The 72,089-nt window shown below is 39.7% G+C and overlaps 9 non-coding genes across 9 annotated transcripts; all 9 read right to left on the reverse strand.

Moving 5' to 3' along the window:
* Positions 1–25,164: 25,164 nt before the first annotated feature.
* Trnat-agu (transfer RNA threonine (anticodon AGU)) lies at positions 25,165–25,235 on the reverse strand. Its single transcript has one exon. It is a non-coding gene; the product is annotated as a tRNA-Thr (tRNA).
* Positions 25,236–25,665: 430 nt separating this feature from the next.
* Positions 25,666–25,736, reverse strand: Trnat-agu (transfer RNA threonine (anticodon AGU)). The gene has a single exon. It is a non-coding gene; the product is annotated as a tRNA-Thr (tRNA).
* A 430-nt stretch (positions 25,737–26,166) lies between these two features.
* Trnat-agu (transfer RNA threonine (anticodon AGU)) lies at positions 26,167–26,237 on the reverse strand. The gene has a single exon. It is a non-coding gene; the product is annotated as a tRNA-Thr (tRNA).
* Positions 26,238–26,667: 430 nt separating this feature from the next.
* Trnat-agu (transfer RNA threonine (anticodon AGU)) lies at positions 26,668–26,738 on the reverse strand. The gene has a single exon. It is a non-coding gene; the product is annotated as a tRNA-Thr (tRNA).
* A 430-nt stretch (positions 26,739–27,168) lies between these two features.
* Trnat-agu (transfer RNA threonine (anticodon AGU)) lies at positions 27,169–27,239 on the reverse strand. The gene has a single exon. It is a non-coding gene; the product is annotated as a tRNA-Thr (tRNA).
* A 430-nt stretch (positions 27,240–27,669) lies between these two features.
* On the reverse strand, positions 27,670–27,740 carry Trnat-agu (transfer RNA threonine (anticodon AGU)). The gene has a single exon. It is a non-coding gene; the product is annotated as a tRNA-Thr (tRNA).
* Positions 27,741–28,170: 430 nt separating this feature from the next.
* On the reverse strand, positions 28,171–28,241 carry Trnat-agu (transfer RNA threonine (anticodon AGU)). Its single transcript has one exon. It is a non-coding gene; the product is annotated as a tRNA-Thr (tRNA).
* A 430-nt stretch (positions 28,242–28,671) lies between these two features.
* Trnat-agu (transfer RNA threonine (anticodon AGU)) lies at positions 28,672–28,742 on the reverse strand. Its single transcript has one exon. It is a non-coding gene; the product is annotated as a tRNA-Thr (tRNA).
* A 430-nt stretch (positions 28,743–29,172) lies between these two features.
* Positions 29,173–29,243, reverse strand: Trnat-agu (transfer RNA threonine (anticodon AGU)). The gene has a single exon. It is a non-coding gene; the product is annotated as a tRNA-Thr (tRNA).
* Positions 29,244–72,089: the final 42,846 nt, after the last annotated feature.

Below are 72,089 nucleotides of genomic sequence, written 5' to 3' on the forward strand. Positions count from 1 at the left end.
AAATTAACGCTTTTGAGCTTCTTAGAGATAAATTGTTGTCAGCTCCAGTTTTGGCGATTTATGATCCGAAAGCTGAAACTCAATTACATTGCGATGCGAGTTCTTACGGATTTGGAGCAATTTTGCTACAAAAACAAAAAAATGGACATTATCATCCAGTTAGTTTCTTTAGCAAGAAAACAGATGAGTATGAAAACAAATTACATAGCTTTGAGCTAGAAACTTTGGCTGTAGTTCATTCTATAAAGCGATTCCATGTCTATCTGTCAGGTATAAAATTCAAAATTTTTACAGATTGTAATGCTTTGGCACAAACGTTAGCTAAAAAAGAAATAAACCCCAAAATAAGTCGATGGGCAATGTTCTTAGAAAATTACAATTATAGTTTAGAGTACAGAGATGGAGTTAAAATGCAACATGTAGATGCTTTGAGCAGATTAACAATGGGTGAGGCTGAAAGGCATACAGCAACACAAAAGCCAACTCAAACGAAACAACGTGAAATATGTTTGCTAGATACAGAGGACATTGAAAGGAATGTAATTTTAGCACAAGAACAAGACGAGAAGATAAGAAATATCAAAATTCATTTAGAGTCTAATACATTTCCAAATTTTGAATTGAAGAATGGAATACTGTTTAGAAAAGATAATAGAAAGCTTTTACCCAGCTAACACAAAGTCTTATATGATGTTGAATAGGATGCTAAAGTGGAGGCCATATGCGTACATGTTTCCATTTAACCGCGTGTAAAGTGTACGTATATCGCCTCCACTTTTGCATCCTATACAACATCATATGCGATCGTGTGTTGACTGGGTATTGGTTGTACCTAAAACAATGTATGACAATATTATACGAATTTGTCATGATAAATTAGGTCATATAGGAATTGAAAAAACAATGATAGAAATAAAGAAATTCTACTGGTTCTCGGGTATGAGAAAAATTGTAAAGAAATATATAAACAACTGCTTGAGTTGCATATTTTATAGTCCGTCAGATTCAAAGAAGGAAGGGTATCTAAAAAATATTGACAAAGGTCAAAATCCATTTCACACAATCCATATAGACCATTATGGCCCAATTCAGCTACAATCATCGAAAAATTTTAAATTTATTCTAGTAATTGTTGATGGATTTACCAAATATGTTAAACTATATCCTACTAAAACAACGAACACTAAAGAAGTTATTGATAATTTGTTTTTATATATGAATCACTACAGTAAACCATTGAGAATTATAACTGATAGAGGTAGTTGCTTCACGTCTACAATTTTCAAAAAGTTTTGTGCGGACAGACATATTGAGCATATTAGAACAGCTTCATATACTCCTGAAGCTAATGGCCAAGCTGAAAGAATGAATAGAACACTTACTCCGATGCTAGCTCAGTTAATTGATGATACAAAACTCAAATGGGATAATTTGCTTCCAAACTTAGAATATGTTTATAACAATACGTATAATAGAGCAATCAAAAATTTTCCAAGTATATTGCTTTTTGGTACACATCAGAACAATATTAATAATGAAAGCAATAACTTAGAAGTGTTTGTGAAAAATAATCAGCTTCCTTCAGAAAATTTAGATCTATCAGAAATAAGAGCACAAGCAAAAGACAATATTTTAAAACTACAGTCTTATAATAAGGAAATGGTGGACAGAAAACGAAAAGCAGTTTCAGATTATAAAGAAGGCGACTTTATCGTTATAAAATGCAATGTAGATAATAAATTGTCTAAGAAGTTTAAAGGTCCTTATGTTATAAAGAAAATTTTGCCAAATGATCGATACCTTGTTATTGACATTGACGGGTTTCAAGTTTCAAATCTTCCATTCAGCTCCGTTTGTTCACCGAATAATATGAGAAAATGGCTCACAGATACCAGATTACTCTCTAATTATAGCGTCGATGAGGACATCGACGAGTCAGGATGACCGAATGTAGTATGAAGAAGTGTACAATGTTGAGTACCTACATTAATTATTAAGCTACTCCCAATCTTAAGTAGGCCATGACTTAGGAAGGACTTTGACAGTTGACTTAAGCCGTTCATTCCCTAATAAACGATCAAAGAGATAACACGTATTTTACTAAAATAGGACAGGATCCATGGTGCTAACATTTAGAGGTCATCAAATAATTAACCAGAGCTGTGGCAACCGTGACATAAGGATTGCTGAAGCAGAGTAACCCAACTAACAATTGCAAGTCACAAACAAGCAAGCTTACTGAATAGTTGCTTTATGATGGTAATGATAGCTTAACTAAAATTATGCTCTACACATTACTGTTTAATTGATTTTTCAATTGAGAAAGTAGTCAAAGTTCGACTTTCCTCATCGATATCAACAATGATAAATTAAAACACTTGTCAAAAGTTTATCAAGAAATTTATTCGACAAGCATTAATTCCCTAACAAAATAGTTTAACAAAACATTTGTCTGCATCTTCTTAAGCTGATGTATCTATAAGTATATGCTCCTGAACAATATGCTTTTCACTTGTCAAATAAACGTCTTCAGCCCGTCATAGTTTGACTCGGAACTTTGTTCGGATTATGGGATAAATCATGGCTAAAACTGTTTAGACAACCAATTTATTAAAGAACCAATATTTTAAACGAATCACACAAAATAAAACAGAATAGAATTATGTAGTTGAACATTGAGGGCCAAGAGACGTAATCAACGTAAAAGTGAGACATTATCGCGCTCAGTACGGGCGTATCTACAATGATCGATTTCTCTTCATCGATTTTCTCTTCGGCTAGTAACTTGGCTTGCAAATCATTTTTGGTTGTTTTTATTGTTTTAGGTGCTAGTCCTAGTCGTCATTCACCGAAATACACCGAGAGATCATCCGAATATTGGTCGTATTTTCCGGAATAATCCGAAGAGAAAATCGACGAAGAGAAATCGATCATTGTAGATACGCCTGTATGATACTAAACGCGGGCGTCCATAAATGACGTAGCTTTTTTTAAGCGATTTTTAATACCCCCCTCCCCCCTCGTAGCATTTCGTCACAAATTCAGATACCCCCCTCTATAAATGACGTAGCTTGTTAAACACCCCCCCCCCCTCAACAAAATTTTCATGTAAAAAAAACTCGAACATAGCTCTGATTTCAATTTTAACCTGTATGTTAATAGAATATTATGTCAATAGCAAGAAAACATTGCCGACTGCCAGGTTCCGATCGCCGACATCAAGACCATAGGTGCAACCAGTGGAGATTATTATCACCAAATTAATCACTCAATAAACCATCCATCGTTCTGCTTGATACCGAAGAACAGTAAATTGATGCTCCCAATACCATACATAGCCTAGAAGCTCTTCCGAAGATATTAGTTTGCTCACTAATAAATCTCTTAGGAATATCAAATTGGTTTCATTTGTATAAAATTCACCACGACATTCGAAGGACCCTGCAGGAATTTCTTCTAAAATTCTTACAGCATAGCAGTTCATTTTGGAATTCCTCAAGAAGTTTCTTTTGGGATTCACATTTTTGAGAATGTCTCCCTTTTTAGTTCCTCCAGCACTTCCTTCTGGAATTTCTCCATGAATTTTCTTTGAGATTCCGTTAGAGAATTCCTCATAATTGTATTCCTTCAGGGGTTCCTTCAAAGATTCCTCCAATAATTCATTCCGGAGTTCCTTCTTAGATTCTTCCCAAAGCTCCTTCTGAGATTTATCCAGGAGTTTTTTTTAGGTTTTTCTAAAAGTTTATCCAAGGTTTTCTTCTCCTCTCTTCCACCAGCAGTTTCTTTGGACATCTCTACAGGGATTTTAACCGGATTTTTTTTAGATTCCATCAAAACTTCTTTCTGTGTTTCCTAAAGAAGTTCCTTTCGGGATTCCTACGGGAGTTCATTCTTGGTTGCCTTCAGGAATTCACTCAGTTATTCATTCCAAGATCTCGGCATGTAACCCCTCCGGCATTCTTTCAAAACCCTCCTAGGAGTTGCTTCTGGGTTTCCTCCAGGTGTTCTTTTTTGGATTCCTTCAGGAATTCCTTCCTGGATTCTTCTGGGATTCCTCGAGGACTTCATTCTAGGATTTATCCAAGTTTTTTTTTCCCGGCACTTCTCCAGTAACTTTTTTCCTTCATCCCTTCATTCATTCCATCTAGGATTCCTCCAGGATTTCTTAGAATTCTGCGAGGAATCCCTTTACGGATTCCTCCCATAGTTGCTTCTGGAATTCCTAAAGGATTTTCTTTCTTAGATTTCACCAGGAGTTGTATCCAGACAACCTTCCGTGATTCCCCAAAAGTTATTTTCGGGATTCCTTCAGGAATTACAGGATTCTTTCAGTTATTTCTTCCGTGCTTTCTTCAGAAATTAAACCAGGAGTTCCTTCTGACAATCTACAAATATCTCCTTCTGAGATTCTTCCCGAAGTTTATTCAAGATTTGCTCCAGGTACTCCTCAGGGAATTTCTTTTGAAATTTCTCTATTTCCTTTCAAGATTGTTTGAGGAGCTCCTTCTGAAATTTTTCTGGAAGTTCCTTCAGGGATTCTTTCTGAGATTCCTCCAGATCCTTTTGAAACGTTTTTAAAAGTTTTTTTTCTGGGATTCCCAGTAGGAATCCTTGTGGAAATGTTATCCTTCTCCTGTTGGGAAAACCTATGAAGAACACGATGAGAAATTCCTTCTAAATAGAGGAGCTCCTTAAGAAATTGTTGGATGAATTCTTCGTGGAAGTCCTGCAGAAACTATATAAGGAACTCCTGGAATAATGCCGTAAAACTTAGAAAAAAAAAAATCCTTTGCAACTGAGCAGCGTGCAGTGCCATATAGCAAGCACCAAACTATTGGTCTTGAGAAGTATTTGAGCGAAATTGATTTTTGTTTGCAAACAAAATACATTATTCTTTACGCAGGATTTGAAAACCACTTCCTCAGATACAATTGTTGCGTCCGATAGCTGCATGTCTTATGAAATGGAGCCAATCTTTGTTATTTACATTAATGTGTATAGAAAAAATGCAATATTTTTATTTTTGATTTACTGGATAATGATACATAATGCAAGTAAAAATATTATTGATTATGAAATATTTTTTTCAATAGATCAAGTAGAATGCTACGTAGAATATCATATACCCCTACTCCCCTTTCGTCACACTTCGTCACAAAATCACAAACACCCCCCTCCCCCCAAAAAGCTACGTCATTTATGGACGACCCCTTATTAGTCTGTAACATTGTATTATATTTTTTTATCTTCCGTAGCAGTTCGATTGTACGAGACGCTTGGATCGATGCATATGACATTTCAGTGCTGTCATGCTTACTGAATATTGTTCCCACAGTCACATAGATAACCAAACAGCATTCAGAAATCGACGCATTTCAAGTATCCCTAAACATAATTATGCACTATTTATTGAACATAATATCCAGATTCCATGACAAAAGCATAAATAAAAAATTGCTTAACGGATCTTCGACTGCGCGTGAGTAGATAACCTGAACAGATGCTGTGAATGCACCATGTCCAAGACCATATCGTACCACATAGTGTCATATATTTTTAAAGATCGATATTTAATATTAAATATAAAATATACTCATATCGCAATTAGTACGTCTGGAAACAATATCTTCAATAAGGATTAACACTTTTTGGCCGCATTCGATACAAATTTGCTCACCGTGTGATAAAAATACTGACAGCGAAATCAGAATGGAAAACACGTGTTTTGGGCTGAACAGCTGTTGACGTTGACGTTGAGGCGATTGTGATTCTGCTGACGGTTTGGCCGGTGCTACGCCATGCGGATAGCTTCCGCGTGTGAAAGAGTGCTTGTTCTGTGAGAATTTCAATAGAAGATTTATTGATTCCGAAAAAAATTAACATTTCCAAATGAATCGTGCAATAACGGGGGTTTCAAAGATTGTGTGTATTTGAATGCCGCTGCTAAAGTAGTTCGGGTTCGGAAACGATGCTGAAATTCGTTTCGAGAGTGTAGGAATGTGCCGTCTTTTTCGCGTTTTCACGTAGAACGGTCAATGGCGCTACGGCTTCCAGTAGTTTTTCATAGTAAAGTCGCTATGACTGCAGTTTTGTTCCGTGTTTTTTTTTTACGCAAGGGCTATTAAACTACCGCCATGCCATCAGTGATTCGCGAGGGTTTAGAGAATCATCCCGTGTGGCTCAACATTCATAATTTCGTGGGAGCTAAAGTGACGTGTGTTCAAATGATGACTGACTGCAAGCGCAACGGTGGCGAGACGAAGAGGAAGCCTGAATGCACAACGAAGACGTTCCCATGGTGATGGCAGCGCTACCTTGGATTGGATGGATACCGGTGAGAATGTTCTGATTACTTTTACTACAACAAAATAAACTAGATACGTGCCAGTTTCAAAGATTTTCTTTGAATCAGGAAGTGTGTTTGCATTATCATTATCCAAATGATAACGGTAATGTACACATGCGGGGCTTATTGTTAGTGAAAGTGACTTCTGAATGGACGTGTCTCTCCAGCCATTCTGAAATGGGTCTCTGAATCTGCAATAGAGCTATCACCTTCTAACTCCCGGACTAAAGCTTTTTGCAATAGCATCAAAATTCTATTGCAGAAAACTTTCTTCCATAATACCACTGCCGGACAGTGGGGGTTAGTTGGATCACACACACACACACACACACACACACACACACACACACACACACACACACACACACACACACACACACACACGCACACACGCACACACACACACACACACACACACACACACACACACACACACACACACACACACACACACACACACACACACACACACACACACACACACACACACACACACACACACACACACACACACACACACACACACAACAGCTGTTGACGTTGAGGCGTTGCTCAGTTGATTACCACGTGCTGTGCTAATTCACCACTGCTGAACACAAGTTCAGGAGTGATCATTATTGAGTCATGGGAAGATTATGTTCGAGGGACCGGGGCAGGGAAACCAAGCCCCAGGAGGCCATGTAACCCCATGCAAAGTGGAGGCCAAACGGATCGAGGAAAAGAGAACCCTTGGATTACGGTTGGGAAAAAGAGAGGCGTTGAGAGACGTGAAAACAAGCCTGCCAGCGCGAACGGAGCAACGCACTGGTCTTTCTTCGCTGAGGGTTATGCGAGGCGAAAATCGCGTCTCCAGTGTACAAACTTGGAAGTTGGTGATGCAGAGTAACTTGAGGAAGCGACACTAGACACGGACACGTTCAATGCTTCCAGTGAGCTATTCGCTCTTTGAAGGAAGCACGACACTAGGCAACGGACTAGCATGCAACGCCTAGTGGCACAGCCGAATTTTTTTCTTGACAGCTCGGCGGGAATCGAACCCACGCTTCTCAGCACGATGCGACTAAATTCTTGGTGACAGTAGCCGCACGGCCATGAAGCCACACAAAGTAAAAAAAAACTAGAAGCGTGCATTCGTAGCGGAATTCACGCGGTAAGGTAGAAGAGTGACAGAAGTAGCAGGAAGTGATCATGAGTTCGACGATAGCGGGGATAGCAGCAGGGACCGAACATTCTCGACCGAGCTTTGCAAGGCATTTCCCGCATAAACGATAACCATAAAACGTGCTTAACCACCCATTCTGGATACAATTCGAACAGTATGCGGTATTGTTGAACCGTCTACATTACGGTCCGTATATATGGTGTTGGTTTATTAGGGTTCTTTATAAGATTTAGCGAGGGTACGATAGGAGGTTAGGGTGGGGCTAATTTTAAAAAATGTCTCCGGGATGTGATTTCCCATGTGGAAAGTGATCCACTAGTCGAAATAAGTGAGCTGTACAAAAATGAGCGATTTCGGTTGACATTTAGGGGTGGCGCAAAGGGTTAAAGTAAAATTTTTACTAAAACAAATCTCCAAAAAAAAATTCAAAATTAATTTTCAAACATAACATTTCCAGACTAAATAGGTGATTTTAGAACCCAATTGGGCCAAATTTGTGCTCAAAATTGTGATATCTCCAATGGTTTCCAAGAAATTTGAAAAAAATGTCATATTTTGGTATCTAACCCAATAAATAATTTTGAAATTTTTTTGGAGGTTTGTTCTAGTAAAAATTTTACTTAAACCCTTTGCGCCACCCCTAAATGTCAACCGAAATCGCTCATTTTTGTACAGCTCACTTATTTCGACTAGTGGATTACTTTCCACATGGGAAATCATATCCCAGAGATATTTTTTAAAAATAGCTCCACCCTAATAGGAGGTATACGTGATTGAACATCAGAAATCATAAGGCAGTCAGGCATCACTAGGGATATCACTTAGGACAGAAGATCGAAGAATATAAGGTCGAAGGACAAAAGATCGAGTGGACAAAAGGTCGAAGGGACAAAAGGTTGAATGAACAAAAGGTCGAAGGACGAAAAATTTACTAGAGCAAATTGCAAGCTGGTGGGTCTCGCTTATAATAAAAACTTTTGCCGAGGTGATTGCTTAGACTCAGCAGAAAAAAAAAACTAATTGTGCAGTTTAGCCTAGTGGTCAAGTTTATGGATCGCCAATCCAAAGACGGTGGATTCTATTCCTGTTCCTATCGGGAAAATAAACACGAAATAAACTAAGTTGAAGAGAGGCAGGCCAAGTTCCAGTAAAGACGTAGACTCGTACAGAAGAAGAAAAAATAAAAGATTGAAAAGAATAGAAATGAACGATTAGTATAGGATAAAAAAATTGAAGTGAAGATGAGATAAAAAATAGACAAATGAAATAAAAAATAGAAAAGCTATAACAGAGAAAAAATGCAAATAATTCATATCATGATTACCCCCGCACCCGCGATAAGTCTGTTATGCTATGTGTGTAGTTTGAAACTGTTTATAGTCGTGTTATATCCGTTTTTATGCATATGAAGTTGCATCTCCGTGTTCAGTTAGTGAAGCAGTTTCTGTTGATATATTGGGTCAATCCAAGAGTGTAAAAAAATAGTGGATTTTACCGATAAACTTTTTCGACAATAGAGCTAGTACAATAATAATAGACTGTGCATAGTGTATTCTTTGCCTTCCCCGCTATAGGGCAAGTACACACCGATTATGACATCGGTGCTGTGTGACGTGTGTGTGCAGAGCATTGTCGCAGATGGCGATCGAGTTTACTGCTTCGGTGGATGTAAGAAAATCTTGCATATACGCTGCTCAGAATTGACAAAAGCTGGAGCAAATGCTCTTCGGGATAACGTAGGTCTGAAATACATGTGCTTCGACTGTAGGAAGACACAAATATGCCTCAACAAACTGCAGGAAGCCTGTTCCGAGATGACAGAAAAACTCAATTCGCTTAGCACTCAATTCACCGATCTTGCATCGAACGTTGAAAGGAGCATCACAACTCAGCTCAAGGCACATGAGAACTCAATCTCTGCGCGCCTCGACTCTATCTCCAACCAACTACAAAATATCAATTCTGCTACGAACCCAGTCACCGCCGCCTACAGTACCACTGGTGTGGTTGAATCATATGCTGATGTGTGCCGCAATGATAATATCAATCAACGCAAAACGTCGTCGTCGGAGAAGTCTTCTAGCCAAGCGGCTGCTCAGCCTACTGATAGAGTATTGCGTTCTGGCAGACGCAGGTTAGCAGTGCCAAGCCCGAGTATAAATGCCACTCTTGACCCGTCTCAGAGTACCCCGACTAGCAGTATAAGCCAACCTAAATCGCCGACGATAAAAACGAAGCGCATAGAGAGAATCCAAAAAACTGTTTTGTTACGACCGAAGAGCAATCAACAAAACGCTACTACCAAAGCTGACTTGTGTGATAAGCTGGATCCTACTGCCTATGCTGTTAAGGAAGTACGTTTTCGAGATTCTGGAGAAGTGATAATCCAATGTGAGTCCAAAGAGCATGCATCGCAACTAGTTTCTGCAGTAAATGATGCGCTTTCGGAAAAATACACTGTCGAAGTTATGAAACCACTGCACCCTAGAGTGAAACTGGTAGGGCTAACTGATCATATGGACGGGAATGACCTCATTCGGAAACTGAAAGCACAGAACAATCTGCCCCAAACTTTTGTGGCCCGGTGCATACGCATGACTGAAATACAGAAACAAAACATCAGTCGGTTCAATGCTGTACTTGAGTTAGATGCTTCTTCTTACGAAGCCATCATGAAGCTGCAGCGTGTCTACATTGGTTGGGAACGTTACCGAGTGGTTGAAGACTTAAACGTTAAACGTTGTTACAAATGCTCTGAATATGGTCATCTGGCTTCTGCGTGTAGTAAGCCTGTCTGCTGTCCCAGATGCATAAATTAAAAGTGCATAAAAAAACATGCATAAAAAGAGGTTTTAGTGTACCAATATTGCAGACAATCGCTCCTGCCGACTCTCCACCGGCCCCTGACCGTCCGTCGTTATTGGCAAGCCAGCTATCGTCAACTGAGAAACTCGCCGTTCACTACCATGACCAGTCTTCGGTGGATTATCCTGTTCTCTCGGGTAAATATAAGACTGGTATATGTCCTGCCGAAGCAGGGAAGACTACTACACTGTGTCAAAGAGGTATACCAATATTGCAGACAATCGCTCCTGCCGACTCTCCACCGGCCCCTGACCGTCCGTTATTGGCAAGCCAGCTATCGTCAACTGAGAAACTCGCCGTTCACTACCATGACCAGTCTTCGGTGGATTATCCTGTTCTCTCAGGTAAATATAAGACTGGTATATGTCCTGCCGAAGCAGGGAAGACTGCTACACTGTCTCAAATCGAAACACCAATCTTGCAGACAATCACTCCTACTGGTCCTCGACTGTCTGCTGACTTACCGTCGTTTTTGGCAAGTCAGTCGAAGCTGGCTGAGCGGCACACCGATCGTGTAGCTGCGGAGCACCCTGTACTCTCTGATTCATCGAACTCCGAACCTTCTACTGTTCAACATGGGAACGAAGTCGCTACCTGCCATCAACGAAAAACGCTGAGCAGTGGAGATGCTCATTGCAATCTCAATATTTTCTACCAAAACGTGAGAGGACTACGCACGAAAGTGGATGAATTCTTCCTCGCTGCATCTGATTCGGATTACGATGTAATCGTGATCACCGAAAGCTGGCTCAACGAGCAGTTTACTTCGTTGCTGTTGTTCGGAGATAAGTATACCGTATATAGAAAGGACCGCACAGTGGGATCATTCTGAAAAAAGACGATCAAAACCTCTAAGAGCCGTTAGATGACATTTTAGCGTATATGTGTCTTTGGAAGATCTGTTCAGAAATATCGTCTCTATTTTAACGCATATTCACTGTATGGTAAAACTGTAGGGTGAACCCGAGCAAAAAAATATTTTTTCAACATAATTTTTTAGAGGGTAGATGTCTTTAGCAAAGTTGTAGAACAAGTAATTTCAAGTATCTTTGCTGAAGACACTATATAGTTTGGACTTCATTTTTTGGGAGAAAATATCAAAGTTTAAAAAACAACCTCAAAATCAGTTTTTTGAACTTTTCCATGATTAAATCGTAAAATTTCAACGTGATATGTTCTACAAGTTTGTAGATACTACTGGAATACACTATCTTGCCGAAGACACCAACTCTGTAAAATTGAAAATTGCTCCAGTAAACCAATTTTTTTGAAATTTTTTCACTATTTTCACTATTGAATATTTTTTGAATAGGCACTTTTTGGCAGCCGTGCTATCAAAATTTCAATGCTTTATCATGTCCAGAATAGACCAAAAGTGATTTAACAATCGGGTCTGATAAGGCACTTTGATTTCTGATGCTATTTTAATAGTCATTTTTCAAAGAAAATATTCACAAATTTCATACAAATCAATTAATACAAACTGAAAACTAACGAAAACTTTTCGACATTAATATTTGTTAATCCAAATAGTATTCTTGTTGAAATAGTCTACATTTCTAACACTGTGGTTGACTTTACATTGAATATACGACAAAAAATATCGCTTTTTAAATTTTTAGATGAGTTTTTAACACCAATTGAAAACTGTGTTTTTTATCTAATTTTTTATTGTAATTCCCAGTGCATTTGTTTATGTTAAGGTGAATATATGACGAAGCCACACCTCGAATTTCCAAGAGCACAAATCTGAAGAACCGAATATCGAATTGAGCTGAAAAGTTGATCGATTGGTTACCCGCTGGTGGTGACCAATCGATCAACTTTTCAGCGCAAACCGACATTCGGTTCTTCAGATTTGTGCTCTTGAAAATTCGAGGTGTGGCTTCGTCATATCTTCACCTTAAAATAAATACATTAATCAATCAACTAAAACAATGAAAACATTTTTTTTTTTCATTTGCTATGTTAACATTATAACTTTGGTTAAAAAACTAAAAAGGCGAAAATATAATGAATGCCTCTACAAGTTTTGTGTTAATAAAAAATAAATAAAACGAGTGAAACATTGTTACATCACATTGAAATAGCCAGTATCTGTTAGAGATATTCTTGGTTGTAAATCTTACGTCATGATGAAAATTCTTCACAGATATTTTATTGAAACTGGTTATGCTGTTTGATACTCTTTAAATTTTTTTTTCCAGTTTTCAAGAACTTGGTCCGTTAGGTCGATTCCTGTTCATGATTTTCAAAATTCCTTCGTCGTAGACATATTATTTTGGTTCATCCCTTGGCATCAAGATCACGGCTTGATTATGGATACTTTTCCGGAGGAGCCTTTAGTTTTGAGAAAGATTTCGTAGATGAGAAAATCACTCAACGAGGCTTTTCCCTCTTTAAGTTTAAAATAAATGACGCTAACAGTTGAAATAGTCTATATTTATTTAACTCATTTTTTTATTCAGAATTACTGCTTAGATGAGCTAAAAATAATATCGAAAGGTTGTATGAGATTTGTGAATATTTTCTTTGAAAATTACTATTAAAATAGCTTCAGATATCAAACTGCCTTATCAGACCCGATAGTTAAGTCAATTTTGGTCTATTTTGGATATAATGAACCATAGAAATTTTGACAGCACGGCTGCCAAAAAGTGCCTACTCAAAAAATATTCAATAGTGAGTTTTTAACTCATCTAAAAATTTAAGAAGCGATATTTTTTGTCGGATGTTCATTGTAAAGTCAACCACAGTGTTAGAAATGTAGACTATTTCAACAAGAGTACTATTTTGATTAACAAATATTAGGAGCTGTCCATAAACCACGTGGTCATGAGGGGGGGGGGGGGGGTTCGCCCAATGACCATTTTGTATGGACGAAAAAAAATTTTTGTATGGACTAATGACCACGCGGGGGGGGGGGGGGGGATGAGAAGTCCAAAAAAAATGACCACGTGGTTTATGGACAGCCCCTTAATGTCGAAAAGTTTTCGCGAGTTTTCAGTTTGTATTAAATGATTTGTATGAAATTTGTGAATATTTTCTTTGAAAAATGATTATTAAAATAGCATCAGAAATCAAAGTGCCTTATCAGACCCGATTGTCAAGTCACTTTTGGTCTATTCTGGACATGATAAAGCATTGAAATTTTGATAGCACGGCTGCCAAAAAGTGCCTATTCAAAAAATATTCAATAGTGAAAATAGTGAAAAAATTTCAAAAAAATTGGTTTACTGGAGCAATTTTCAATTTTACAGAGTTGGTATCTTCGGAAAGATAGTGTATTCCAGTAGTACCTACAAACTTGTAGAACATATCACGTTGAAATTTTACGATTTAATCATGGAAAAGTTCAAAAAACTGATTTTGAGGTTGTTTTTTAAACTTTCATATTTTCTCCCTTAAAAATGAAGGTTAAGCTATATGGTGTCTTCAGCAAAGTTGCTTGAAATTACTTGTTCTACAACTTTGCTAAAGACATCTACCCTCTAAAAAATTATTTTGAAAAAATATTTTTTTGCTCGGGTTCACCCTACAGTTTTACCATACAGTGATTATGCATAAAAATAGAGAAGATTTTTCTGAACATATCTCCCAAAGATACCTATATGCTAAAATGTCATCTAACGGCTCTTAGAGGTTTTGATCGTCTTTTTTCAGAATGATCCCACTGTGGACCGCGATGCCGACCTCACAGGCAAAAAACGCGGCGGTGGGGTACTCATTGCTGTCTCGAATCACTTAAGAATCACTTAAGAAGTGCTGTTGAGGTTTCCATGCATATTGGACTGGAGCAACTGTGGGTACGCATTTCTTCTGGGGTTAGCCACATTTTCATTGGCGTAGTGTATCTTCCACCTGAACACGCTACTGATCCTAACTATATCGAACGACACGTTGAGTGCATAAACCATGTTTGTGACTCCGTTGGCTTGTCTGACATGCATTTGTTATTTGGCGATTTCAATCAGTCTGGCCTCGTATGGAAGACGTCTTGCAGCGGTCATTTATATCCTGATCCTTGTGAATCAAACTTCAATGGTGCCAGCTCTGCACTCATTGATGGTGTGTCGCTATTAAATATGAGACAACTCAATCCTATTGTCAACAACTATGGTCGGAAGCTAGACCTTGTTTTCGGAAACGAACAAGCCTCTTGTCAGTGTATTGTCACAGAAGCTGTTGAGCCGCTCGTTATGATAGATGAACATCATCCTGCTCTGTCTGCTTCCCTGAAATGCCCAAGAGCAATGTATTTCATTAGATCTGAAGTAGTTCCACATTTCGATTTTCGAAAAGCTGATTTCGCTGCGTTAAACCATGCTATCTCAGCAGTTGACTGGACACCGCTGCACACTGCTGATAATGTCAACAATGCTGTGGAAATCTTAACCCACACACTTACCGAGTTGTTCCGCGTACATATCCCCACTCAACGAACTATTCAAAACCCGCCGTGGTTGAATAATCGACTGAGAACCCTGAAAACTGAGCGAGCTAGAGCTCTGCGACATTACTCTAGAAACAAAAACCCTAGTACCAAGCGAGAATTTCAGATTTGTAGTAATGTATACAAAAACTACAATCGTCTGCTTTATTCACAGTATGTGCAGAGAAGGCAAAAAGAGCTGAAGCGCAACCCCAAGCGTTTCTGGTCGTTTGTTAACGAAAAGCGTAAGCAGAATGGATTGCCGTCGATTATGTCATATGGTACCGACTCGGCTGCGTCTCCAGCGGATATATGCAGATTGTTTGCATGTCATTTCTCGAGCGTATTCAAACAGGACACTGCCTCTTCGCAGGAATGTTCCACAGGATGTGCTGGGAATGCAAAACATCGTCTTCTCAGAAGCGGACATCAGCGATGCCATCAATAAACTAAAGTCTTCGTGTCAGCCAGGGCCTGATGGCATTCCACCGATCGTACTCAAAAGATGTGCTGTAGCACTTTGCGCTCCTCTGACTTCGATTTGCAATCAATCAATTGCCCAATCAACTTTCCCGGATGAATGGAAAGAGTCAGTATTGTTTCCTGTTCATAAAAAGGGTGACCGCGGAAATGTATCCAACTATGGGGCTGTCCATAAACCACGTGGTCATTTTTTTGGGACTTTGTAACCCCCCCCCCCCCCCGGCGTGGTCATTGGTCCATACAAATTTTTTTATTTGTCCATACAAAATGGTCATTGGCCGAACCCCCCCTCCCCCCACCCCATGACCACGTGGTTTATGGACAGCCCCAATCGTGGTATCACATCGCTATGTGCCGGTTCCAAACTGTTAGAAATTCTTGTCAGCAAAATTTTGTTCCACGAAGTTAAAAATCACATCTCATGCGAACAACATGGTTTTTATGCTGGTAGGTCAACGGTAACCAACCTCACTGAATTCACATCGTTTTGCTTACGAAACATTGAAGACGGGGTTCAAGTAGACACCATATATACAGACTTGAAAGCTGCGTTTGACCGCGTTGACCATGCGTTGCTTCTTGCGAAGGCGGAAAGGATGGGTGCTGCATCGAGTTTTGTTCAGTGGCTTAAATCGTATTTGGTAGATCGTCGTCTGTGTGTCAAAATTGGAACAGCTCAGTCCAGATACTTCTCAAACCCCTCTGGTGTTCCCCAAGGCAGCAACCTTGGCCCACTTCTTTTTTCTTTGTTTTTCAACGATGTGTGTGCTGTACTGCCTCGAGGATGTCGGCTATTATATGCGGATGATCTGAAAATTTACCTGATCGTGAACTCGGCTCAGGATTGTCGGGAGCTTCAAAGACTCGTCAACGTGTTCGCTGAATGGTGTGGGATCAATGAATTGACGATCAGTACGAGTAAATGCTCGGTAATCTCCTTCACGCACAGAAAAAATACAATCAATTGGAGTTACAACATTGGTGGTGAACAGCTGGAAAGAGTTTCGGTGGTAAAGGATCTTGGAGTTCACTTGGACTCCAAACTCTCCTTCAGAGAGCACTACTCCGTGATTATTGCAAAGGCGAATCGGAATCTTGGATTTATCTTCAGGATCTCCAAGGAATTCAGAGATCCATACTGTCTACGTGCGTTGTACTACTCGCTGGTGCGATCCGTTCTTGAGTATGCTGCTGTGGTATGGAGTCCGTATACTGGCACCTGCACTCTTAGAAAAAATCATGTAAATTTAAGTTCACTTGGATGCACATAAAAGGAGCGGCCCGTTTGACACAAATTTACATCTTCTATCACAAATAAAGCCGAGCTAGCAATCGCTAGAGCCGAAGCGAGAGATACAACATATGTAAGTAAAATAATGAGCTGAATTTGAACTCTGGTCCGCTGATTGAGAGGCACATACTATACCCCTCGGCTGTATCACCGAGTTGTGAGACAAACGTTAAATGTAAAACTGTTTCTACCTATCTGGAGATGGGTTTGTTGACATCTTGTGCAATCAACTTGAACTTACATGATGGATGTAAAATTGAGTCAAATTTGCCATTCAGTCATGAAATGTTTACGTACGTTTTTTTTTTGTTTTTTTTTTTTTTTTTTTTTTTTTGTCGTTGTCTCGTACAAATAAATTCGGACGATGGTGATGGAAAAAAGTTTGTGGCACTACGCCACGAAAAGTTATTAGTATAGTGATTTCAACGAAGCTGTTCTTAGTTTTTGGTGAAGATTTTCGTATGATAATTTGTGTACGAGTGAGAATTTGTAATTCGGTGTCGAAGGGTGAATTGGTGAAGCGAAAATACGTGTTTGCAGAACATTCGGACTTTGTCTCTTCGAATCAGAAAAAAATCGCAATTCGGCGATCGGGAGGATATACATTACGGAACGGATGGACAGCCGAGTCGGCTCGTTCCGACCTTGGTTTATGTGGACGTCGGACGATTCATTTGGGTGAAAACATCCGCGATACCAACATCCCTGCGGGAAAGTTTTGTTGTGCGTCGGCGGAGAGGGTATTGCCCTTCGTGAACAGAGGAAAATACGTTTCAGAAGTATTTGGTGTGGCTTCGGAAGCTGAATATTATTCGTTTCACGTCGAAAGGCAAAATGTGACTCCGTAGATGCGTGCTTCGTGTGGGGATTTCAAAGGAAGATGCAGTTATCCCGTTGCATTGCGCTACTTCAATTGTGAATTCCGCTGGCATGTTGGTGATAAGTGGCTGACGCAGAATTACAACTCATTAACCTACTAATATTCGATATGGCGAAAAAGAATCAGCTCCGCTGACATATTTGTATCGAGTTTCAGTTATTAGATGTGAAGATACGGCTGTCAGTAGTAGAAGCAATGTGAATTTCGGTGTTTATTTCTGTACGTTGAGAGTTCCTGTGCAAAGTACATAGTAGCACTCAGATGACGATGCAGCGTTAGCAGCTTGTGGTGAGATTAACCCGATTTATCTTTTTTGGACGATTTTTTGCAATGACATTTTTCTGTATTATTATGCCTTGGCATATCCAATAACGCAGGTAAATCGTTTCACAATAATTCGTTACTACGTAAGATCTACGATCAATCTTTTTTATGCATTCTTGTGTAAAACAATAACCGTTGATGCCTGTCCAAAATCTGCATTTATTTTTTCTCCAATGAACGCAAATTTATTTCAAGAGTACTCAAGTTTATTTAAAAATATATTCATCAATAAATAACCTCTACATTCGTTACTAATATTTACTCTTTCAGCGGTAATAAGGTAAATGATATTACATAAATGAATATTTATAATAACTCATCATACGCTTTTTCGCCAAGGAAAGCATCCCATTAAATCCCACCCAACTTCCAACTCCAGATATCTATGAAGTGGCCCAAGTTCTTGGACATGTTCTGAGTAGATATCTAATCAACATTTCCTCCCCATCCCCGCTGATCGTAAGGACCTGGCCAGGTGTCGAGAGTTCGTTAAATGAAAGATTTGTCAAATCCCAGGCAACTTTTCTGGCGCATTAAACGTCTCTATCGACAGCCACCCCAGGATGTGTACGGTCGGCTATGCTATGCTATGCTATGCTATGCTAAAGTGCTTGTCGGTAGTATAGATGCACCTAACATTCTTTGCAAGATCAATATCAATGTAGCATCTCGTAGCTTAAGACGCTCTAATTTTATTAGATTACAGTTAGGACGCACCAATTATGGTCAGAATGAACCAATTCGTGTAATGTGTTGTTTGTTCAATCGTGTGTATGATTTGTTTGATTTTTCTGTTAGTTTAAATTGTTTCAAGCAACGTTTGTTAATTTCAAATGCGTTAATGTAATTTTAATTTAAGTTTTATTCATGTAAACACTGTTGTCAGATGAATGATGGGGAATAAAATAAATACATAAAAAATAAATAACCCTTTTTGTATGAATTTCGGTTCATTCGTAATTTCTATACATTTAAAACAACATATAATCAATCTGAATTTTTAGAATGCTTATAAAGCAGCGTTATCATCTACTTTTAATTGTTTATTTTATTTGTTGTCATGAATCAATCGTATAACATTGTACGCACAACGTGACAAGCACTTTTGAAAATTATCCAACCTTCCACAATGCGGTTTTAAAAATATGTGTATGCTACTCCAAAAAAAAATGTCACCTGCGGAATGTGCCCTTTCAATCCGAACCACTTTCGGCGACTTGGGTTGACCATGACCGTGAGAATGAGCGCTAAGGCACAAGTCAAAGAATTAATCACATTCCCCGCCGACGCGACTGGGCGCGGTGGCTAAAAAAATTGACTGGAAGCAACGCCCAGCAATGATTTCCTGACATGTTAATCATCCGCTTCCAACCAACACGCAGCGTGAACATTGGGCGCCGCCTGCAATGACTGTCCGGCTGCCGCCGGCAGCGGAATTATTTTGTAGCCAATAAATTATCTTAATTAGCGGACACCCGAGCATAGTTGAAGCTTCGGTTACCGTTAGATCACTTAGGGAAAAACAACATGCTTAAGAAAATAATAATGCAACAGATCTCCAAAAAACATAAAAAAATCGTCGGTGGCATCTGATAGCCCAGATCGACAAAAACCCACGGAACGGGGTGAGAGAAAAACGACATTAACGACAGATATATTTTTTCCAGTCATTACACCACCGTTGATCCCAGGCCCTGCAGATGGTCGCATTGAATAAAGCAACTCAGGTGCCGTTGCATTGACGTCAGCAATGGGCAAACCTAGTGGAAAATTCAGATTAAAAACCGTTTTTCATTAAAACATTGGTTTTGAATCAATTTATTTTTCAAGTAAACCAACCTCCACTGGGTATCTGAAACATTACATGTTTTCTTCGACTGTACCATATGGGTCATTCCATATGAAGTGACCGAGAAAATGTGAAAACTTGCAACCGACCATCACGGATTTGAACCAAATTTGGTTGAAACATTGGTTTAGATGGAAAAAGAAAAAAATCCAAATTTTGGTGCCGATCGGATCACCCCTCGGTCCGTGGCAGCACCCCTCGTTTTGGCCGATATGAAAATTATCCTCTCTTTCTTTTATTTTTATCATTGAAACGATTGCACCTACACATTTTTGACCTTCGGCTTTTTTAAAGGAAATCGTTCAGGGAATCCAGAAAAAATATTATTTTTTTGATACAGTGTTGCCAAATATCATATTTTTCGATTATAAAACTAAAAATCGATTTTTCTCAAAATACGTATATTTTGATTTTAAAAATTTTGATTCCATCGTGTTTATCAGACGTTTTTCGATCGAAAAAGCTTAACTCCCTAAAGTAATTTGCGTCGTTCCTGAGATATAGCGTTTTTAAGAAAAAATATTCATTTTTTTCATATAAAGTATCATATAAAATCAGGTGCACTTTATAAATTTCGCAAAAAAAATGTTCGATGCCATATAAAGACGTTTTGTGTTGATTTGAACAACATCAAGTATGAAAAGGATTGAAAAAATGTTACAGTGTTGCCAGTTCATCAATTACACAGCGCAACATTTTTTTGACTCAAGAGCAAACTTATGTGTCTTCGAAGGATTTTGGGCCGCTGAATCCGAATCCGGGCTCAGATTTGCTCCAACACGTCACAATTTTGAGCTATACCTCAATTTCTAGGGCAAAATATGCGATTTTGGGCTTTTTTGACTGCAAGCCATTAAGCAAAGAAATAATTTTTTTAAGCAATCAAAAGGTTAATTCGTCAATTAACATCTAAATTAACGGCTTATGCAAAATATTTAGTTTTACCTAAAACCTAATCAAATTTGATAGATTTAAGCATTTTATATTCGCATGAAAACTTGCATGCAACTTTTGGAGGGTGACGTTTCACCTAGTGTGAACTAGGCGATGGATTTTCGCGAAAACATTTCTAGGTGTTACGTCTGTTTGTCTGTGAAGAAAAGGTCAACAACAGGGTCGTTAGAGATGATGTGTATTGTTTTTATCTTGCTCAAACATCTTGCAACACACATGGTGCGATTTTTCAGAATAACCTGTACATTGTCAAACACTTGAAGGTTAGGTTTCATAGTATAATAAAAAAGGTAAACCGGTAACACTGTCACATTTTTTTTAATCCTTTTTATACTCGATATTGTTCAAATCATCACAAAACGTGATTATATGGCATCGAACAATGTTTTTTTACGAAATTTATAAACTGCAACTGATATTATATGATACTTTATATGAAAAAAATGTATATTTTTTCTTAAAAACGCTATATCTCAGGAACGACGCAAATTACTTTAGGGAGTTAAGCTTTTTCGATCGAAAAACATCTGATAAACACGATGGAATCAAAATTTTTAAAATCAAAACATACGTATTTTGAGAAAAATCGATTTTTAGATTTAAAATTGAAAAATATGATATTTGGCAACACTGTATCAAAAAAATAATATTTTTTCTGGATTCCCTGAACGATTTCCTTTAAAAAAGCCGAAGGTCGAAAATGTGTATGGGCAATCGTTTCAATGATAAAAATAAAAGAAAGAGAGGATAATTTTCATATCGGCCAAAACGAGGGGTGCTGCCACGGGCCGAGGGGTGATCCGATCGGCACCAAAATTTGGATTTTTTCTTTTTCCATCTAAACAAATGTTTCAGCCAAATTTGGTTCAAATCCGTGATGGTCGGTTGCAGGCGGTCGGTCACTTGGCGTGGAATGACCCATATATGTTTTGACGGTAACGACTTATCGACACAGTTATATGCAAAAAAGAATAATGTTATTCAACCTGATTACCTTTTGGGTAATTCAGTAAAAATCTGTTGAAAGCGTGGAAAACAAACTTGAGACAGGAACTCATGAAATTCATATATGGAAACATTACCACGGTTCCTGAGGGTGGCCACGAGGTATGGCCTGAAAAATGTTGCACACCGTGAACACTAACCTCAACATCTCATCGTACATGTCATTCCATAACACCGAACCCAAGATGGAACCTTGTAGGACTCCTGAGGCTATGTGAAAGAATTTCCGACCCACCTCCATGTCATAAACTAGTACTCGATTCTGGCCGTAACATCCGAGAATCTTGTACAGGTATCCGGGTATCCCCAGATGCAGAAGCGCATCAGCAATAGCCGCCAAACTGACACTATTGAACGCGTTCCTTACATCCAGAGTGCTATCTCGGTGGTTTTTGTAACCGAAAGGCTAGCTTCTTCGGTCGACCTCCCCTTACGGAAGCTGAACTGGCTAATCGAGAGACCATTTATACCCCCGGTGTGCCTCAATATTCTATTGAGGTGGATTTTTTCGAGCACCTTCCCCGCCGTGTCGAACAAGCATATTGGTATATATGCCGACGCGTCTCCAGGTGGTTTCCCCGCCTCTGGCAATAAAATCAGGTTCTGTTGCTTCCAAAGCTCTAGGAAAACTCCCTCGCGCAGGCATTTCTGCATAGCAGACCTGAACATCTCGGAGCCTCTGCAATAGCTACTTTTAAGGCCAGGTTCGGAACTCCGTCCGGACTTGGGGTCTTACCTACACTACACCTACACTAAGGGATTTTGCTATCCCCGCAAGTTCCACATCATCGGTAACCCTCTACTTATCGCCAGCCCCAGTCCTTGGCTGTCCTACGAAAGGAGGCCAAGGACTAGCGTCATGGCGCGGAAAATGCCCCTTGATGATCCCCTCCAACATCTCTGGAGATTGCTCTGTAGGAGCCATTGCACCACTCGTCTTGGACATCACGATCCTGTAGTCATCACCCCACGGATTTGCATTAGCACTCTGACAGAGACCCTCGAAGCAGGCCTTTTTGCTTGCCCTTATCTCGGTCTTCAGCGCGGCTTTTGCAACGGCGAACACTACCCGCCGTTCGTTTCACTCTTCCTCAGATCGTGCTCACTGCATCCGCCGCCTAGCCTGCAGGCAGGCGCGGTGCTGGTCCACAGTCGCCTGAGTCCACCAGTAAGCCGGTGGTCTACCATTTCTAGGGTGCACTCGCCTAGGCATGATCGTATCGCACGCCCGCGAGAGCACCGCTACCAGCTCTTTGCCGTCTAAACCAGGTAGGTTTCGCTCACGGCGGAGCGCTTCCCTAAATACCCCTTCATCGAGGTATGATGCCTTCCACCTGCGAGGGCTTGGCCTTGCTTCCAAAAAGTTCAGCTTATTGGACACAGTGGCTTAATTTCCCCAACAGGGGAGGAACAAAAAAATAATCGACTCCGCACCATTCTTACTAAAGGTACTCCTTCTTGGTACCGACATCAGTCAGGTCGACAACCAGTATGGCCAGTGTCTCTAGCAGGACCTGACCCCGCTGGTTCGTGAAACGGCTTCCCCATTCCACTGCCCAGGTATTAATTGTTATGTGTCCGACAAACTTTTTGCTTTTTTCTACACCGTGCTTTTAAAATGGGCGCTGGTTACCCGGATACCTTGTTGGCCACATAAGGGTTAAAGTCACCCGCTGTTACCACCGACCTTCGAACTGCTGATCAACCACCGTGGAGGTGCAGAACAGCTATAGAAGCCCTCATAGGTAGTAGACACCAACTCCTGGGATTGGATCGGATCGGGACACCGTTATGCAGTACTCTGCATGAAAATGCCTCGTCATGTACTCATCTTGGCTGATATGCCATCGATCCTCGGAGCTCAGTTCGATTTCATGCAACGGTTGGCTGTTTCTATCTCCTGCAATGATGGAACTCAATGTTGACACGGGTAATGCATCAAAGTTTGGTTGAATCATGCTGAGATGTTGGTGGCGTAGCTTACACTTGGAAATTATTTCCAAATTACTCGAACAAGCGTTTATTCAAACAGATCAGCCGTGCGGTCAATAGCTGTCCAGACGTGTCTTTCACGGGAATCGTAGCATTCATCTTAGTCCCACTTAGGCAACGTGACAGGAGGAGACCAATGTCGTCGGTATTGATGGCTTTCTCGCCTTCATCGGCTTGGTAATTCGCGCACGCTATTTTGTTCCGTCTACAGGAGCGTTTCACTTCCTTCTCAAGAGCCGTGTTTTCGCTCTGTCGTGGCTTTGCCGTTGCTTCACTGCTCTTTCTTCCTTCAGGTACCACATGTAATCCATTTCTTTCTCTGAGTACATAGCTTTCCCAAATTATGCTTACCAGTGGCGATGAAAGCATTCTAGATGGCACTCCATTGAACTTCTACGCTTCAACCTTCCGGAGCATGGTCCTCCAGCTCCTCGACGAAGGACCTTGTCACCACAGCGTCTTCTAGTCGGCGATCGAATTTTCCCTCTTGTCGATGGCAGCTGGTCCTCGCCGATTCATAGATGGTGGTCGGATCAATGGTCGGATGCAATGTCAGCGCTACGTTTGTTCCGCACGTTGAAAAGTCTCCGTCTCCAATTTCGGCTTATTCAGATGAAATCAAATTGATTTTACGTGACGCCATTATGAGAAACTCGAGTGTCACTTTATGCATTGATCGATGATGAAGGAGCAATCCCCCAATCACTATGTCATTGTAGCCACAAAACTCTGAGAACAGACCTCCGCTCTTCCTCATTTCTCCGAGATCATGGCATCCCACGACGTGCTCATAGTCCGAGTTGTCGGAATCAACCTTCTCGTTGAAGTCGCCCATGAGGATTTTGTTATGAAATGCTCGAATCTTATCTAGGTCCGATACCTAGTATTTGGTTGACCTTAAAAGTTCTCTTTGTCCTGCATTTCAGCACCATCGGTTGACGCGTAACATTGGATCATGGTAAGGTTTCGAACCCGTGTTCTGAATCTGACCACAATTATCCTCTCATTAATAGGTTCCCACTTCATGAGCGCAGCATGGGCGTGAGCGTTGAGCAGGAAACCAACTCCACGGAGACGAGGAGCGTGTTCACCTCGTAGGCCAGAGTATTGCAGAATTTTACCCAATGCCAATCTGTTTTCTCCAAAGTTTTTGCTTCGGGACCGTCCATATACCACGTGGACAGAAAATTCATGGTTTTTGACCCCCTCCCCCCTCCCCGTGGACAAGCGTGGACATTTCATAGACCCCTACCCCCCTCCCCCAATGTCCACGTGGACATCCGAAATTTTTTTTTTTCATATTTCCAAAATAAATGGGAAAAGTGATTTTGAAATGATTTTTTTAATATTGTTTTCTTTTTCTACGTAAGCAATGTCCTTGGGGGTTTTCGGCCTTGGAGTCTCCGGTGCAGTAAAAACGAAACATATTTTCGATGACATAATTAAATTAATTAATTATCGATTTTTGCGGCTTAACCAGCCGAATGGAAGTTTTACTTTATTCCAAAAGCTAGACTTTACATATACTGGCGTGAGTGAGAAATGGACAAATTGAGGTGAAATTTGCGAAAAAGTTACTCGTCCTCTCGGTGAGACTCGAACTCACGACTCCTACTCACTAGACAGGCGCGTTGCCGCTACGCCACGAGAAGACTCGAAGACGTAGCTGCTAACCTGAATTCAAGTTCAACACAAAATTCCGAGGTTATCTTTTCCACAGATTGCACCCCTTTCGGATGGAATGAGATGTACATCCACACTACGCATATATTGTATATGTAAAGCCTAGGCGAGAGCGCATTGTTTTTGTGTGTTGGAAGTCCACACACCTCTCATCGACGACTGTGTCGAAGAGATCGCGCGGTGAGCGGAAAGCTTCCAATGGGTCGCGACGTTCTCAAACGACCGGTTACGGAACATGAGTCCGTTGCTCGATGACATAATTAAATTAATTAATTATCGATTTTTGCGGCTTAACCAGCCGAATGGAAGTTTTACTTTATTCCAAAAGCTAGACTTTACATATACTGGCGTGAGTGAGAAATGGACAAATTGAGGTGAAATTTGCGAAAAAGTTACTCGTCCTCTCGGTGAGACTCGAACTCACGACTCCTACTCACTAGACAGGCGCGTTGCCGCTACGCCACGAGAAGACTCGAAGACGTAGCTGCTAACCTGAATTCAAGTTCAACACAAAATTCCGAGGTTATCTTTTCCACAGATTGCACCCCTTTCGGATGGAATGAGATGTACATCCACACTACGCATATATTGTATATGTAAAGCCTAGGCGAGAGCGCATTGTTTTTGTGTGTTGGAAGTCCACACACCTCTCATCGACGACTGTGTCGAAGAGATCGCGCGGTGAGCGGAAAGCTTCCAATGGGTCGCGACGTTCTCAAACGACCGGTTACGGAACATGAGTCCGTTGCTCGATGACATAATTAAATTAATTAATTATCGATTTTTGCGGCTTAACCAGCCGAATGGAAGTTTTACTTTATTCCAAAAGCTAGACTTTACATATACTGGCGTGAGTGAGAAATGGACAAATTGAGGTGAAATTTGCGAAAAAGTTACTCGTCCTCTCGGTGAGACTCGAACTCACGACTCCTACTCACTAGACAGGCGCGTTGCCGCTACGCCACGAGAAGACTCGAAGACGTAGCTGCTAACCTGAATTCAAGTTCAACACAAAATTCCGAGGTTATCTTTTCCACAGATTGCACCCCTTTCGGATGGAATGAGATGTACATCCACACTACGCATATATTGTATATGTAAAGCCTAGGCGAGAGCGCATTGTTTTTGTGTGTTGGAAGTCCACACACCTCTCATCGACGACTGTGTCGAAGAGATCGCGCGGTGAGCGGAAAGCTTCCAATGGGTCGCGACGTTCTCAAACGACCGGTTACGGAACATGAGTCCGTTGCTCGATGACATAATTAAATTAATTAATTATCGATTTTTGCGGCTTAACCAGCCGAATGGAAGTTTTACTTTATTCCAAAAGCTAGACTTTACATATACTGGCGTGAGTGAGAAATGGACAAATTGAGGTGAAATTTGCGAAAAAGTTACTCGTCCTCTCGGTGAGACTCGAACTCACGACTCCTACTCACTAGACAGGCGCGTTGCCGCTACGCCACGAGAAGACTCGAAGACGTAGCTGCTAACCTGAATTCAAGTTCAACACAAAATTCCGAGGTTATCTTTTCCACAGATTGCACCCCTTTCGGATGGAATGAGATGTACATCCACACTACGCATATATTGTATATGTAAAGCCTAGGCGAGAGCGCATTGTTTTTGTGTGTTGGAAGTCCACACACCTCTCATCGACGACTGTGTCGAAGAGATCGCGCGGTGAGCGGAAAGCTTCCAATGGGTCGCGACGTTCTCAAACGACCGGTTACGGAACATGAGTCCGTTGCTCGATGACATAATTAAATTAATTAATTATCGATTTTTGCGGCTTAACCAGCCGAATGGAAGTTTTACTTTATTCCAAAAGCTAGACTTTACATATACTGGCGTGAGTGAGAAATGGACAAATTGAGGTGAAATTTGCGAAAAAGTTACTCGTCCTCTCGGTGAGACTCGAACTCACGACTCCTACTCACTAGACAGGCGCGTTGCCGCTACGCCACGAGAAGACTCGAAGACGTAGCTGCTAACCTGAATTCAAGTTCAACACAAAATTCCGAGGTTATCTTTTCCACAGATTGCACCCCTTTCGGATGGAATGAGATGTACATCCACACTACGCATATATTGTATATGTAAAGCCTAGGCGAGAGCGCATTGTTTTTGTGTGTTGGAAGTCCACACACCTCTCATCGACGACTGTGTCGAAGAGATCGCGCGGTGAGCGGAAAGCTTCCAATGGGTCGCGACGTTCTCAAACGACCGGTTACGGAACATGAGTCCGTTGCTCGATGACATAATTAAATTAATTAATTATCGATTTTTGCGGCTTAACCAGCCGAATGGAAGTTTTACTTTATTCCAAAAGCTAGACTTTACATATACTGGCGTGAGTGAGAAATGGACAAATTGAGGTGAAATTTGCGAAAAAGTTACTCGTCCTCTCGGTGAGACTCGAACTCACGACTCCTACTCACTAGACAGGCGCGTTGCCGCTACGCCACGAGAAGACTCGAAGACGTAGCTGCTAACCTGAATTCAAGTTCAACACAAAATTCCGAGGTTATCTTTTCCACAGATTGCACCCCTTTCGGATGGAATGAGATGTACATCCACACTACGCATATATTGTATATGTAAAGCCTAGGCGAGAGCGCATTGTTTTTGTGTGTTGGAAGTCCACACACCTCTCATCGACGACTGTGTCGAAGAGATCGCGCGGTGAGCGGAAAGCTTCCAATGGGTCGCGACGTTCTCAAACGACCGGTTACGGAACATGAGTCCGTTGCTCGATGACATAATTAAATTAATTAATTATCGATTTTTGCGGCTTAACCAGCCGAATGGAAGTTTTACTTTATTCCAAAAGCTAGACTTTACATATACTGGCGTGAGTGAGAAATGGACAAATTGAGGTGAAATTTGCGAAAAAGTTACTCGTCCTCTCGGTGAGACTCGAACTCACGACTCCTACTCACTAGACAGGCGCGTTGCCGCTACGCCACGAGAAGACTCGAAGACGTAGCTGCTAACCTGAATTCAAGTTCAACACAAAATTCCGAGGTTATCTTTTCCACAGATTGCACCCCTTTCGGATGGAATGAGATGTACATCCACACTACGCATATATTGTATATGTAAAGCCTAGGCGAGAGCGCATTGTTTTTGTGTGTTGGAAGTCCACACACCTCTCATCGACGACTGTGTCGAAGAGATCGCGCGGTGAGCGGAAAGCTTCCAATGGGTCGCGACGTTCTCAAACGACCGGTTACGGAACATGAGTCCGTTGCTCGATGACATAATTAAATTAATTAATTATCGATTTTTGCGGCTTAACCAGCCGAATGGAAGTTTTACTTTATTCCAAAAGCTAGACTTTACATATACTGGCGTGAGTGAGAAATGGACAAATTGAGGTGAAATTTGCGAAAAAGTTACTCGTCCTCTCGGTGAGACTCGAACTCACGACTCCTACTCACTAGACAGGCGCGTTGCCGCTACGCCACGAGAAGACTCGAAGACGTAGCTGCTAACCTGAATTCAAGTTCAACACAAAATTCCGAGGTTATCTTTTCCACAGATTGCACCCCTTTCGGATGGAATGAGATGTACATCCACACTACGCATATATTGTATATGTAAAGCCTAGGCGAGAGCGCATTGTTTTTGTGTGTTGGAAGTCCACACACCTCTCATCGACGACTGTGTCGAAGAGATCGCGCGGTGAGCGGAAAGCTTCCAATGGGTCGCGACGTTCTCAAACGACCGGTTACGGAACATGAGTCCGTTGCTCGATGACATAATTAAATTAATTAATTATCGATTTTTGCGGCTTAACCAGCCGAATGGAAGTTTTACTTTATTCCAAAAGCTAGACTTTACATATACTGGCGTGAGTGAGAAATGGACAAATTGAGGTGAAATTTGCGAAAAAGTTACTCGTCCTCTCGGTGAGACTCGAACTCACGACTCCTACTCACTAGACAGGCGCGTTGCCGCTACGCCACGAGAAGACTCGAAGACGTAGCTGCTAACCTGAATTCAAGTTCAACACAAAATTCCGAGGTTATCTTTTCCACAGATTGCACCCCTTTCGGATGGAATGAGATGTACATCCACACTACGCAACAATGCGCTCTCGCCTAGGCTTTACATATACAATATATGCGTAGTGTGGATGTACATCTCATTCCATCCGAAAGGGGTGCAATCTGTGGAAAAGATAACCTCGGAATTTTGTGTTGAACTTGAATTCAGGTTAGCAGCTACGTCTTCGAGTCTTCTCGTGGCGTAGCGGCAACGCGCCTGTCTAGTGAGTAGGAGTCGTGAGTTCGAGTCTCACCGAGAGGACGAGTAACTTTTTCGCAAATTTCACCTCAATTTGTCCATTTCTCACTCACGCCAGTATATGTAAAGTCTAGCTTTTGGAATAAAGTAAAACTTCCATTCGGCTGGTTAAGCCGCAAAAATCGATAATTAATTAATTTAATTATGTCATCGAGCAACGGACTCATGTTCCGTAACCGGTCGTTTGAGAACGTCGCGACCCATTGGAAGCTTTCCGCTCATCGCGCGATCTCTTCGACACAGTCGTCGATGAGAGGTGTGTGGACTTCCAACACACAAAAACAATGCGCTCTCGCCTAGGCTTTACATATACAATATATGCGTAGTGTGGATGTACATCTCATTCCATCCGAAAGGGGTGCAATCTGTGGAAAAGATAACCTCGGAATTTTGTGTTGAACTTGAATTCAGGTTAGCAGCTACGTCTTCGAGTCTTCTCGTGGCGTAGCGGCAACGCGCCTGTCTAGTGAGTAGGAGTCGTGAGTTCGAGTCTCACCGAGAGGACGAGTAACTTTTTCGCAAATTTCACCTCAATTTGTCCATTTCTCACTCACGCCAGTATATGTAAAGTCTAGCTTTTGGAATAAAGTAAAACTTCCATTCGGCTGGTTAAGCCGCAAAAATCGATAATTAATTAATTTAATTATGTCATCGAGCAACGGACTCATGTTCCGTAACCGGTCGTTTGAGAACGTCGCGACCCATTGGAAGCTTTCCGCTCACCGCGCGATCTCTTCGACACAGTCGTCGATGAGAGGTGTGTGGACTTCCAACACACAAAAACAATGCGCTCTCGCCTAGGCTTTACATATACAATATATGCGTAGTGTGGATGTACATCTCATTCCATCCGAAAGGGGTGCAATCTGTGGAAAAGATAACCTCGGAATTTTGTGTTGAACTTGAATTCAGGTTAGCAGCTACGTCTTCGAGTCTTCTCGTGGCGTAGCGGCAACGCGCCTGTCTAGTGAGTAGGAGTCGTGAGTTCGAGTCTCACCGAGAGGACGAGTAACTTTTTCGCAAATTTCACCTCAATTTGTCCATTTCTCACTCACGCCAGTATATGTAAAGTCTAGCTTTTGGAATAAAGTAAAACTTCCATTCGGCTGGTTAAGCCGCAAAAATCGATAATTAATTAATTTAATTATGTCATCGAGCAACGGACTCATGTTCCGTAACCGGTCGTTTGAGAACGTCGCGACCCATTGGAAGCTTTCCGCTCACCGCGCGATCTCTTCGACACAGTCGTCGATGAGAGGTGTGTGGACTTCCAACACACAAAAACAATGCGCTCTCGCCTAGGCTTTACATATACAATATATGCGTAGTGTGGATGTACATCTCATTCCATCCGAAAGGGGTGCAATCTGTGGAAAAGATAACCTCGGAATTTTGTGTTGAACTTGAATTCAGGTTAGCAGCTACGTCTTCGAGTCTTCTCGTGGCGTAGCGGCAACGCGCCTGTCTAGTGAGTAGGAGTCGTGAGTTCGAGTCTCACCGAGAGGACGAGTAACTTTTTCGCAAATTTCACCTCAATTTGTCCATTTCTCACTCACGCCAGTATATGTAAAGTCTAGCTTTTGGAATAAAGTAAAACTTCCATTCGGCTGGTTAAGCCGCAAAAATCGATAATTAATTAATTTAATTATGTCATCGAGCAACGGACTCATGTTCCGTAACCGGTCGTTTGAGAACGTCGCGACCCATTGGAAGCTTTCCGCTCACCGCGCGATCTCTTCGACACAGTCGTCGATGAGAGGTGTGTGGACTTCCAACACACAAAAACAATGCGCTCTCGCCTAGGCTTTACATATACAATATATGCGTAGTGTGGATGTACATCTCATTCCATCCGAAAGGGGTGCAATCTGTGGAAAAGATAACCTCGGAATTTTGTGTTGAACTTGAATTCAGGTTAGCAGCTACGTCTTCGAGTCTTCTCGTGGCGTAGCGGCAACGCGCCTGTCTAGTGAGTAGGAGTCGTGAGTTCGAGTCTCACCGAGAGGACGAGTAACTTTTTCGCAAATTTCACCTCAATTTGTCCATTTCTCACTCACGCCAGTATATGTAAAGTCTAGCTTTTGGAATAAAGTAAAACTTCCATTCGGCTGGTTAAGCCGCAAAAATCGATAATTAATTAATTTAATTATGTCATCGAGCAACGGACTCATGTTCCGTAACCGGTCGTTTGAGAACGTCGCGACCCATTGGAAGCTTTCCGCTCACCGCGCGATCTCTTCGACACAGTCGTCGATGAGAGGTGTGTGGACTTCCAACACACAAAAACAATGCGCTCTCGCCTAGGCTTTACATATACAATATATGCGTAGTGTGGATGTACATCTCATTCCATCCGAAAGGGGTGCAATCTGTGGAAAAGATAACCTCGGAATTTTGTGTTGAACTTGAATTCAGGTTAGCAGCTACGTCTTCGAGTCTTCTCGTGGCGTAGCGGCAACGCGCCTGTCTAGTGAGTAGGAGTCGTGAGTTCGAGTCTCACCGAGAGGACGAGTAACTTTTTCGCAAATTTCACCTCAATTTGTCCATTTCTCACTCACGCCAGTATATGTAAAGTCTAGCTTTTGGAATAAAGTAAAACTTCCATTCGGCTGGTTAAGCCGCAAAAATCGATAATTAATTAATTTAATTATGTCATCGAGCAACGGACTCATGTTCCGTAACCGGTCGTTTGAGAACGTCGCGACCCATTGGAAGCTTTCCGCTCACCGCGCGATCTCTTCGACACAGTCGTCGATGAGAGGTGTGTGGACTTCCAACACACAAAAACAATGCGCTCTCGCCTAGGCTTTACATATACAATATATGCGTAGTGTGGATGTACATCTCATTCCATCCGAAAGGGGTGCAATCTGTGGAAAAGATAACCTCGGAATTTTGTGTTGAACTTGAATTCAGGTTAGCAGCTACGTCTTCGAGTCTTCTCGTGGCGTAGCGGCAACGCGCCTGTCTAGTGAGTAGGAGTCGTGAGTTCGAGTCTCACCGAGAGGACGAGTAACTTTTTCGCAAATTTCACCTCAATTTGTCCATTTCTCACTCACGCCAGTATATGTAAAGTCTAGCTTTTGGAATAAAGTAAAACTTCCATTCGGCTGGTTAAGCCGCAAAAATCGATAATTAATTAATTTAATTATGTCATCGAGCAACGGACTCATGTTCCGTAACCGGTCGTTTGAGAACGTCGCGACCCATTGGAAGCTTTCCGCTCACCGCGCGATCTCTTCGACACAGTCGTCGATGAGAGGTGTGTGGACTTCCAACACACAAAAACAATGCGCTCTCGCCTAGGCTTTACATATACAATATATGCGTAGTGTGGATGTACATCTCATTCCATCCGAAAGGGGTGCAATCTGTGGAAAAGATAACCTCGGAATTTTGTGTTGAACTTGAATTCAGGTTAGCAGCTACGTCTTCGAGTCTTCTCGTGGCGTAGCGGCAACGCGCCTGTCTAGTGAGTAGGAGTCGTGAGTTCGAGTCTCACCGAGAGGACGAGTAACTTTTTCGCAAATTTCACCTCAATTTGTCCATTTCTCACTCACGCCAGTATATGTAAAGTCTAGCTTTTGGAATAAAGTAAAACTTCCATTCGGCTGGTTAAGCCGCAAAAATCGATAATTAATTAATTTAATTATGTCATCGAGCAACGGACTCATGTTCCGTAACCGGTCGTTTGAGAACGTCGCGACCCATTGGAAGCTTTCCGCTCACCGCGCGATCTCTTCGACACAGTCGTCGATGAGAGGTGTGTGGACTTCCAACACACAAAAACAATGCGCTCTCGCCTAGGCTTTACATATACAATATATGCGTAGTGTGGATGTACATCTCATTCCATCCGAAAGGGGTGCAATCTGTGGAAAAGATAACCTCGGAATTTTGTGTTGAACTTGAATTCAGGTTAGCAGCTACGTCTTCGAGTCTTCTCGTGGCGTAGCGGCAACGCGCCTGTCTAGTGAGTAGGAGTCGTGAGTTCGAGTCTCACCGAGAGGACGAGTAACTTTTTCGCAAATTTCACCTCAATTTGTCCATTTCTCACTCACGCCAGTATATGTAAAGTCTAGCTTTTGGGATATTTTCGATGCCTGACGTTTCGATGGACTATGCCATCTTTCTCAAGGGTTAGAAATATCGTTCTTCGTCTGGTGGTATGAATTGCACATGAATTACACAGCGCAACATTTTTTTGTCTCAAGAGCAAACTTATGTGTCTCCGAAGGATTTTGGGCCGCTGAATCCGAATCCGGGCTCAGATTTGCTCCAACACGTCACAATTATTTTGAGCTATACCTCAATTTATAGGGCAAAATATGCGATTTTAGGCTTTTTTGACTGCAAGTTATTAAGCATGGAAATATTTTTTTTAAGCAATCAAAAGGTTAATTGGTCAATTAACATCTAAATTAACGACTCATGCAAAATATTTCGTTTTACTTAATCAAATTTAACAGATTTAAGCATTTTATGTTAGTATGAAAACTTGCATGCAACTTTTGGAGGATGACTTGTATAAGAAATATCGTACCTAACATAAATCGCTTAAAACTATCAAATTCAATTTGGTAAAACGAAATATTTTGCATGAGTCGTTAATTTAGATGTTAATTGACCAATTAACTTTTTGATTGCTAAAAAAAAATATTTCCATGCTTAATAACTTGCAGTCAAAAAAGCCTAAAATCGCATATTTTGCCCTATAAATTGAGGTATAGCTTAAAATTGTGACGTGTTGGAGCAAATCCGAGCCCGGATTCGGAATCAGCGGCCCAAAATCCTTCGGAGACACATAAGTTTGCTCTTGAGACAGACCAAAAGCTAATTTTTGTTACGCTGTGTTATAGTCAAATTTTGGACGGACTTCATCAATTTATATTTTTGTCAGGAAAAACTGGGAAGTTTTGTATGGCGGGTCACTACTCTGATCGTCACTATGCTATTCTAATTTTAAAACCCTTGAGAAAGATGGCATAGTCCATCGAAACGTCGGGCATCGAAAATATATGTCGTTTTGACTGCACCGGAGACTGTAAGGCCGATAATCCCCAAATTACCAGTCGATTGCATCCACAAGGTAAGCAATGTCTTAAATATAATTTTAAATTTTATAAAATACAAACTTTCTAAAGCTTTACATAGAATATAAACAAGTAGCACAAGTTTTCAATATTGTTGTTAATTCAGCTTAATGTGTGTGAGAGTGTGGGTTCGATTCCCGCTCCAGTTGGTGAAACATTTTCGTTAATCGGAAAATTCTTCACTGGGTGTGTTTCGTGTGATGTTAGTGATTGTTCAATGTTCAGTCTGTACAGGCTCTGGTTGAAGACGGTGTTTTTTAGAATGTTTGTTTAAACTATGATTGTCAGATTGTTTTGTTGAAATAAGGTAATTTTAAATCTTAGATTTTTGTTGAGATAAGATTATATTTCTTAGATTCTTTCAAAAAACAAGATTTAAGGTGAAGCTCCCTAGAGATCACAACAATGATGTTGTTTGCCGCTCTGATCACCCTCCCAACCACCCACTCAAACAAAATAAACTGAGCGGCGCACAGTGTAGTTCACCTTGTCTAAAAAAGGAAAGAAAAAGTCTACCAAACTAAATTTTATCGATTAGTTATTAGTATTTTTCATGTTGGCATTTTGACATACATTTGATCAATTTTGCAGGCTCACTGGCACGAAATAATGTTCTCGAAAATATGTTCAAATATTTATAAACACTTCCTGTTGTCCAGATTTGAATACACTTATCGCACTGTGCGCTGTTTTATTTACGTTTTTTGCCTTTTTTCTCATGCGCTCCTTTCGAATCGTTCTACCGTGATACGGGGTGATATTAACCGATTCAAAAACTGATGCATAAACAGCAAACAAACTGCACTGTCGCGCTTTGACATCGCAATTGGTGTGAACTTTGAACATTATCTCCCAAAAATATGCAATACAGGTACTCTTCGATATAACGTACAAAAAAGTTTTCTCTTTGTACGTTATATCGAAGTGTACGTTATATCGAAGCAGAGAAAAAATTAATATTATTTATGCTTATATTGATTATTTTGACGTGGAATTAACCCCAAACAATGATTTCGGTGAAATTCACAAAACCAATAATGAAAAACATGAGTTTTCACGAAAAAGTAATTTAGTTTTTTGTGCTTCGATATAACGTACATTTTGCTTCGATATAACGTACAGTAATTCTTTTCCCAATTTGCGCTAATTCTAGGATACAAGGTTAATACTGCAAGAAAACATTGATTTGAGTGGTTTCGTAGCTCATCTGAGGGTTATTCCTGGGAAAAATTAAAATTTTCAATTTTGTACGTTATATCGAAGCAAAATGTACGTTATATCGAATTCGTTATATCGAGGGTACGCTATATCGAGGGTACGTTATATCGAAGAATACCTGTAGTTGTGTAGAAATTATGTTCTCTTTGAAAATGTGGACTAAGATCGAATCAATTTCAAACAACGCTGAACAACAACACTCAGCTTTACGGTGCGTTTTCGAGTTGAAGCGAGTTGTATTTCTTACCGCGATCGAAATTGATTCGGTTTCCGGCCACAAATGTGGAAAATTCGCGAATTTCCGGCGATAAACGGTTGATTAAACGAAAAAGGGAACAGTTTTCGCTATACCATCAAATTTTGACGTTGATGTGTAGTTCAGAAGTGAAATTAACCGTGATTTAAAAAAAAATCTCAACGCGCTCGTCAATAAAAATAGTGTTTTGGATGCTACATTTTAGCACGGATCTGTGAAATAAGTGAGTTTATTGAACAGAAAAACCATTTTATGGATAGAAAATTGAATAATCTATCACAAGTAGCCACCTCGGTGCATTTTATGCAGGTAAGTCAGCTTAATTTTGGTGATTTGTTCGTCAACCTCCGAACTCGTCGAAGGTTTGGGCTAGGGGAAGGAGGAGGAAGGGAGCAAGTCGGTGCCATACTGCCGGCCATTTTTGATCTCTAGCAACCTCGTCCTTAAGCATCTAAATTGTGTTGCTGAGGTTTAGACTTTAATATCTATTAGAAACATCTTAAATTTTAAAGGAACCTACCAAAAAAAGTTTTTGAGATAAGCCTGCAAATTCCTACATGTATTTTGGAACTTTGAAGTAGTTTAAAAATTTGATATGAAACTTCGAGAGATCCATACAGCACTTCAATGAAAATTTTCTGACTGAACCACCAACATTTGCATGGTCTACACTTCATTTTAAATCTCCAGAATATTTCTCGATGAAGGAAACTAAGTAATTAGAAATTCTTATAATTTCTGGTAATTTAGAACAAATTATTCTGTGAATCCATACCATTATTTTTTTTCCTTGAAGAAGTAACTTACAACTTAAAGACAATGTATAATAAAATAAAATGTATGGAAGAACTGTTGAAGAGAATCTTATCAATAGGGACAATGAAAATTCGCGGCAAAATTGCTTAAATTTTGCGAGCCAACATTGTGAATTTCGCGGTTCCATATTTTTGACGGTATCGTTGAAGAAAACGCCGATTTTGCATGCGAAATGAAGCATTTGGTTGGTTTTTGTGAGGCGTAAACGTATATTCACAGAAAAGTTTAAACATGTGATATAGGGTCTTGTACCATTTGGGCAGGTGTACCTATTTTGGGCACTTGCTTCTATAACTAAGTCAATTTCAAACCGATTGATTTGAAATTTTGTATAGAGTTTGGCACGTACAGAATCTAACTCTGTACAAAAATTCAAATCAATCGGTTTGAAATTGACTTAGTTATAGCGACAACTGCCCAAAATAGGTTAACCTGCCCAAATGGTACAATACCCTAAATCGAAAAAAAATGTAAAATTGTTCAAATTTTTATAATGCCAGGCTCGGAATCGTCAATTAGTCTACACTGTTAATCTTCGTAACTCGCGCGGTTGACAACCTGCGTCAGCACCACGCTAATGCTGAGTACAAAAAGCGAGATTTTTTCAACGTGTTGTACAAAACACAACATCGCGATCGTTCGAGGGTTAAAAAATACCAGCATTATTTATGTTTTAAAACTAAAAAATTGTGAAATTTTCAGTTCATTTTTTAAATATTGTCAGATTTCGCGGCATTTTGCGAGATTTCTTAAATTTCGCGACCGTTGCCCAATTTCGCGTACTTCACAGCTTCCGTGAAATCGCGAATTTCCTTTGTCCCATACTCATCAATAATGCGACATAATTTGTTTCGTTTGTAGATTATCGTTTCTTAATTTGTATGTCAATGTTGTCCACGTGGACATTTAACGAACCCCCAGCCCCCTCTCCGTGGACAAGCGTGGACTTTTCGCTAACCCCCTCCCCCCTCCAAGCTGTCCACGTGGTATATGGACGGCCCCTTCGTTCAATCCTAGAATCTCATGCTTCAAGGCTTGCCTCATTAGCTAGCATGCGTCCGAACCGACGAAAAACTGTACCAGATCATATGGTTAGAATTTAAATTCCGAAACTTTTCAGAAAAAAATATGAATAATCACTTCATTTACAATTTCTAATTTTACCTTGGACATGGAAAATGGCCTTTAAGTCGAGACACAGGAAAAATTCATAAGAAATAAAAAAACCCTAATTAATCCACCTAGCGGTGATGGTGCCTTTCTCATGCTTTATATCCTTTCAACAAAACTCAAGCGATTCAACGTTGACCCATCCTGCCTTAAATTTATACCTTAGACCTATTCGTCACTGTTGTTCATACCTAACGTTTATCAGGCCATTAAACAATGCCACGATTTAATTTTTCACATGAACGTTGGTTCTGCTACACAACAGCTAGTCTGTAATGTGATCTAAGGCTATTTTCTTGCTAAACGTTCATTAGATTATCAAAAAATCTGCGATAGCGACGATAGCGGCTGCGGGAGACGGTTCGACTTTTGTTATTCCTGTCTTCTTCCATAATAAGAGCTATATTGCCCATTCAATGCCACATGCAAGAATAAACTAATATTAACATTCATAATCGGAATTGCCCGAAAATCTATGCGTAAAGCTAGAATTAGACAAATGTCATCGTGGCAGATGACATTAGTTTGACCCTTTCTTATGTTTATTGATCTTCGTTCTACTGCTCGTAAGAGGTAACGGTAGCGCACGAATGTAACAAAGCAAGCTGACACCCGACTGCACCAGCGAAATGAAGGTAGTGAAAAGTGTCGAATGTTTACAAGACTGGTCGTGATTTGATGTACCGCATCCATGGGTTTGATTAAATTTTACATTTTACTACCCGGATCTGATTCCGGGTAACTACCGGCTGAACCAAATATGGTCTGACACTATTTTCTTGTTAACTGTTCATCATCGGTTAACCAAAAACGTTGCAAATTAAAGGTGTCACATGCAGGGTTTGACAATTTCGACGGGACCCTCGTAACCAAATCCGGAACACTACCAGTTGTCTCTAGTGTGATGTAAGGCTATTTTCTTGCTAACTGTTCATCAGGTTATCGCAAAAGCCACGATTTGATGTGTCACATGCCTGGATTTGGTTTACTTTTACATTTGCCTCTTCCGGCTACTCACAACCGATTCCGAAACACATGCTGGCCGTTCATTAGGTAATCAAAAAAGCCGCTATTTGATGTGACGCATGCACGGGTTTGTTTCTCTTTCAGATTTGACCACTTCGGCGAGAACCGCGGAACCGGTTCCGGAACACTACTGGTTCAGATATGGTCTGAGATGGTTTCCTGCTCATTGTCCATCAGGTCATCGAAAATGCCGTTGTTTGATGTGTTGCATGTATGGGTTTGGTTCAATTGTATATTTGGCCTCTTCCAGCGGGACGCCTAGAGCCGGTTCCGGAACACTACTGGTTCAGATATTTTCTTAGACTATTTCCCTGCTTACCGCTCATCAGGTTATCAAAAAATGCAATGGTTTGTTGTGCCGTATACATGGGTTTGGTTCAATTGTATTTTTGGCCTCTTCCAGGGGAACGCCTAGAACCGGTTCCGGAACACTACCGGTTCAGATATGGTCTGAGATGGTTTTCCTGCTCATTGTCCATCGGGTCATCGAAAATGCCGTGGTTTGATGTGTCGCATGTATGGGTTTGGTTCAATTGTATATTTGGCCACTTCCAGCGGGACACCCAGAACCGGTTCGGGAACACTACCGGTTCAGATATGGTCTGAGACTATTTTCCTGCTTACCGCTCATCAGGTTATCGAAAATGCCGTGGTTTGATGTGTCTCATGCATGGGTTGGGTTCACTTTGATATTTGGCCACTTCCGGCGGGACACCCGGAACCGGTTCCGGAACACTACCGGTTCAGACATGGTCTTAGACTATTTTTCTGCTTACTGCTCATCAGGTTGATGAGTTTGATGGTTTGATGTGTCGCATGCATAGGTTTTATGCATTTTCATATCTGGTCCCTTCCTGGGGTACCGTTCCGGAACACCTAAATGGCCATATCTCCGGAACGGCTGGACCGATCCGAACCATTTTCAATAGGAAACAATGGGACCAGATTCCGCGTCGAATGAACCGTCGGTCATTGAAATCGGTTGAGGTTTACTGCCAAAAAGTGATGTGAGTTTTTTTGTACACACCCACACATACACACACACACGCACACACATACACACACACACACACATACACACACACAGACATCACCTCAATTCGTCGAGCTGAGTTGATTGGTATATATGACTCGACCCTCCGGGGCTTCTATCAAAAAGACATTTTTGGAGTGAACATACATATAGCCTTTCCAGTACACTTAGTGTACGAGAAAGGCAAAAATCAATTGTGCCATTTCTTTTGCCACTTCAAACATACTCCCACGCAGATCGTTCTCCTTCAATCAAGAATGCATTCTTGCAGTGATTGCGTTCCATCACACCTGACAGCCTGTGTGCAAGATAAACAGAAAGTCAGAAGCATACATTCCAACCTAGCGGACCGACAAAGGCTGTGTACCATTTCTAAAGGCTGATGCCGCAGCCCATAAAGACCGATGAAGTAATCTATAATTAAGTGCTATTCTATCGCCAAAGATCCCGGTGCACGTTGCGTGATCGCTTATTTTACGCTCAGAGCGTGAAGTTCAGTCTTATCGCATCGCCAAGTTCGTTCTCACTTCTGGGGACTGACGGCCTGTGTGCAGTCAGGAAGCGACTGAGCCAAGAGCGTTGGTGGCTCTCGGCTCGGTGCTTGTCGGCGATCAAGTTGATCAATTAATTAAAAGGTAATTCCAACTGCTGTCGTCGGCCGGCCACAGATTGCATGTCAAGTAGCCATTCTAATAAAATGTGAAAACGATGGAAATGATTTAACAGTCCAAGAGGGACAATGATTTCCAGCACGAATGCTGGTGGTCGGTCTTTGGTGGTCATAGAGAATGGCCATCAAATTTATTTCGCGAGCATACTGTAGAAATTCCAACAGAATCATAAATTTGAGATGCACGGTTATCTAAGAAACACAAGCCTTAATCGTGTCTTGCAAGTACTGCGACAAAACCGGTAAGGTGAAGAACGCTTTACTTGCTTCGAGCACGAAGCAAATGGTGATGGAACTGCCGTCGCCGTGTTGTCAGCTAAAACCCTACAACCATTATGCGGTTTACTGGCGTTACGCAAATGACCTCCGGCTGTCTGAACACGAGGATGTGATAATTAAGCGTAACATTAAGCGAAGTAACTTCCCGTCGGGTGTAGTTCATTGTGACATTGCATAATGCCTTAACATTGCCAAAAAGTACATAATCCACTGCATCTGTACTCGGAGCTCATTCGGCAGGGCCTGTCAGAGTTCAATGCACTCAGCACAGCACTATGCTGCATAAAAGCGAAACCCTCAGCCAAATGCCAAAGTACGATGTGGCTCAGAGCTGATGGTAGGTACAATGTACGGGCGGCAGTGTGGCTTAGCGGCTGCACTTGAGCCGGAAAGATGCCGTTGCGTTTTAGGTTCATCATTTGGCAGTAGGCACCTTTTGTTTCGGCAATGTTTCGATAAGCCATCAATTGTATGGAATTACGTCAATGGTGGTCCCACGGATCATAACGCAGCCTAATCGTTTATTGATTAAAGCAAATTATGAATGCCAATGGCGGCGCAGCATCTAATCTTCAAAACAAATCTAACCCTTTGAAATTATTCGGTATAAATTTAGAAATGTTACTGTTTGGAGGCAGCTGAGGTATCTAGACAATGCGTGACCGCATGCTTGCAACATGTAGGGAGGACACAACTCCGGACAATTTGGTCCAGAGGATGTGTAGGGATGAGTTTGGCTGGAACCCAAATCGTCTGGGAGCTACAGAAGAGGTGGCGCGTGGACTCGGAGAATGGCTAGTTCAGATGCAGTACGAGAGGTGGTCCAGAGGTTCGGAGTCGGCTTCGTAGGTCATACCGGTGCCCTGCGATCGAGATCAACCCTTACAGCGATTAAGTGGCCGCGGAGAGGAAGTCCCGGTAATGGTGCTGTCGTGGCTTCGGTCTACTGGGTTGGATCTGAGCCCGTGGTTGGAAAGGGGTCCCCGGCAAGGGTCGGGGCAGGTGGAGACCCTGCTATCTGCAACCTTCGGGTGCATCTGATAGGGCCTGAAGGGTAGTGATACCCTTCCTTTGCGGGCAGGTCAGATCGGGCTGCACGTGGGCATCAATTCTCGATGTCTGCTAAGCAGTTGGGTGCGGGCGGGGTTGACCCTGCCCGCCTTCCGAGGAACAAAGGGAGTGGTGAGGACCACTCGGGAAACTGACTAAGAAGCGCCAGCATGTCCGTGATGGACTCTCCAGAGCGAGTCATCGATGTTCGTTGCTGCTAGGCTACGCAGCTAACCTTGAGGGTGCGATGTGCACTAGCCCCTCTCTGAAGCAATACCTTCTTGGTGGTTCCGGTGAGACGTAGGGTTTGTCGACCATAGGAATGTGTTCAGTGGGTACGAGGAGAGAGTAGTTCTGTCTTTTACTATTGTTGTAGAAGACGGCCTCAGCCCCACACTACCCTATCCCTATCCCCTACCCCTCCTATGGTTTAGAAGGAAAAAAGGGCCTTTGCTGTCACATGGCTTGTGTCCTGGTTCCAGGCACCTGACCATACTGACCAGCCGACCTTCAGCTTCTCTACTTTAACGAACTCATTTGCGTCCGCCACAGATAGCTTTACCAAGGCTACCTGTATCTCTGCCAGGCCCTACCGTAGCCAAACGACTGCGGTGGACACCTGCACCTCGCACTGTTGTAGCGGTGCCCTGACGATCTCCTCTGCTTCGGTGATCTGGTCTAGGTTCTTCACCATCAGAGTCGCCTCCGCTGTTAAAGCCCTCACCTTAACCCCTCCGCCACGAACCTCTACCGCTTAACTTTTTATATGCGGCGCCCTGGCGTTCCTTGCCGCGCTTGAACTCGAGGATCATTTCAACCGTACGAGTACTGAGTCTAAGGCTGATACTGCACGCTTCAACTCCCACATCCATGAGCTTAGCGTCGCTCCGCATCGCCTTCAAGACGTCCGAGTACTTAGACTGTTCGGTCTTGATGACAAACGCGTTGCCTTTCTCGTGGTTGGTATTGATGTGCTTACCTTACACTCCTACCATTCAAGCGGTTTTTTTTGCTTTTTCTGATTTCTTCCAAGGGGGGTTCCCTTCCATCCGGGACGGATTCTCAGGTCTGCCCTTCCCAGCTTTCCGGTATACCTTGCTGGGGTCCGAGTACCCGGCATTACTAGCGCTTGTCGTCACCTTTGTCGTGGATGATCTGCTGTCCTCTGCTGGGCACTTCTTGCCCCCAGCGAGCCGCGTTTCTTTGGCCTTTTCAGCCATGCCGTTTGGGCCGCAGGGCATTTTGCCATCTCCCGAACTGCATGGTATCCGGCATAGAAAAACCAGTTCGTTTGGATAGACCTCTCCTCTTTGCGCGCAGCAACCGCGTTTTGCTCCTCTTTCAGAAGGCCGTACTCCTCTTCGCAAGAGCCACCGAATTGCGGAGTTTCAGCTCATCAAGCTTCCCGGCGACTACCAGCACCAATGGCTGCGTATTCCTGTTGTGGTTTGCGTCACTCATCTGCGTACAGCCTCGTGGCCCTCCAGGGTTGCTACTCATGGGCACTCCAGCTTCTGCCCTTGCCTCTCGTAGCGACAATCTTGCCAGCCCACATCTCGCGGGTTCACCGTCGCTCCCCCTACCTCACCAGTCACACTCTTCTCTTCAATCTTGTGATTGCTTTAGAGTTCATGTTGGGTCTCCCTTAAAGTCATTATCTCTCTCTGCTAGAAAATAAAGCAGTTGCCAATGATCCTCGTGATTGTTGCGTAGGCCAACTGAGAGATGACACAATCCCTTATGGGGAATAAACTCAAAGCTGAATAAATGTTAATCAGGAAGGTTCCTCTGGACCTTCTTCCACCCAGTTGAGACACGATTGGAAATTGTGCCATCCCACGTAACAATCCCATTGCTGATGATTGGTTTTGTTTGATTTTTATTAGAGTTTTATTACAGCGATGCTTAAAACTTACAGTTTCATGGCTACTTTTATGAATACCATCGATGAAATGTTTTGTAGTCTTGTCTATAGTACACTTGAAGATATCCTTAAAGACAGATTTTAAGAGTAAACAAAACTTTCCGATATGTAACCCTTCTGGCAATCATTATTACCACAATAAAACTGTTCAAACTCTTAACAGATTTTTTTTTTTTTTTATCTGTATTAACGAGATTTTTAGCCCTAGGCTAGTTCATCTCGGGACCCACGCTTTACTTCCCTTCCGAAGGAAGAACCCACATTGTCAGTTTGTCGGGAGTGACTCTTAACAGATCCGTTCGAGATGCAACGACATCTGGTGGTGGAAAAGCGGAAACTATGACACTGCTAGGTTTATTGCGGTCATCATAAAAGCAAACTTGCTTTCGTTTTACTTTCGAAAATTATGGTCGTCGCCATATTGAAGAATTAGATAACTTGAATGAAAATAGTTAATTTTGCTCAAATTAGCATCGAATTCATAGTTTTCCGTCATTTCCATAGCATGCTCACATAAATTAACTCTCTCAGCTGAGTTTTCTTGCAATTGTAAAATTATCTACACTAAATTAACAAATTGATTTATTTCATTCCAAGTTTCACCATTCACCATCACCATTTTCGAGGTGCATTAATTTTATGTTGCTGCAACCTCAATATTAACGGTAAATTTGAATGCGTATAATAGCAACACAATAACTACTAAAACATTACTTTAAAATGTTTCCTCCTGAACTTTGCGTGCCATTGAAGAAGCTTCTCTGCATATTAAGCGGACTTATTTTTTGTTGATAAAAAATGAAAAACAATGATCATAACCTCTTTTCGAGCACGGACAATTTTTCAACTACATTTTAAAACAGTTTTATTGCTATTCTTAATACGGTTTGCAAAATCTCTTCGAGGGTGGTCCACTCAACCGGAAGATGCTATTAAAGAGGTTATCGAGAGGTTTTGATAACACTTTTATGTCGTAAATATAAGAGTTAGAATATTGATGATAATTGTATGAAAAACACTACCCTACAAGATGTCCATCTAGCTGGCAGGACACTTTTCATAAAATCAAAAATAAAGACCGTTAAGTGAGTGTACCAAGTGCGTACCATAGCGTACCTAACGGGATTTTGAACGTACCTGACGAATTCTTAGAAAACAGGTGTCCTGCTGGATAGATGGTGGTTTTTCGAAAATCTCCATGAATCTTTCCGATGCTAGGGTTTTCCAACAGCGTACCTTCCGAATCTGACCTCCTTTTTTAACGTACCTCAAAATTTCCCATACTTTCTTACATAAAACTTTTCAAATTACATTATATGTTTAATAAAACAGCTTCATTGCATTCCTTGTAAAATTCTAGGTATGTTTGACCTAAAAAAGTTTATACTTAAGTTCAAATTTGACTAATTTATGGCAAAAAACGTATTTTTAATAGGTTTAAGCAATATACTTGATAAACTCCTGAAAGTATGCTAACCATGTATCATTGCAAATAAAAGCCTAAATGTATGCAACAGAAAAAACACAAAAACAGCTCTAAAAGATAACTGACTGAATATAACATAACATATTGATTGAACATAATATAAAGTGAAAATAATCCGAAAATAAATAATTTCGTTGAAAATTTCTCGTACACTCATTGCACAATTATGGGTCACACACAATTATTAGTCACTTTCCACTTTAATAGATAAATACTAATTAATTGCAAGCTTTTGCTAGACATTATCATTTTTCGTTCATGAGTTGATTTGTTTTGTGTCACTATACGTGTCGCACACGGGCTTATACGTCAAAACATACATATTTTCAGTAATTTTTTGTTCGGCGTAAAACCATCTGTCAAAGTAACGCTTCGATTGTGAACATCAGAAAGTGCGTGCGCTGCTTTCGTAAGCTCTGTAAAGGCGAGCTTTAGTGATTTTCAAGTGCGAAATGGTATCGTCACCAGAACAAAGGTATAATTTACGTTCTAAATGTAGATATTCATGTGACTGCAGCTAATTAAAGCTTATTTCAGGCAAAATTTAAGTGACTCATTATTGTGCCAAATAACACCGAAAATCACACAATTATGAGTCACTTTTTGTGCAGCATAATATTGACAGATCTGCGTACATGGGCATTGCATACTTTTAGGCGTTTATCAAGGGTTGTGTTAGAGATTTTGTCCCAATTATGAAAAATTGATTCCAAATCGTGAAAACACGCTTCGTTAAGAGGTTTGAGACCAGTTTTAGATTCTACTATAGTTGATCTATCTAGAATAAGTGACCATTCATTGAAAAAAATAGACAAAATATTATTGTTCAGCCGATTCCTCTTGAGTGACCCATAATAGGCAACAAATTGACCCATAATTGTTACAAAGGCAATTTTGACCCATAATTGTGGTTTTCATTATTCACCAACATTTCAGTAATTTTCACCGCCTAAAGTTAATTTTTCAAGCAGATTTGTATATAGAACAATAAAAAGGAGTTTCCATGAAGAGAATATAAAATAAAAATAATGAAAGTGTTATTTTTGTATGAAAAACGAATCATATTAAGAAATGATTGTTCCTTGAGTGACCCATAATTGTGCAATGAGTGTAAGTAATAAAAATCTCACTTAACTGATATTATTTCATCCCGGCATCATTGCTAGATGTATAAAATATGTTTTGCAAGTATTCACATTCAACGTACCTCGAAAATATTTGACTTAGTTGAACTAATTCGTATTATATAAGAGAATAAGTGAAAATTATGCTTCTTCAAAGAAATCTGTTAGGTACGTTGCATAAATCTCACTGAATTGTTAATAACTCGACTTGGTATTATTGTTGGATGTATAAAATATGTTTTGCAAGTATTCACATTCAACGTACCTCGAAAATATTTGACTTAGTTGAACTAATTCGTATTATATAAGAGGATAAGTGAAAATTATGCTTCTTCAAAGAAATCTGTTAGGTACGTTGCATAATTCTCACTGAATTGTTAATAACTCGACTTGGTATTATTGTTGGATGTTTAAAATATGTTTTGCAAGTATTCACATTCATCGTACCTCGAAAAAAATTGACTTAGTTGATCTAATTCGTGTTATATAAGAGAATAAGTGAAAATTATGCTTCTTCAAAGAAATCTGTTAGGTACGTTGCATCATTCTCACTGAATTGTTAATAACTCGACTTGGTATTATTGTTGGATGTATAAAATATGTTTTGCAAGTATTCACATTCAACGTACCTAACAGATTTCTTTGAAGAAGCATAATTTTCACTTATTCTCTTATAGGGGGATTAGGGGCATAATGGACACCCGGGGCGAAATGGACACCCCTGTTTTTGCTGAAACCGTTGACTTTTATGTAAAACTTTTAATGCATAAGTGTAAAGGAACAAGTCAAGGCTCTGATTTTCAAAAGTACCATTTATATTCCTCCAAAATAACCAAAATATCTTTGAAATTAAAATATGTTTTTCATTTGGTGAAATTCTTATAATTTCGAAGCAGCATCAAAAAAGGTATCACGAGTGTTGGAGTGTGTCAATCATAAAACAAGTGAATTGTTACTTTATCTACATGTATACGAAGATTTAGCAATGGATGAAAATTTTTATTTTTGATCAGAATTTACCTAAAATAGCAATTTTAATGTTGTAGTCGATTCGGGGCGAAATGAACACTAGCAATTATCAATGGATGTACGCACATTGCATACTGTTAGGCGTTTTAGAGAGTTTGGAAAAAGTCAATTCGATTATTTTAGTCTAAAGTTTATTTAATTAACTTTGATGTTATGTAAACTCGTCTAAGATGGAGTATTATATCTGTGGTATTGATCTCCGTAGGCAAGTTACTTAACTGATCGATGTAACCAAAGAATTAGCATAAAATACGCAGGGGTGTCCATTATGCCCCGATGGGTGTCCATTTCGCCCCGTACCTTTCCTACCAGCCCTGAAAACAACACGGTTTACAATTCATTATTTCTTCACAATAAAGACATTCACCTGCTGTAAATGATTAAAAGAAGTAGGAAACAAGTTAAAGTTGTAAGTCAACTGATAATATGTTATGTTTTACTATGTTATACAGGCCTAACGTACGCATTTGCTTAGGGTGTCCATTATGCCCCTAATCCCCCTATAACACGAATTAGTTCAACTAAGTCAAATATTTTCGAGGTACGTTGAATGTGAATACTTGCAAAACATATTTAATACAACCAACAATAATACCAAGTCGAGTTATTAACAATTCAGTGAGATTTATGCAACGTACCTAACAGATTTCTTTGAAGAAGCATAATTTTCACTTATTCTCTTATATAACACGAATTAGTTCAACTAAATCAATTTTTTTCGAGGTACGTTGAATGTGAATACTTGCAAAACATATTTTATACATCTAGCAATGATGCCGGGATGAAATAATATCAGCTAAGTGAGATTTTTATTACTTACGAGAAATTTTCAACGAAATTATTTATTTTCGTATTATTTTCACTTTATATTATGTTCAATCAATATGTTATGTTATATTCAGTCAGTTATCTTTTAGAGCTGTTTTTGTGTTTTTTCTGTTGCATACATTTAGGCTTTTATTTGCAATGATACATGGTTAGCATACTTTCAGGAGTTTATCAAGTATATTGCTTAAACCTATTAAAAATACGTTTTTTGCCATAAATTAGTCAAATTTGAACTTAAGTATAAACTTTTTTAGGTCGAACATACCTAGAATTTTACAAGGAATGCAATGAAGCTGTTTTATTAAACATATAATGTAATTTGAAAAGTTTTATGTAAGAAAGTATGGGAAATTTTGAGGTACGTTAAAAAAGGAGGTCAGATTCGGAAGGTACGCTGTTGGTACATGCAGAAAACCGTAGCGTCGGAAAGATTCATGGAGATTTTCGAAAAAAACCACCATCTATCCAGCAGGACACCTGTTTTCTAAGAATTCGTCAGGTACGTTTAAAATCCCGTTAGGTACGCTATGGTACGCACTTGGTACACTCACTTAACGGTCTTTATTTTTGATTTTATGAAAAGTGTCCTGCCAGCTAGATGGACATCCCTACAAGTTTTCCGAGTCATGAGTCTTTGAACGAAACTCAACGTAGCATGTGCATGTGCATTGTGCAACTTAGCATTTTTGCTTGCGCAGAAAATCCATTCATTTATCTGCTAAGGAATCGGGTCAACCAGGCATTTACTCTAGAAAGATTGATAGGATTAAGTTGTTTGACTTCGCTCAACTGTTAAAATATTCTAATCCCTTAAGCACCGCAGACATACAGGGGATACTCAAAATAACTGGGACAGGTAAAATTTTCACTTTTTAAAAAATGTTCAACTCGCTGTAACTTTTCGAAAATGGCTTCAAATATTCTCAAATTTTTACTGTAAGCTCATCAACTAGTTGTGTATCAGTGGTCAAAATTTGGAAAAGATTGGGCCATTCTACACGAAGTTATAACGGTTCTAGAAAAAGGTATAATTATTCGATAGTCAATTTTGAGCTGTTATATCTCCGGATTCAATTAACCGAATGCAATGGAATTTTGATCATATATGACTTATATAATGAACTTTGAAAAACAGTTGACTTAATTTGAAATTATGAATAAGAAAAAAAGTTATGGCGATTTCATTCATCCCATGTTTTTTCGGTAAATTTATCTATTTTTCATATGCATCCCATTACTTTTTCAATTTAATGAAGGCTATTTGGTTGCTTTCCTTTGAAACATAAATATATCCAATTCAATAAGAGGGAATTTAAATGAACTATAATAACCAGCTCGAATTTTGAAACGATGATGAAATTTTGGATAAATTGGTGTTATATTAGAAAAATGATCTAATCGAAATAATTTTCTTTCATGTGAAGAATTTTAAGTTTAGTCAAATGTTTTTGATAGCTCATTATATAAGTCATAAATTATCAAAATTTCATTGCATTCGAATAATTGAATCCGGAGATATAACAGCTCAAAATTGGCTATCGTATAATTATACCTTTTTCTAGGATCTTTATAACTTTGTGTAGAACGGCCCGATCTTTTCCAAATTTTGACCACTGATACACAACTACTTGATGAACTTACAGTAAAAATTTGAGAATATTTGATGCCCTTTTCAAAAAGTTAAAGCGATTTGAATATTTTTTGAAAAGTGAAAATTTTACCTGCCCCAGTTATTTTGAGTATCCCCTGTAAATCGGACTGAACTAATCTCAGAAACAGTGACCTTCATTTTTATGTTTTCACGGATGATCAATTTGCTTCCCTATTTTCTAAAGGGACAAGTGTTACACGACGATCGTGTTTGGAGCGCTTATCACCGAGACAAGGGGCACCACTCCAAATCAATTTCACCGTTTGAATTCTTTCCGAGCGGCATTCGACTGTTGACTAGTCGACCCCGTCCGAATGGTCGCTTTGGAGGGATTGTTAGTGTGAGCAATTATTTTTAATGATTCTCAGGCTAAATTCCTGTCGTCCTGCCATGTTGAGACGTCGCCAAAGTCATGGTGCAAAGTGCATACCGCGCGAGGGCCACTCAACTGCGGGAAAGTGCACCACCACGCTGCTGCCGCGCTGTTGCAGACAGGTGAAACCGTCAAAACAGTTCGTCGTGATGTTCCTGCGGTGAGTAGCTAACAAACAAGCTACATCACGCCGCCGCACCACTAACTGGTCGGTGGCCAGTCACATTTCGATCAAAAAGCTCCTGTCTTCTGTTGGATGCTGCGCTAGCCTCACGATTGATGGCAATGTATTTATCTCTGGCTGGGCTGTAGAGTTGACGGCGATGTAAGTGTAAAACATGTTTAATCAATCAAACACACGGTGCCTAGTCTAGAGTGACCACTGCTGATTACTACTAAAAGGCATATGTTTACTCAAAAATCGAATCTCAATTCGATTAATTGAACAAAAATGCCTAAACTTCTGTGTGTGTTAGGTGTGTACGTCCCATGCCCTTTTTTAATATTCTTAAGTTTTATATTATTTCCATTTGTGTGACCAGTTTGCGACAGTGAAGTATTTTTCATTAGAGATCCTACCTTTCTCCACAAGTGTGAAGTAGCACTATTAAGTGATGCATTTTATACTGTTTAGTAAAATTTGCATCATTTGATGTGTTTTTAGCTTTGGCTATGAATGTAAGTGTGCCAAAGTACCGATAAGAAAAGTGAATCGGTGGAAATAAAATAAATTAGACTCACTGTCGTGGGTCCCGCACTGTGTCGTTTGTACTTGGGTACTCCAAGTAATAAAGATACCAGTAACGCCGACGCGCCTCGGGAAACGATGGGCTTCGCAGCTGACCAACAGCAGCAGCACTAGCAACAGCTTTTCATTCCGGTAGGCCATAAAACATGAATTCGACATCGTTTTTCTTCCAGCGTGAAGCGGTTTAGAGATAAAATATGGTCATAAATTATGAAAATGATATTGTTCGTGAGCATCCGCGGCAGTTTTCCTATCTGGGTGGGGAACGTGGATTTTTCTGTTTGTCAAAGATTGCCGACGGAGCCCTGTTGAAACCACGACAAAGGTAGTTTTTTTCCTGAATGAAAATATACTAATCATGAAAGGGAACTTATTATCATTTTTCCAAAACATAATCCACCAACGTTTAAACTTCTAATTATTTTGAACAACTTTTCGTTCCAATAAAAACGATTACTCCTACACTCGCATCGAGTATACACACACATCAAACGAACTCTCGAGGAAATATTACCAGATTGTGCTGCTGCTGATAAATCGATGCATTAACCATCAACACCGTTGTTCATAACATCCAACAACCTAGTTTCGTGTTTAAAAGTAATCGCTTAAGAAATTTCTTGACCTATTCTGCCGTGAATCGCATATCAGTCCCATCTTTGCTGGATTTCCTATGCAAATGAGACAGGTATGCGATTCACGGCAGTATTCCTGACAGAAACTTTCTGCATAGACTGCCGTTTCAGTTGTCATTTCTTCGCAACTGCATACTGCTTTAGATAATTAATACATAGATTTGAAACTTATGAAAATAGTTGGCAACGAAACAGTAGCGCCTATCTCGGAATGGTGATCGACGGGTGAACTACTCGTTTACTCCGCCCTGCGCATTTGTAGCCTGTTATTTTGTATCTACACGGAGAAACGAAACTACCCAAAGGTGAGTTCTTTCCACCCAACTTCGGGGTTGCGTGCGTCAAGCCAATTTTGAGTTGATGGAATCGATGTTTTTGTTGGGTTGCTCCCGCTTGCTTCCATGTGAAAAAAATACCTAATTTTAAGATTTTGTTTCCACCCAACCGAAATTTTGACTAGGTTGTATTCACTCAAATTTGAGTACTGTGCTAGAAACTCAGTGTTGGCTTGACGCACGGAACTGCAAAAGTTGGGCTGTTTCTCTCTTCACTCTCTGACAACAGAAAGAGCGCATGAAAAGGGAGATGAAATAGAACTCAAAATTGAGAACGAGAAATTGAGTTTAAAAGTACCTAATTTTGAGTTTTTCAGGTTCTCCGTGTAAGTAACCTTCTAAACAAGGTACACATATTGAAATCAAACAAACTGCCATTTCGAGTTCGTTAAAGTGTTAAAGTTGGAAACGAAAACGGAGTATTGCCAATGCGTGTTTCGAAACTGTGGAAGTTCTGATTAACGGAATCAACAAAACCATCCACCGGTAATATACCTACAACAATATGATTTCAATGGTTCAGAATTTTAAATTTTTCGTTTCTTCCAGCTCGTTTGAACTCACACTAGAATGTCACAAGGATGGGGAAAATGTGCATGATTTAGTGCACAGCCAAGTCATTGGTCGTTGATTGCTTTTGCGGTAAATAAAAAGCCCCTGATACTGTCGTGTGATGCATTACCGTCACGAGGATTAGCAAAAAATAACTAGAGGATTCGCCAGAAAACTACTACACAATTGAAGCGCTGAGGGAAAGAAGTAGTCAGAGCTGTCGGAGCACTGTGTCCCCAAATATCTCCCGGTGTATATACACCTCCGCATATGGCGAACCGGTGTGTCGGATACAGCGATAGCTGGAGGCTTGCCTGTGATGTGATCCCCCGTAGGATACCACATTCTGGTCGAGCACTAGGAGGACCCCATACACGAGGCGATCAATCATGCTCTTCAGCTCATTGGGAAAAGGTCCAAGCTGTCAACCACCGGATGGTAATCTACGAATCCCATCGCCAAAGTCCGGAAGCAGTTATCGAGCGATTGTCGTGCCCCATAGTCGCCGCAGCTCTATGTTTTGTCGAAGGATTTTTTTTTATTTTATTAAAATTATTATATAATAAACAAAACTTTCATTATTTGATGTTCTCATGGGTCTCTCTGCCGTTTCTATTTTATACAACACCAGAAACGTATTACAAAAGCATCCTTCATCGGAACATAATTATCTCGTCAAAGATGTTAAACCAGGTGCATCAAGATGGCGTAGTACACGTTCAGCGAGTCTGTCTGGGTCATATTGACCTCACCATCCTACTAGGGTTAATTCTGATTGTTTCCGTTCTATAAGATGTGCGAGAAATCCGGAGTAGACTTCCGAAGGGTCCATGATGCCAAGGTGTTGGCAAAACCGTCAAGTGCGCAGGGTAGTTCCCTTGAAAATGCGCACCTCCTTTACTTTACGCAGTTTACTTCATCCGCCGACCAACAGATGGGGTAAGTGCGGCGATGCCAACTGCTTGCATACTGCGATGCTTTAGTTGGACATCTATCTATTAATTATCTAAGATCACCGCAAACAAAGAAGGGAGCCAATGATTCTCGGACCGCCCACATAGGAAGCACTCTCTGCAGTGGAATCATTCCAGCTTTGGCAGACGTATACGGAGGAGAGTTAGCAGTTACTTAATGCAGCAGGAAATCAACGACTGCAGAAGACGATTAGCCTCTTCAAGCTGAATTCGTTCATCGACGATCACGGAGTAATGCGTATTCACAGTCTTTTAGGGGGAATGTGACTTTATGGATGAGAGTGAATGGAACCCTATCTTAGGGTTCATCAAAAATTCTATATTCCACCTGTACGTAGAGTCTGTAACCGGGTTCGCCGTAGCTGCAAGCAATGTAAGATCAACAGTGTGAGACCTGAATCACCAGCGACGGGATCCCTTCCCAAAGCACGAGGTGTAGTTTTCAAAATTAATCTTTCTGAAAATAATAAAAAAAAAACCGTGGAAGGAAACCCATTATTAAGCCTGTTGAATCCCAAATTGGCATCGAAACATTCCCAATCGAGCTAAATTCGACCAGGTTTCAGACAATTCTAATGACGGAAACCCTTCTTGAAAAAGAGACCAAAACTGTCAAAAATACCCAAAATCACTCAAAATGAAATGATTTTTGGAAAATCGCCCCCTTGTTGGATTTTTCGCCCCCCAATTTCTAATTTTTAAATTTTCGTCCCCTTCGGTATCGTTTTCGCCCCCCAGGGGGCGATTTCGCCCACTTTGGGAATCACTGGACTAAATCCACTCACCGTATAATTTTATTTTTAAAAATATGACCCCAAATGTAATCTCGCAATTAGGATTACAATGGAGCCGCAACAAGTGCATTTGAAGTTGTTGAAGAATGTCAACTTCAAGTTGTATAATTGTTAACGCAAAGTTGAAATTACTAATGCTGCCAAATGGAATCGGATAAAATTGTGGGTTCCGTATACGATTTCATCCAATCTGTTATTGCACCTTATATAATTCTAACTTCATTTGTTCATTAATATAACTTGAGATTAACATCCTTATATGACTTCTGGTTTGCTGGGTAACGGAGTACTTACCGACGATCACCCGCCGCATTAAGTGGTTCTATCCATTGTAGCCATTTCCGGTAGGTGGCGTGATTGTCTTAGTGGATGCTGACCTACCACGGAATCACGGAATCAGTGGCCTAAAAGACGGATTGTATCGGCGAAAACTACTTCAGACGGACAAGTTCGTTCGGTGGTTGTACAGAATGCTCACGGATTCTATGAAAGGCCTGCGACCAAGCTAGCTGTATTGGACATAGATGAATACAAAAGTGAGCCGGTCGTGCCGACAACTTTGCTGCCACCGGAGTCGAGTGGCAGATAGGGATGACAATCGAGAAATGTCAGCATTAGCACCGAACCAAAGGAAGAAGAATAGTCAAACGCCATTAGGATTTCGGAAAGTTGTTTCCATCGCAACCATTATTGTTTCCAACGCTGTTTCCATCCAGCGCAACAGACAATCTAATCACCTAATCTAACCTAACCTAAACAAATTCGATCACCCGAACATTACCAACTATGAACAACCCACAGTAATTCCATACCGGAAAGGATGAAAAAAAGTGTTCCCAAAATATCCAGAATTCCGCCTAACATTTCAATGAGCGAGCTAGGGTTCAGTGAAATAGGTACGATGAAAAATTCAGAACCAATTTCCGCCGTGTGATCAGCACGGTTCCCGACAAGTTGATTCATATCGAGCCTTGATAATGAACCCAACCATCCCCGACAACCAGGAATCGCATAAGGATGCACGCTGTACATCGTATAAAGCACTATTTTGAGTCACTATCGCATATATGTACGGCTGAGGGACAATTTTCATCGCATATGATGTTATTTTTTGAACTTACTGCGATGTATCTGGTAAAATCATATAAGAGTGCAAATTAACTTTTATAATGTATGACTACATCGTAGTAGACGATATTCCGATGTTGTGTTGTGATGAACTTTGCTTATTCGCAAAAGCGTTCGAGTGAACTCGCAAAGTGTCAATTGAATCCGCATTATTGCGTACTGCGATGATTATACGACTTCACTTGGTACTTTTCTAATTATGTCAATTTAACCCGCATTGGTGTACACACGAAATCGCATAAAAGTGAAAATAAACTCGTTCAAATGTGTATACAAACTCGCATAAGCTAGAATCGTTAACGTTGGCATATTGCGATGTGGTATGTGATAACAATGGAAGAGGTGCAGTTGGAGTACCAAAAAGCTACCAGATTGTGAAAAGTCATCATTATGGTTACAAAACAAGTCACAAAGTCACCATTTTTGTTTTGTTGACCTGATAATTAACCATTGGTGGTGCTAGCAAGAGAGGAGTAGTGGTAACTGTGCGGGAAATCATGCTACATCATTTTGATCTCCAGATAGCCTGCCGAACACGTACAGTGCACGGAAACCAAGCGCATTCCAACAATCACTGAGGTGATTTAGAATGTCATGACAATTATTCAGTGTGTTTCATAAGTAGTGTTTGGTGCTAAGTGTGAAGTGCAGCTCGATAATCCAAAGGTTATTAGTTCGATACTTAGGTGACAAGATTTTTTTGTATCGAATATTTTTAAGTCGCATAAGATGCTACAGGGGATAGACAAAATGATCGGGACAGGCAAAATTTTCACTTTCCAAAAAATGTTCAACTAGCTGTAACTTTTCGAAAAGTGGATCAAATATTCTCAAATTTTACTGTAAGTTCATCAACTAGTTGTGTATCAGTGGACAAAATTTGGAAAAGATCGGACAATTCTTCACGAAGTTATAAAGATTTTTGAAAAAGATAAAATTATCCGATAGCCAACTTTGAGCTGTCATATCTCTGGATTCAATGAACCGATTGCAATGAAATTTTGACCATTCATGACTTATATAATGAACTCTGGAAAACATTTGACTTAACTTGAAAATTTTAACAAGCGAAAAAGTTATAGCGATTTTATTTGTTTCACGATTTTTTAGTAAATTGGTCTATTTTCAATATGCATCCCATTACTTTTTCAATTTATTGGCGGCTATGTTGTTACTTTCCTTCAAAACGCATTTATGTATAAGTCAATTAGAGGGAAACTGAATGAACTATAATTTGTATCATGAATTTTCAAACGATGTTGATTTTTTGGATAATTTGTTGTTTTATTAGAAAAATTATCTAATCGTAATAATTTTCTTTCGTGTTAAGAATATTAAGTTAAGTCAATGGTTTTTCATAGCTCATTATATAAGTCATAAATGGTCAAAATTTCATTGCATTAGGTTCATTGAATCCAGAGATATAACAGCTCAAAGTCGGCTATCGGATAATTTTACCTTTTTCAAGAATCTTTATAACTTCGTGAAGAATTGCCCGATTTTTTCCAAATTTTGTCCACTGATACACTAATTGAGGAACTTACAGTAAAAATTTGAAAATATTTGATGCACTTTCCGAAAAGTTACAGCCAATTGAACATTTTTTGAAAAGTGAAAATTTTGCCTGTCCCGATCATTTTGTCTATCCCCTGTATATTACGTATGCACTATTGCGACCGTGCATCACATAAGATATCGCTTTAAGTCATATAGCGTTATTATTTTTCCGCCAATGCACGTATAGCGCCTCCACTTTTGTACGCATAAGGCACTTTTACTGCATCTTATGCGATGTAACTTTACCGCATAAAAGTACGTATAACATGAACATATACTTCATTGTGCATACAAATTGGTTGTCTGGGATATTATCGAAACAGTGGTAATGACCTAACATAATCAACGCTTATGTCGGAAAATAAGTGCGAAATTTATGTCTTGTAAATCGTTGGAAAATCCTGAAAAGTGTGCTCTGTTCCAGATTGGATGTCATGCTCGAAAGAAGAAGAAGCAGGGAAAATACAGTAGGTATTAAAAATATGTTTACCTATTAAATAGTTCATTATGTCGCAATTTACTCTTTACCCTAAATTTATGAACCAGTCATTGCTTTTCATCATTTAGAAATAGATAGAACGATTCAATGCAGTTTTCATAATTTTATCGAACCATAGCTTCCGCTATATGGATTCGAATTGAAGCCTGTCATTACTTACTCAAGTGCAGCCGATTAATGCGTATAGAATAGCCACGGGAAGCATCGAATCTAATGATCAACGAAGCACGGCCAGCACCATTGGCACCATTTAGTTCTAAGAAAGCAGAATAAATTTCTGTCCAGCCACCAGTCAGTCGGCGCGGCGGACGGTGGCCAAACGAAGCGAACCGATCGTGAAGCCTACAAGATACGCATTCCCAGACTTGGCCGGCGCAGACTTGAGCGAGCGAAACGCCCAGCCAGCAGTATGCTCAGCCAAGCGTAAGGCGAGAATGATTAACTACCAGCCTCTGGTAGAACGGTAAAAAGCAATGATCATAAACTCTCACGTTAATTGAGCTGACGGCGATCAGAGCCCAGAATATAGCGGCAAACAAGCAGAAGCCAAAGCGAGTGACCAAGAACAATCCACGTCCGAGGAACGAACCATTTCCTTCCGTTCTCCAGGTTTTCTCCTAAATCAAGTCCAAGTCCAGCAGCGAGCGGTGGCTGTCTCTAGTTCGGTACCGCTCTGGCTGCCGACGAGAAGAAACCCCGAATGGGAAAGACTTGCATGCATTTGTGCGGGAGTAAGCGACGAACTTTTTTGATGGTCATAATTGTTTGGTAATTTTTCCGGATCGGTTTCGGACGTAATGTTCATTCACTTTTATGACCACGTGTTTAATTTATGAGATTGACTTCTGCTGTTGCTGTTGACCGAAATGAGCTTCGTTAAAATCACTAGGAAATGATCTGCTGAATTGGAAATCTGACAGGTTACGGTTTGTAGTCTCTGAAAGTCATGATTAGCGACATATCGATAAATAGCTGAAGTTAGGGGTCTTTCAATTCAAATTTGAGGGGGCAGTCTCTAGAAAAATAAAGAGAATAAAAAACATTTCAAAACTTTTCATCCCGAAAATATATACAGGTATAGGAATAACCCGTACGAAAGGGGGGTTGAATATTTTCATTTAACGCGTGATGTGCTTAATGAATGCTCCCTTGGTAGAAATCTCTGCTAGAGCTCAGCCTACTTTCAGCTTGTTATGACATGGCTGAATTTAGAACATTGCAAAATTACTCTCTCTCTCTGTCTGTGGAGCGGACCTGGTGTAAAGGTTAAAACACGTGACTATCACGCCGAGGACTTGGGATAAAATATCACTCCCGACATACTCACAAAATATGAGTTCTTCCTTTGGAAGGGAATTAAAGCGTGGGTCCCAAGATGAACTAGCCCAGGGCTATAAAATAAAATTAAAAAAAAAAATAACTTTTATCGAAATATTTTCTTACTCAAAGCCAATAGTACAAGTAAATATACCGCATTTAGTTCACCACTGGACTGCGCACTGAGTGCGAAAACGTAAATAAAACTGCGCGATTGCATCAAATCAAATTGATGTCTTCGGCGCACTAATTCTTCGATGTATGCTGAATAAGTGCTCTGAAGACACCGAGTCGATTGGATGCAATCGCGCACTTTTATTTGCGTTTTCGCACTCTTGAAAACTAGTGCGACAGTCCAGTGGTGAACTAAATGCGCTATAATTATACATGACTTCTGAATGGGGAAATGCTTCAATTTCTTTGATTTTTTTGCTGACAATCGCGCATCTCTCATCCACATTTGAAGTTTAACTACCAGGTTAAGCAGCTTTTCTCGTTTTGTGCTCATTCGATTTTTGATTTGCTGCAACTTCTTTTCCTGTGATTGTTTTTTCAAGTGTCGTACACGTATTGAAATTCTTGTCCTGGTGAAGTTTTTCAAAACTTGAAGGTGTGGAAACTTTTTTTGAGTTTTCGATGAGTTTGCTTGCTAACGTCCTGCTTGGAGCGAAAACCAGACTGATCTCCTTCGGAGCCCATGTTATGCATCCAGTTAAAGCATGACTCAAGTTAATCATTAATTTCAAGCCATTGATCACATGATTGTATCAAACCACCATGAGACAAATCTCTAACATAGTTCTCTTTGTTCATTTCTCGGATACTTATTCAAAACGACGTATCGACATAGGATTTACGTGTATTATACGTCGTTTTGAAAAAGTATCCGAGATTTCAGGTTCACAGGTATGTTCTAGTTGGTAAATATGGTTTCCTCTCCGGATGATGTATCTGAGACTTTGCTATGTAACCCATAGAATATTCGAAGCCGTCCGCTTCTTCAAAATTCCTTATCTTGGGTTCATACTCTCAAGGTAATTCTTCTTCGTCATTGGATATATAACCGTTTTCGTAGTTTTCGTCAACCTTTTCCGAGGAAAAATCAACCTTACGAAATACCTTGGAAAATAAGGTAATCTTCTTCCATCAAGATAGATTGAGTATTTTGATTCATCTTCTATTGTCTGGTTAGTCCTTTCCTAAGAACCATAAGCCTGCCTGCGGCGCTGTAAAGCTTGAATAGGTATGGGATGGTCGTTAGTTCCACCATTGAGTCGAACTAGCGCAAATTCGTTCATAAGGCCATCCCGATTTACTTTGTACATATTAGGAAACTCTGGTTCATACCGGGAATTTTACGAATGAGGTTTGGATTGTGAAAAGAAGATATGTGCAACTGTGGAATCGAGTTCAGTTCTAGGCCTGCTGGCGACGGAGATAGTCGAGTGACTCTGTAGCTTGAAGGAATAGAAGCGCCCTTCTAGCGAATTGAGAGTCGTGAGTTCAAGTCTCACCGGAGTATGTGGATTTCTTTTCATAATTCAAATCTCATTTTGTTCATCGAGCACATGTTCTGTTGTGCGCATGGATGTCAAAGCATTTTCAACAGTGTAATTTCCCACATGGCTTGGTCAGCCAAAGCAAAATGAAGAAATTGACAGATATCAAGATCGCTTCAGGGTCGGCGGAGTAGATCGCATTAAATTAGAGGAACATCAACCTGATTTAACGCGGGAGCGGTCGCGTCGTGTACTGAGTACACGCACCATGAAAAATTCACGCTTGTGATACACAGCGTGAACATGGTGCCGTTGAAGGCGGTCGAAGATGCGACTGCTCGAGGGTTTAAGAATGACGTCAATTAACTTACCCGTAAATGCATTTTTTTTTCTTTTCACTTTCAAAAAGGACTTCGTCCTTCAACAGTTTCACCTGTTCCTTGAATCTAGCAATTTGCGATTGTTCTGAGGCAACAGAGTCCGAGTTAGGTTCCTTGCGGGATAATTCAAGCTTCGAATTCCCTTCTGATTCTGTGCAACTGGAATCGTTGTTGCAATCGTTGAATCCTCCAATCTTCGTGGTCTTGATGTTTTCGCGTGAATCCGACATTTCAGTTGCAGCAAATAGCATATCCAAATTTGAAGTTAGATCCCAGCAGTGTAATAGGACAACCCTCAACGAACTTGCCAACCAGACGATACAATACTGGACTAAAAGTTGCACGATCTGCTTTGGGTATCCTGATACCAGTGCTGGACAACTTTTATAGTATACTTCCGCTCCACACAGATCTAAACGGAATCCGATCAAAACCAGTAGCATAAACTTTCCGTTGCGACCAAGTTCAACTCAAACCCTAGAAACAAAACCCGCTTAAGCGCCAACACACCAGAGTGGTGTGATGCAGGAATGCAAGTTAATAGATTTGCCCGAAAGACTCCCTCAAGGCGGGTTTAAACGAACGATACGATCCACTCACCAACCTTCAAAGCGCAAACCATACGAAAATATAGCGGAAGAATGGAACTCTAGATTTATGGATCTCGGTACAAAAAGCTAAAGAGTGGGTGTAAAATTGGCAACTGTATTGAAAATTCTTTGAAAACACATTGTATTTGGAATGGCAACGATACCCTAAACTTCTCTTTCTATCTCTTAGGGGCGATTTCTTCACTCTGGCTTAAGTGTTAAACCAGGTTTAACTATATGGGTAAGCCAGGCTTACCGGTTAAGCCGAGGTGAAGAAATCGGCCCTTAGTGTAGGTTTATAAAAGGAGTACTTAATCTATCTCTAACCTGTACGTAGCTGGGCTAAATGTCTGGATCCTGGCTCGCTGTTGCTGATGACGGTATGCGGTCGTCTTGGACGCCGATGGTGTACGGCTGGACTGCGAGGACGGCTTGATCGCTTGCGGGGCAAGACCGGAAGTCTACAACGGCTTGATCGCCGATGGAGTACGGCGGGACGGCGAGAATTGTTTGATCGCCGAGGGGGCGCGATCGGATGTCTAGGGCGACCTGATCGACTACGATGTACAAGCTAACGGCACTAAAACGGTCCTGGCCGACGGGTGCACACAATGGTCTTCGGTTTAACTTCAGGCTGGTTCGGTGTTTCATCGTTACGCTACTCGCGGCTTTGGACAGCCGATGCACAGGGCGGTGCTCTGTGTTCCGAGAGGTAGGGTAAACAGGTATAATATGCCCCCCTTAAGCAGAAATGGCAATATATCTAAAATTGGCGCCTTATTCCATCTACTGCAAATCGTTGTTTCTAAAGTCAGTGAAGTGTTGCATGAGAACTTTGCCTTTGGAGGGGCGTCTATGGAAGCTTTGAAACGTTTTCCGAAAACGTTCCAAAATTTACCTTATCAAAACAAACGGGGCAATACGCCCCATCAAAAGAAAAACGTCCAGCCCCATGATAAAACTGTACCAGGGGATAATTCCACCACATGCTTATCCTAGGATGCCCGAGCAGAAGGGAATAGCAACAGCATAATAAAATATGTTATTTTGACAAAATAACTGAGTAACGGAAAGAGTTATTTTCATGTTATTAATATAACATATCATGTTATAAACTTATCTGTCATAAGCGGCAAAATAACAAAAATCATAACAAAAAAAATTGTCCTGGAAGACCAGTTAAATAACACGTTTTGTTAGTTTCAATAACAACTTGATAATAGCGAATAAGTGAAATATTTCAATAACAAATTTTGATATAAATATGTTATTGATAACAATCAGAAAACAAAATGAGTTATAATATCAAAAGCAAAGGGGCCTCGATGAAGTGAAAGCAGTGAAGGTGACTTCTTCTTGGTGACTGACTTCTTTTTATTTTACATTTATGCCCGAAATGTGTAGTTCATCCTGGAATTCCACAAGCTGATTCAATACGTAAAATGGATAACACTCTATTGCATTTTCTATATAAGGACTGTTCATTTTATAAAGAGGACACCTTATTTGTGTGATATATTTTTTATTTTTCAATAAAATCATTATCGGTTTTTTGCATATATTTCCATAGCTATTCTACAGTGTAGGAAAAATATAACATAATACAAATTGTCCTTAGTTATGCAACTGAAGCGGTTTTCGTTAAAACCCAATAAAACCCCATTTCTCAAAATTCTACACAACTTTCCACATACATAACTTTAAAATTTTCATGAACTTTTCAATGTGTTGGGATCTAATACTATTCTTCTAAAGGTAGAGTGTAATAGTTGGTCAGTAATAATGCACCAAGCATTATACAGCTTGATATAGTGAGTTGCCTTGTCATCAATGAAATTGATAAAAAATACTTATTTAAGTCCAGTGACGCAATAACACTACGGAATCAGTTCAAAATTTGTCCAGTATAGAAGAGAATCGCATTCTAAATGATACCGAAGAAAAATATGTTTTAAAGTACATTCTTCATCATAAATTAAATACTTAATGATGGCCATAATGAAAAGTTGCATACTTTTTGCTCCATAAATGCAAGTTGTTGATTCTATTATTCTTATTATTATTAATTTTCAGCAAGGTCTGACCCTATGTGATTATATACCTTATTTGAAAATAACTACACCGTGTCCAATAAGTTCTCATACAAAATCAAATTGATTTAATTTCACATCTGTAATTAGGATTTTTAAAGTAAATTTATTTATTGAAAGACCAACTAACACTGACCAAACACAGCATATGTTTTGGAATTAATTGTCCTTTATCCTTCTCTACTGATCGCTTATGTGTCGTAAGTCTATTTCAGCTGGCACGCACGTCATTTCATTGGTACTTCGTCACATTTCAACGAGTAATGGTTCAAAGTTGAAAAGTTCCTGTCTTCACCATGGCTAGTAGTAACTATGACCAGAAGAGAAAAAATATGCTACTCTGTATTGGTGGAGTACGAAGCCATTTTAATTTGCACAAAATAAAACGTGAATCAAACAAAAATGTCAATTTACCTGTTTTAATGATGTTTGTTGTGTTAAAAAAACATGGATGCATTTTGTATTGTTCTTTCACACACTTCTCACTTCTAAAACATGCTTGTATTCCTATTGTGGTAAATTTAGTTCAAAATTTACGTTTTATGATGATCATGTTTAATATAACGATCATTTTCAAGAAAATCAGCCCAAGTTGAGCTAACTTGCAATTTTTTTACCATATTATCACTAAAATTGTATTGTTTTAGCCTTAGTATATCCATTTGGTACAATACATGGGATACAAACTCAAAATTTAACCTTATGGACTCTTTTTAGCAACCGTAAAATGAAAAATTTTTCGAACATTTTTCGTGCGTGCCGGAGTACAAGGATTTCAGAAAACGGAAGTGTACTTCTAGGCTTATAAAAACAAATAGGAAATAATGTTATTCTAATCCGTATGCTTCATTTAATCAGCATTATGTGGCCCTTCAATACATGTATTCATTTTGAAAATAAGAATCACAGATGTGAAATAAAATTATATTTTCTAAATTTGTATTTTGTATGAGAACTTGTTGGACACGGTGTACATGTTAATTTTTATTTTCGACATCATTGTTAAGTTGTATTTGCAATAGAGTACATCGTTTGTTCAAAATCGGACCACCCTATTCGAACCTAATTTTCAGAGCAGCACTTGTTCGTTGTGTGACAGCTTGAAACTTTATTCAATGATAGCAAGAAACAATCAAACATTTGATTAATATTAATTTCTTTTCAAGCTTATTCCTAATCACTTACATTTAATGGTTTTTCTTTTCTTCCTCCTTCCAGGTATGGCGGTTTTCTAGCGCGGGTTTGGATCCAGTGGGATTCTTGATTATTCAGAAAATCACGAACAAACAGCCACTAATCACCGCTACCACTATCAGTTCGATATACAATTTCAACTAATTTCGAACTACACTTTACTTTTAAATATCAAATTGGCTTGAACCTAATCTTTCTCTAACTTTTAGTCACTACAAACCATTTTGTTTATCTGATCGCTAGTCTTTCAGTGTTTATATTTACCTTTCGCCTTCTTACTTACTCTCCCCAACATACCTGCGGACAGCTATGCTCAGCACACCGTTCATCCGTCCACCGGAGTTGTCTTGCCCTGTGTAGAACGTATGCTGCGCAATGGTTGCGCCGTCGAAAGGTGGTACGGGGCTGTGCCAACATCGTTATTTAGAAGAACCTTCAAAGAACAAAGCGGTTTTATCTCCGGTAACTGCCATGAAGCACAGTAACCAAGCCAACAATACTATCAAGAAGCGGTTTTCTGCATTTGAAATTGCATTATTAGTACTTTCGACTAGATCCATTGAAAACATTCAAAATTTAATATTTTTATACATTTTTGTTTAACAAATAAATTTTATTCTGAAAATCGAGTCCAACTTGTAACTTTAATATCTCAACAACCATTATTCCGATTAGGTTTATATTTTGCCAGAATATGTATCACTCAAACTGCTGCAGCATAGCAAACACTTTTATGCAATTAAAAACGATACACCGATGTTTTACAGAAATTTTGTGTTTATCTTTAGTTTTTGGGAATTGAAAAATTGATCTCTCGAAACACTTTGCCACATTTCTATGAAGTTCAATAATTTTAACCCAATTTATTTATGGTTATTATCTGCTACTGAACAACTAACCAAGGCTGCTCAAATTTGAACTACGCGTTTTCTTTTTATAGCCTTGCAAAGTTGTCCTCTTTATAAAATGAACAGTCCTTAAATACTCGTACAATATTGAAACTGAAAAAAGATATACCGTCGTGCGGGGCTTCTTTATACACTTTTTCATAGTTTTTCAACTTTATGACATTATAACTCCCAGACTAGTGAATGAATTTCCGCAATTTTTATACACAATAATTGTGAGTATGTATGTAGGATGTATGCAAAATTTGAGCTAAATCCATCAATAAACAAAAAAGTTGTTCATACACCAATCGGACACATCTCATATAGAACCGGATGGGGGCTACTTTGGACATTTTTATCTATAACAAAACTGCATTTCAAATTCCAGGGTTATTGAGAAAATTACGTTGTACCAATACTGTAGTATACTATATCATACATAATTTCAATAAAAATATGCGTTTTAAGATGGTTCTGTGCTACCTTTGGTATTATGAGCAGCGAGATATTGCTATATAGATAGCCTGAAAAAAGGGACCATCAATCCTTTATTTGGGTGAAATGATCATTTATGACGTATAACGATACAAATAATCGATTGTATATGCTACGTTGATACATTTTGAATGAATTGATCAACCCTTTGAAATTTATGAACTGTAGAAACAATGCGTACAGACCAAATGTTCTGACGCGTTATGTATATTTCATTGGTTTATTCGATGTTTTTTTCGCGTTCTGACAAGCAATAAACGGTCTGTTTGAAGAATAATTTCAACCAAATGAAGGGAAAACTATTGTTTCATGATAGTCCCTAAGACATCAAACAGATTTGAACCATATTTTGAATTCAAAAAATCCATATTCAAAAGTGTCCAAAGTAGCCCCGCATTTCAAAAGAAGCCCCGCACGACGGTACTTATCAAAGGGCTGATGAGTCCCGAGCAGAAGGAAATAACAACTGCATAACAAAATACGTTATTTAGGCAAAATAACTGAGCACTGGAATCAGTTATTTTCATGTTATTAACATAATATATTATGTTATAAACTTGTCTGTCATAAGCGGCAAAATAACAAAAATCATAACAAAAAAATGTTCCTGGAAGACCAATTTGATAACATGTTTTGTTGGTTTCAATAACAACTTAATAATTATGAATATAAAAATATTTCAATAACAAATTTTGAACTTTCGATGTTATTGATAATAATTTGAAAACAAAATTAGTTATGATTAGTATATACCTGAAATATAAATATGTATCTTATGTTTAACATGAGGTATGGTAAATGCTACGAGGGAGATAGAGTGCCCCTCCCCCCTCTCCACCATAATTGACCCAATTTTTTGTATTTCTCCAGAAGACTAGTCTGAAGTTTTTGGTATTTTCTAATGAACCTTTCAATAAGTTCTTCCTGGAATTTTACCAACTGATCGAAAACATTTTGTAAAATGGCTAGTTGGCGTTGTTGGAATAATGAAATCATGTCCTTTTGGATACAGGTCGCTCAACTCCGCTGATCAATGTTGACTCTACCATCTATAACACTGTAACATTAAGCTGAGAAGCTGGTATGCTATCAGTTAGGATGTAAGGCCAAAGAGAAGAGGAAGGTGAACAGATGAGAGATTATGCATAAGCTCCCAGTCACGGAATGTTGAAAACAACGGAAATCTAATGATGTAGTTTTAATTTCAAAACATGTTATCGTTGTGGTAACGGGTGGTCACTAAATAACGGGAATGCTTTGAATGTGCTCTTAAAAATATATGATCTTTAAAAATGGCAATCTGAATTTAACTATCATAAAGGTTTAACAATGTACGTCCATGGAAAATATAAAATTTAAGAAAGTTGAACGTAGTAATTTGTACAGTATTTTTTTGCAGTGATGTTGGAGCAACTGCTTTGTACGACTTTTCAGAGTTTACTTTCACGCATTTTCTGCGTCTGTGAAATCGTTGGTCAAAATAAATGGTTTCTCAGCTACCTTTAGCATCTACACACTCAAACAGTAATAAGAAAAAATGGGGATACTGACTTGTTTTTTTTTTTTTTTTGCTTTGGTTGTAGCCTTTTCCCGTAAATGACATTTATAGAAATTTCCAAAAAATGTTATTTTTCTGTATCACCAAAACGTGTCGATGTAATGTTGTTCAATGTGTAAATGTGATTTGATGTAAATATTTGTTATTTAACAAGGCATTCTATTGATTTATCCAGCCCATGTCACAAAAAAAAAGATTTTATTATGTGAAATGATATCATGCTTATTGGTTTTGCTAGTTTTCCTCTATTTCCTTCAGGATCTGTTTCTTGGGATGCCGAAATGTGGAATTCATTCAAAACCGGGCGGGTTCTAGTTTTATAATGGTTTACTATTAACTTTTTTTACGGTTGTTTTGAGCAATCAGTAGAGCCGTCCAAGGCGTTTTGGTAGTGCTTCCTATTTCAATGTCGTTTTCTGCAGAACAGAATAAGTTGACACAAAATAAAAAATACGCTGACTTTGTGGATAGATAGACGATGGTTTTGTCTAAAAAATGTTTACTCTATGGACGCTTCTATTGTTTTTAATCAGCTGCTAAAAGCATTCCCGTTATTAAGTGGCCACCCGCTATTAATGAATAAATATTAATGCACATTCTATCGTTCAATAATAACTAAATTATTATTTATTATGATTAGCTTTATTAAGGAGATTTTCAGTCCGCGGCAATAACTAAATTTGTTTTACAACAAAAGATGTTATTTAATAAATGTATACCAATACTATGCTCATAACAAAATATGATTGCCCACCAAAAGATGTTATGGAGAAGGATTGTATAACATTTCGCCGAAAACCATTTCGCGGAATTCCTTTTCGCGGTGTAACAATTCGCGAAATGACATTTGGCGGAATGTACCATTTCGCGGAATGCACCGTTTCGCCGAAAACCATTTGGCGGAATGTACCGTTTCGCGGAGAAACGTTAATGAGAGAGAAAAACTTAATTGACCGAGAAACAACATCATGATAAGATTCAAAACTAATCAGCAAGTGAAAAATGAAATGTTTAATATTAATATTTCATTTTTTTGTAAAAGTAAACTTTGAAAGAACAGCCTATTTAAGAAAGAAGGGAAATTCACTAATAAAATAAATTTGGCAGTTCAAAAAAAAATATACATAACATTTTTGAAAGAGCAGCCTTTTATCAAAAGAAGGAAAAGTTTCCTATTAAAAATACCAGCATATGTTTGAAAGATGGAGAAACCTGAGAACCATTCTTATATCTATTAAAACAAGTATAAGCTAGCTAAATATATCAAAACATAGAAGGAGTGCTACTTGACTTGAGGGTTACATTGTCACCCGGTTTACAAATAGCAACATTTTGATATATAATGCTTTCAATCAATAAGTGTGAAAGTGTGGAGGCTAAGAAGCAGGTTCAGATCCAGAATTATGATGCTGGGTCATTAAGTCGAAGGATATAAGGCTGAATGGACATTAGGTCGAATAATCATGGGGCTGAATAGATGTTAAACTAATTGGATAATAGGCCTTGAAGGATCTGTCTGTTATTAGACGCAGGAAATATCTTAGAGAAATTAGTTAAGTTAGTTGCTGGGTCACCAAACATCATTGTAGCACTGCTACTTATAAATAAACAACCTTAAGAAGAAACAATCTAAGATGTAGATAACAGTTTGTTAACCAGCAAGTGTTATTTGAAAGAACAACCTATTTAAAGAAGAAGAACAAATCTCCTACGGAGTGAGAAGTGAGACCGCCAGTAAATAACACAACAATGCAACTCTTGAGGGAGTGGACCTGGTGGGATGGTCAGAACACTTGACTATCACGCCGAGGACCTGGGATCGAATCCCACTCTCGACAAACTCACAAAATTTGAGTTCTTCCTTCGGAAGGGAAGTAAAGCTTGGGTCCCGAGATGAACTAGCCTAGGGCTAATAATCTCGTTAATGCAGATAAAAAGAAAACAATGCAACTCGAAAGAACAACTTTTGATTTGAAGAAGGATAAAAACAGTTGGGTCAGCCAGCCTAGCTACCAAAAAAAACTCACTCAGATGAAGTTACCAGGTTGATCGTTAGACAAACTTTTCAACAGTGTAACTTGAAAGAACAGCCTATTATCGAAAGAAGGTCAAATATTCTATAAAGTTATGGATTAGTTCGCCGCAAACTGCGCAAAACATGATAAAAAAAGGTAAATGATGAAACATTTAGCAATTCGTTCGCCAAACAACACCGTTACTGGATAGAACAGTCTGTTTTTAAAGATGGAAAAATCTCTGATGCTGCTAGTAATATGAACGCTTGAAAGTTCAATCTGTGTGACAACGACAACTTGTTGGTCATTATGCCTAATGTGCATTCGCTTTTATTTCCATTCGACTTAATGACACACAGCCTAATGTCCTTTGGCCTGACGTTCACAATTCTGAACAGTCTACTAATCAAAGAAGGCATTTTTTATTATTTTTTCATAAAAGTATCAGATTTAGCATCAATCCATACAATCGTAGAGCTGAGGTGATTATGATTGCTCAAGAATCTATGATGGAGCTAGTAAAGTTTAGCAGAGAAAATAATTTGTTGTTCCATAATTACATGTATGCAAAATATTAAATTCCGCGAAATGGTATTCCGCGAAACAGTACATTCCGCGAAAAGTCATTCCGCGAAATGGTTTTCGGCGAAATGGTTCATTCCGCGAAATGTTACACCGCGAAAAAAAATTCCGCGAAATGGTTTTCGGTGAAATGGTATACAACCATGGAGAAGTAATGCCTTGATAAGATAATGATAACAAACAGGTTATGTTATTTCGTAGATATTAATTTGATATTCTCCTCTGCTCGGGGTTGGCTCTGTCCCAGTTAGAATGTAATGTCAAAAAGAAGAGGAAGAGAAACTGTTGAGAAAATAATATTTTGCTGTTAGCAACGTTAATCTCGAATAGTGTAGTTTTGATTGCAAACTTGTTGTTGCTGTGCTATTAACGATCAAATATTTGTACAATTGTCTCAATAACACAACAATAACTGAACTTATGCTACAACAAAACATGTTATGGAAATGTAATTCGAAGAAAATATACCAATAGCACGATCATAACAAAATTAGATTGTCCAACAAAACATGTTATGGAACGGTTATACCTCAATAAGTTAATAATAACATACTAAGATATAAAAACAAGTTTTGTTATCCGTTGTTATTATTTTGATATTCTCCTCTGCTCGGGTGGCCTTTTAAAAAGTGTTTAACTGCATAAAAGTTGCAAAATAACACAAGCGAACAGAACTAGCTTCGTTTACAATTAAGTCAGCTTACAAGAGGTAAAATATTACGCCAAAAGCCTCGATTTCAGACTTTTTGATATTTTTATTGGTTTCCTGTACCAATCAACTAAGGGACCAGCTTTATGGCAATTATTCATCAATATTTAAGATTTCCAATCGATCACGCATGCAAAAAGCGCTTGAATCGCTAGAAAATGAAGGGGGGCGTTTTGCCCCGGTGGGGCGTATTATACCCTTTTACACTACGTTGCGATACGATGACACGACCTGGACTTGTAGCCGGTGACTTCGATTCGGACCTCCTAGCGGACCAACGACTTGGAATTCGGGCCTCCTAGCAAACCAACGACTTGGAATTCGGGCCGGCGGTTGGGCGATCAGTTGGACCATCGATCTTGGAATAACTGAATAATCACAAGACACATGATATCTTACTTCACAACGTAGTTGTGCAGATCACTGCAAGTGTTCATGGCGGTAACGTATTTACACTATTTACAATTCCCGCGTGGGTTTTATGGTTGGCCGCCATATTACAAAAGTAAAATGGACCCTACAAATACCCGTGCCCAACGTTGGGCGCCATTATTACGAAAAAATAATGGAGCACTACAAATGCATATTAACATATAACATCTTGTAGTGGAACCTTATAAATGCGTAATGAATTATGACATCACACTTGGACAAATACAACACAGAACAGATATTTTGCCCTGTTACCGTAAACCGGGGTCAAATTGATCCCCGGGTCGAAATTGATCAGGCGTTTTTCAGTTAGTTTAAGCAAACTTTAAATCGTTTCGCTACAAATATTGAGCTGTTGGAATCGCATACTATACGATATTTGCTAGGAAACTATATAGAGTATGCTCAATGTAACTGAAAAACGTCTGATCAATTTCGACCCGAAGATCAATTTGACCCCGGTTTACGGTACCCTATTGGATAACAATTTCCAATGACAGGATGACGAGTAGG

This window comes from Aedes albopictus, chromosome 1 (assembly GCF_035046485.1).
Source record: "Aedes albopictus strain Foshan chromosome 1, AalbF5, whole genome shotgun sequence".
NCBI lineage: Eukaryota > Metazoa > Arthropoda > Insecta > Diptera > Culicidae > Aedes > Aedes albopictus.